Source organism: Homo sapiens, chromosome 20 (genome assembly GCF_000001405.40).
Source record: "Homo sapiens chromosome 20, GRCh38.p14 Primary Assembly".
NCBI lineage: Eukaryota > Metazoa > Chordata > Mammalia > Primates > Hominidae > Homo > Homo sapiens.
This window is the reverse complement of record NC_000020.11, coordinates 57,977,417-58,048,023: the sequence shown is the minus strand read 5'-3', so window position 1 is coordinate 58,048,023 and position 70,607 is coordinate 57,977,417. Positions and strand designations below refer to the sequence as shown.

At 47.7% G+C, this 70,607-nt stretch overlaps 2 long non-coding RNA genes across 4 annotated transcripts, besides 4 other annotated features; one reads left to right on the top strand and one right to left on the bottom strand.

The window, feature by feature from the left end:
- Window positions 9,174-9,673: an enhancer, noted in NCBI's record as "H3K4me1 hESC enhancer chr20:56613407-56613906 (GRCh37/hg19 assembly coordinates)". NCBI's record gives its function as "activates a minimal SCP1, AML or CMV promoter by ChIP-STARR-seq in naive H9 embryonic stem cells {active_cell/tissue: H9 hESC(naive)}" and the evidence as "EXISTENCE:reporter gene assay evidence [ECO:0000049][PMID:30033119]".
- Window positions 9,674-10,175: an enhancer, noted in NCBI's record as "H3K4me1 hESC enhancer chr20:56612905-56613406 (GRCh37/hg19 assembly coordinates)". NCBI's record gives its function as "activates a minimal SCP1, AML or CMV promoter by ChIP-STARR-seq in naive H9 embryonic stem cells {active_cell/tissue: H9 hESC(naive)}" and the evidence as "EXISTENCE:reporter gene assay evidence [ECO:0000049][PMID:30033119]".
- Window positions 26,281-26,450: a silencer, noted in NCBI's record as "fragment chr20:56596630-56596799 (GRCh37/hg19 assembly coordinates)". NCBI's record gives its function as "represses an EF-1alpha promoter that drives an FKBP-Casp9 reporter gene in an ReSE screen in K562 erythroleukemia cells {active_cell/tissue: K562}" and the evidence as "EXISTENCE:reporter gene assay evidence [ECO:0000049][PMID:32094911]".
- Window positions 37,278-37,779: an enhancer, noted in NCBI's record as "H3K4me1 hESC enhancer chr20:56585301-56585802 (GRCh37/hg19 assembly coordinates)". NCBI's record gives its function as "activates a minimal SCP1, AML or CMV promoter by ChIP-STARR-seq in naive H9 embryonic stem cells {active_cell/tissue: H9 hESC(naive)}" and the evidence as "EXISTENCE:reporter gene assay evidence [ECO:0000049][PMID:30033119]".
- On the bottom strand, window positions 43,376-44,120 carry LINC01742 (long intergenic non-protein coding RNA 1742). The gene is made up of 2 exons (NR_147083.1): window positions 43,957-44,120; window positions 43,376-43,839 (listed from the first exon to the last, which is right to left on the bottom strand). It is a non-coding gene; the product is annotated as a long intergenic non-protein coding RNA 1742 (long non-coding RNA).
- A 4,341-nt stretch (window positions 44,121-48,461) lies between these two features.
- LOC105372693 (uncharacterized) lies at window positions 48,462-62,125 on the top strand. 3 transcript variants are annotated; one of them, XR_007067678.1, is made up of 6 exons: window positions 48,462-48,794; window positions 51,852-52,042; window positions 58,626-58,721; window positions 59,789-59,937; window positions 60,235-60,323; window positions 60,885-62,125. It is a non-coding gene; the product is annotated as an uncharacterized LOC105372693 (long non-coding RNA). The 3 variants fall into 3 exon arrangements; XR_007067676.1 differs by adding an exon at window positions 50,395-51,231 and having other exon boundaries at window positions 60,235-62,125; XR_007067677.1 differs by having other exon boundaries at window positions 48,462-51,231.
- Window positions 62,126-70,607: the final 8,482 nt, after the last annotated feature.

Genomic DNA, 70,607 nt, shown 5'->3' with positions numbered 1-70,607 from the left:
CTGCAAAAAGAGTTTGATCCTCAACCAAGCCTGTGAGTGGCACAGAGTAGGTGAGGACAGATATTCAGTGAAAGGCCTTCCAAAGCATCCTTCCTTGGGAGCAGGGCAGTGACCATGCTTATCTTGTTTGGTGCTGTATTTTGCTTCCTAGCACAACATCTGGAACATAGGTGACACTTCAGCAAATGTTCAAGGGAGAAAGAAAGGAGGGGAAGGAGGAAAGCTTGCTCCTCTCCCTGTGCTCGGCCTGTAGTACAGGACCTGACACCCAGGACTCCACCGCCTCATCCCTCCTTCCTGCACAGCCGTGGCTCTCTTACAGACAACAGATGCGAGGCTTAGGAGGCAGCCTTATCTTGGAGATCGAGACCATCCTGGCTAACACGGTGAAACCCCATCTCTACTGAAAATACAAAAAAAAAAAAAAAATTAGCCAGGCGCGGTGGCTCACGCCTGTAATCCCAGCACTTTGGGAGGCTGAGGCGAGTGGATCATGAGGTCAGGAGATGGAGACCATCCCGGCTAACATGGTGAAACCCCGTCTCTACTAAAAATACAAAAAAAAAAAAAAGCCAGGCGTGTTGGCTGGCGCCTGTAGTCCCAGCTATTTGGGAGGCTGAGGCAGGAGAATGGCATGAACCCGGGAGGCGGGGCTTGCAGTGAGCCGAGATTGCACCACTCCACTCCAGCCTGGGCGACAGAGCAAGACTCTGTCTCAAAAAAAAAAAAAAAAAGGAGGCAGCCTTATCTTGCTATTTGACTCATCTTTGGCAGTGGATGGAGCTCACGAGGGGCTGTAGGAGGCTTATCCCCAGGGCAGGGCCCACTATGAGGCATGGAGGGGAAGGAACCTTGAGCATGTCCCTTCACTCCGTCTCTCAGCCCGGGAGCCTGCCTTTCAGAATCGGTTCAGAAGCATTGCTCCCACTGTATTTCTAATTGAAGACACCTGGTGAGGCCCAGTCCCTGGGGAGTCTGGTTTGCAGGAGGCCAGCCCGCCAGGCTTTTGTGATGAAGTCACAGACCCTTGATGTATTATTCAGCCTGGCTACCAATCAATGCCAGATGCCATCCATCCTCCGCTGGTTCCCCTGCAGGGCCCTCTGCTGTTTTGGAAGCAAGTGCTAAAATCTAAGGAGAAAGAGTCTGCCTTTGTCTCATCGCAGCATAAATACCTGGCCCCAGTTGCCGGGGAGTAATGTTTGTTCCACATTGACTGATTTTGTTATTTTCGGTTTTCTTGCTGGGTGTGTCATCTCTTGCCCTTTTAGCCTTGGTGAGGGAAGAAGCTAACTTTCTCAGCTGCAGGTAAAAGTAAGGCTAGCTCAGACTTTCAGCAAAGTTGTGTCTAGTTTTGTTCCCACATGTAGAAGAAAATGTGATCAAAATGGACATGCCGTGGAAAAAAAATCAGAAATGTCTCCCAGGTACTGGCCAAATACCTGCAGTGTACAAGGTGTGAGAGAAGTCATGTGTGGTGGGGGTTGGGCACTGCAGGAGGAGTCAAGGCCTGGATTCCCATCCTATCTCTGCCACCTCTGAGCTGGGGTGACTTTGGCCAAGTCATTCAGTTTCGTTTTATAGATTCAGCCACTGAGGCACGAAGTAAGATGAATCCTATCTGCCCATGGGGCTTTTGTGCAGACAAAATCCAGCAGCAGCTTCTGCAGCACGTGCTGGGTCAGGCTGGCTTGGCTCTGTGGTCTGGCGGCTATGTGACTCTGGGAAAGTGACTTCTCCCCTGTGTGTCTCAGTTTCCTCATCTATGAGACAAGGATAATTATTGCACCTCCCTTCCAGAGTGGTGAGGGTGAAATGCATTACTCTCTGGAAAGCACTCAGAACAGTGCCTGGAATACAGTAAGTGCTTAATAAAGGCTGGCTTCCGTGATTAATAGTAGTATTAATGCTGCTAGTTAAAGCTACTGGTAGACAATTTCAATAACTGTTCCACTCACGGCAGTGAATGTTATATTCATGATCGAATCCCATCTTCACAACAACCCCAGAGGGAAGGAAATGGGGCCTCAGGAGGAGGAAGGTCTGAATTTCTTGCTCCTCATTGTGTAGGTGTCAAACAGCTTTCCTGGTCTGGCCGGAAAAATAAGCACAAAGTATGAAAAATAATGGCACTGGACTCTGCATTATCTAGGACCATAGGTGCTAATATGAGCCCGCACATTAGCAGTGGCCCAGCTATTGGAGTGGGCTCAGTACGCCCAATCCTGGCCCTCTGTCCCGTGCTCCTGTCTGCCAGGAACCTGCAGGGGCTGCATCCTCTGGCTCGTCAGGGAGACGCCTGGCCCCTGGAGCTAATGTGTCCCTCCTCATCCCTCCCATATGGACTTGCTTTGTTCCCTTATGCAGTTGTATTATCTGACTGTTCTTTCTCATCTATGTGTTTAGTTGTTTATCTTCTATCTTCCCCGTGGCCAAGTTTCATGAGAACAGGAACCATGTTTTATGTTTTATTCCCCTCTGTATCTTTAGAGCCCAGAAGCATCCTTGGCACACAGTAGGTGCTTATGAAACTGATTAAACGGATGCCTGACTCTCCTGGGAGTGCTGTGTAAGCTGCTGTGGGTGTGGCCTGGCGAGGAGGGGTAGGGTCTGGAGAAAGCAGGGGACATTTGGGCTGTTCAGCTTCTGCCGGCCTGTCCAGACCCTCTCGCCGTCCTTCCTCATCCTCCTGCTGCCCTGGGAGGAGGCTGGCCTGGGAGGACCATGTCAATGGGTTCTTGTGAACTCTGGCCTTCAGTGGCATTTGGCCAAAGGCCTAACATTCATGTGCAGGCTTAGCTGTGATTAGCAAGAGGAACAGGGAAAGGCATGCATACTCTGTCTTCCCGAAAACAGAAGTCATTATTTTAAGATTCTCATTCTTTCTCCCTCCCTTACTGAGTTGAGCAACACAGAGGTGAGAAAGTAGGCATGAAGCCACTTTGTAAATGGAGTGCCCCATGAATGTACTAAGTTATTACCAATGATAACATCGGTCACACTGCTCAGCATTTAGCTACTGCCTGCTGTTTACCTAGTGCGTGGTCCTCCTCCCCACGACTGCTACTGGGGCCCTGTCTTCTGCCCCTGGGGGAGGCACCCTCAGGGGATCATTTGCCTTTGGGCTGGGGGCTGGGGCAGTGGCTTTGGTGCCCCTAGACCTGGGTTTGAATCTTGGCCTCACCTCTGTCACCGTGAGGCCTGAGGCACGATGTTTTTACCTTCCTCTCCATCATTTCCCCTCCTGGAAAATGGGAGCCATGATAGTCCATTGTCATGAGCTTGCAAATGGGTTGGCCTGGAGGTGCAGCCTGTGGAAGCCACCTGTTGTTTCCTGTGTACCCTGGTCGACAGGCCCTGCAATGCACAATGCTGTTTTCCATTTTCCCCTTGCCGGTCACTTCTGTATTTTTCCAGAAAGAGCCTAGTCTGCTTTGACCCTCAGACTCTGGAACCCAGAGCTCCAAATGCAACTGCCCTCCGTCCTTCCCCTTCTCTGCTCCCCCAGTTTCCATCTGCCTGATGAATCCTTCTAATAAGCCACTGGGGAACACCGGCACCTGGGGCTATGGTGACTGCATCTGCATTTGCCTCCACTCGTCTGTACTCTGCTGGTGCCTCTGGGCCTCGGAAGGCCCCCAGGTTTGGAAAAATCAATGACAGCACACTGCTTTGCCCCTGGCACTCACAAACTCTGGTGAATATTCCCTCATGGACTCTCTTTGGGCAGAAGCCTGATAGCTGAGCTCTTCTGTGAAACACTCACCCCGGGGGCTGGAAGGCTGCCCCCAACCCAGGCAGTGGGGACGCAGAAAAGCTCTTGGCTGTAACCCCTCCCTCTGCTGCACACCCTCCTCAGATGGCTCTTTCTTCTCCAGGAAGGACTGGGGCTCCTTGTGGCCCAAATAGTCCAAAACACCCCTTTCAGCACCACACGGCCTCTGTGCTACTTCCCAGAGGGCTGAATGACCTTTTTACAATGCAAATCTGATCCGACCACCCCAGGTTTAAAACACGTCAATCTTAGGATAATGACCAAAACCTTTGCTCTTGCCCAAGCGTCTCTGCACAGTGGTCCACCCTGGCAACTCCCCAGCTCCATGACATAAACTTTCCTGCCCCCTACCCCCATGCCAGCCTTCCCTCTCCTCCCCAAAGCCTCCCCGAGAGCCTGCACCTGTGCCTTCTCCTCACCCAGGCAACCCCACCATCCCCCCGGATCCTAGGAGCTCATCCTGGAGGAACACCCCTTCCTGACTTGCTGCCCGGGGCCCCACCCTGCCCTGACATCCTCTCATGGGTTGGGGCAGCTCCCTCTTTTAGCAGGGATTTCAGCTGCAATATTTAATTTACTTCTTTGATCCCTGCATTGATGTCTGTCCCTCTCAGCTGGACTGAGAGGGAGAACGTGGAGTCGTCATCGGGCTCTTCAAAAGCAGCTGCTGAAGTGGAATTTGGGGCCTGACATATTATTAGGGACCAACAGCTGTCAAAGGAAGTGGACGGGAGAAGCAGGAATAGCAAGAGGGCCGGGGGGTGGGTGGCTGAGGCCAGCTGGCAAGAGGCTCAGCCGGCAGCTGATCCTGCCCTCCCAGCCCAGCCTTCGGGCCCAGCCTGCCCCAGTCTGTGCCCGGCAGCCCCAGGAAGGGGTGACCTTTTGAAGGACACTCCCACAGTTGGGCAGTCCTTCCTTGAAGGGGGCCTGGGGCACATGGCCCTGCATGGCACGCATGGTGGATCCAGGTCTGCATCCATAGCTCACAAGGGGACGTCAGTCCAGCTGGGTGCCCCTATTTCTGCCCTGGGGTGTGGGGCAGATGCCTATTTTCTCATTTCCTCATGGGCACCATGTGCTCTGGCAGCTGCCTTGGTGTCCTGGTGGAGAGAAGTGAGCAAAACCCTTCACCCCTGTAACTAGGGTTCCCAAACCATGTCCAGCTGCCCAGTCTGCCCCCTCTTGCCAAGAGTTGATATCCAACAGGTTGGTGGTCAGTTACAATTCCATGCCTCTGTTGGTTTCTTTGATTAAAAGGATCTTCACTCTTGCTTCATTTTTCAAATCTATCAGTTTCCTTGCCCCAGCCCCACATCTGCCTGTACACTAGGGACTGGCTCATCCCTGTCACTCTTTCCACCACCAACACAAAATTCTTCTTGTCTTTTCAGATGTGGCAATAGAACTTGCAAAAGTATGTGTTTGTCTTTTTCACAGTTCTGGGGAGGAGCAGAGTGGGAAAGCCCAGGAGCTCAGCTCTCATTTCCCTCTGCATTTTCAATTTGCATCATAAGCATCAAAGGACTTTTTCCTTCCCAAGGAGATTTCTGTTAGTAATATTATCTTGGCCAGCCAGGAAAGAGGAGAGAAGATTTCTCTAAGCCCAAACCCAAGTATATCTGAGTGTACTTCTCTCTCATCCCCCTACGGCTCCCCACTAGAGATTTAAATGCAATATATGCCAACTTCATTTCTATTTGAAAAGTGACTTTCATTCCAAACATATCCCATAACACTTTACACAGTTAAATAATCACATTTACAAAAATGTGAAATGGGAGATAAAGCAACCTGGATCAACTGTAGCATATCATAGAGTGAAGCAGGAGAGAGGAGGGTGTTTTGCAAAAATTGCCAGGTAGAAAACAGAAAAATAGGAGCTGATAATTAACTAGAGATTAATTTTTTTACTGGCCAATTTTGAAAATGTTTTAAATAGCCAATTAACTAGCTTAAAAGAATCCCCTTGTTTAGCTAAGACATTTCAACCCCTGCAGAAGTTGGGAATAGTAGCCACATCAGCTCCTATTGCAATAACTACTGTTTGTTGAGCACTTACTGCATCCAGGTTCCTTATACATGGTGTGTATTCCGTTTTCATGCTGCTGATAAAGACATACCCAAGACTGGGCAATTTACAAAAGAAAGAGGTTTAATTGGACTTACAGTTCCACATGGCTGGGGAGGCCTCACAATCATGGAAGAAGGCAAGGAGGAGCAAGTCACATCTTACGTGGATGGCAGCAGGCAAAGAGAGACTGCAGGGAAACTCAGATCTCATGAGACTTATTCACTATCACAAGAACAGCACCAGAAAAACGCACCCCTATGATTCAATTACCTCCCACCAGGTCCCTCCCACAACACATGGGAATTCACGATTTGGGTGAGATTTGGGTGGGGACACAGCCAAACCATATCATGGTGCAACCCTCAAACAACCCTGTGGAGTTGGGATTCAATTTCTATTTTACAGACAAGGGAACTGAGACAGGGAGCTGGCACCTGCCCACTGCCAGCATGGCTTATGTCCACACTCCCTCTTCTGCTCCCCCATTTAATGTTTGTCTGAGCCTAGAAGAATCTACCAGTCTCATTCCTGATTGTCCGTTCTGGCTTGGTCCTTATTCTAGACTCATAGGAAGCCATGAGCCCACTGAGGAGCTCCTCCAATAATTTCCTTGGTGGGTGACACCTGGGCTGAAATCCAAGGTCTGGTGTTTGCATGCCATGTGATCCCAGGTAAGGAACCTGGGAGATGGAGACAATGATCACCTTGTTGGGTTTTTCTCAAAAATGAGATGAATAATAACCATGTCTGGTACACTGCTGGCAGTAATTTTTATTAATATGGCTCTTCACATGTTGAAAGATGCTTTTGACTTCAAGGAAATGTTAGATACGTCATGATATTGAACAGGAGCATCCCAGCTACCCTGGCTAGTGTTTTTCACAGTATGCTGAGAGTCCCATGAAAGGCTTGGAACACACACAGATTCCTAGGTCCCACTCGAGGCCTCTGAGTCTCAATAGTAGGGGCAAGGCCCCAAAGTCTGCATTCTCAAGGGTCTCCCCAGGCTGGTGATTCTTATGCCTGCCCAGGCTGAGAACCCTGCAGCATCACAGGTCCGTGGGGACAAGGCCAGTGCTGGGTCAGTGGGTTAACCTGGCAGAAAAGAATGCTGAGTCGAAGGGCCTTGGAATGCAGAATCTCCTTCAACCCCCGTAGCAGCTGATGTCACAGGTCTTAGCCCGGCAGAAGGAGGATGGAGCAGGCCAAACAATGCCCACTGGGCTGAGGGCTTTGCTTCCCTTGCAAAGCACAAGACGTGAAATAATGATTAACTCTTCCCACAGCCAGGGAGCAGGTGGTGACCTCGTTACCCCATCACCTTCCCCAAAGTCAGCCTCAACTATCCAAGCCCGCTCTCCATTTAACTTCCAAATAGTCACAGAGCTGCAAGTTTAGATGGAAAAAGTTAAGCCCTCAGTGCAGCGAGTTATCAAGTGAAGGCAGTGAGGTGTTGAGGAAAGAACGGGAACTTCAGAAGCAGCCCCCGTCACTGCCGCATCAGCACACATGCCTCAGGTACCTGCTATTGGCTCCGTGCAGGCCTCTCAGGAAGGAGTGGTGGACATGAAAGATGTGGTCCCTGCTCTCCCTGTGGGATTTAGAATCTAGTGTGTGCATGTGTGTGTGTGGGGTGGGGGGTGGGGGTGTGTAGGGATACCAACACGTCACAGAGGACTTACGGCATGGTCTGATAAGTGCTAGGAGAAAGATGGAAGCAATAGAGACTAGGATGCTGGAAGGACCAGAGGCGAGGGAGAGAGGGAGGGAGAGGGAGAGAACGTGAAGGAATGAGAATCACTGGGGCGTGGTTGAACATCAGGCTGCTAAGGCAGGTGAGGGTGGGTGATAAGATCCTTTGGAAGCCACATCAAGGAAACTGTACTTTCTCCCCCAGAGCACTGGGGAGCCACGGAAGGATACTAAGCCTGGCAGGGGCATGATCAGATTTGAGTTTTAGGAAGGCGCCTCTGACTGCAGGGTGGTGTGTGGATTGGAAGAAACAAGGGCAGAGGCGGGGTTAGGATCTTCTAGGTGAGTGTGGGCATGTCCTGCCTCCCTTCTCACTGGCCGCCTGGCCTCAGTTCCAGGGAAGGTCACTCGCCTCACTCGGGCATCACCGCCTCTTCTGTGCAGGAGTTTTGGGAAGACTAAATGGTCACGCATGTCCTGGCCTGGCACACCATGTGCGTCATAAATGGCAGCGATTATTCTGTGGCTGCTCTTGGCTCCGTTCAGGGCCGGGCTGTCTGGGGGACCTCCTTGATGTCCTTGTTTGTGCCTCGGGGGCTGGACACGGCCAGCCCACGCTGGCGTCGGGATCTGCCAGCTCTTCTGTGCCCAGATAATCACTTCCGCACCCGAGGGCTCGGCGTTGGTGGTGGCTGCTCTCTGCTCTCTCCTGACAATGGCCTTTCTTTGCAGAAGCCCCTGTGCGGCCCACACTCCCCCGGGAGCCAAGCCCTGGCCATTCTCACAGAAACATGTCTTTAATAGCTGGCTGTGACACTCGCTTCTGGAAGGGCCGTGAACTTCCCGCAGTCCAAGGGCAGGGTTTATGAGACAAAGGGGGATTTTAGAGCCGATGGTCAGGCATCCCACAGCCCTGCTGTCCTCTTCCCAGGCCCTCCCTGGGTCCGTCCTCTTTGTTCAGGGTTCAAGACCAGAGGCTGCCAACTTTCTAACTGAAGCTCTGGCAGTGGCAGCTGGTCAACATCCTAATAGCTCAACAAGCTGGAAAAAAATGAGAGAGGGGCCACGCAGAAGGCAACAGGACTGAACTCAATTAACTGTTCACTCAACAACCCCCTGGCAGAGGGTGAGGCGGGATTTCAGGGGTGCTGGAAAGAGATTCTGTTTTTTTAAAATCTGGATAACACTGGGCTGCCTGAGACCCTCAAAGGGTGGGCTTTCACAGGGAAAAATCTCTCAAGTCTTCAGACACTTCTTGGGAGCTGGGAACTTCAGATGAAGCTGGCCAAGGAAGAGGAAATTCACCACTTCGGAGAACAATGCAAATAATAATTTATCAGCACAGAGGAGGCTTCCATCTTTTCCCTGGCTCACTGACTGCTTGTGTGGCCTCAAGGTGTTGCTCACACAATTCCAACCTGAATCCACAGTTCGGATTCTGGCTGTGAGCTACCAGGTGAATGATGCCAGGGAGCCGGCCCAGTCTTGAGCGTCCGCAGCCCCTTTTGCTGGCCGAGGTGTTGAAGTGAAGATGAAATGCACTAACGAAAACCAAGAGCTGAGTAGTAACGATGTGATAATAAGTGTCATGAATGCATGGGTTCACGTTGGCATATGAAACAAATATGGAAGGGCACCTCCCACGTGCCAGTGGAATCAAGACCTGTGCCAGGTGCCAGGAAGTGCCAGGTGCCAGGAAGAAGCATTGGTAGGAAGAAGTGTTGGGGTGGAGGAGGGTGGTCAAGGATGGTGGTCGGTGTGGTTTAACTGAGGAAGGGACCCTTGAACTTGGTCCTGAAGGCAGTAGATGAGGACAAGCCATGAGGACCCTGGGGAGAGATTGTTCGGGGCAGGAGAGTCTGCAGGTGCAAAGGCCCTGGGGTAGGAGAAAGTGTGGTGTGTTTGAGGATCAGCAAGGGGGCTGAGGGGCAGGAGTGGGGTGAGTGGGAGAGCATGGAGGAGGTGAGGTCAGAGAGGTGACATGATGGGGAGCGTGGGGGTGCAGGGCCTGAGAGCCATGATGAGGACTTTGGCTGTCAGAGAGAACGGGAAGCCAGCAGGGGTTAAAGACACTTGTCATTGAGCACCTGCGGTGTGCCATGCCCCAAGCCAGCCTCTAGGGATCCAAGCGTGGGCAGGCAGAGCCCAGGGGGTACTTTCCTCCCAAGGCCTCCAAGGCCATCTTTGAGCACTGCCTCACTGGATCCTCCCAGCCCCTGTGCAGCAGCTCACACCCATTTGGCAGCTGAAGAAACCGTGGCCAAAGGGGTGGGCTGACTCCCTGTGCCCGGTGTTTGGTGTTGCCCCCCAGACCCCAGTTTCTCCTCGTGCTCCATGTCCTCGAGTCTATTTTGGTGCTCTGAGAACAGTCTTCCCTGCATTTCCTGTACTGACATCCTGTATTGTTGCTCATGATTTTTTCTGCCTCAACACACCTGCTACTGGTAAATAGCACTTTTTTGTTTTTGTTAAAGGGAGGGGTGTTTAGGAGGATCCTGTTTTTGTGAATCCAACACTGCTCTATCTCCAAATCCTATACTACCTGTGACAAGCTGGGTGGCGTTCTGTTCCAACTCACTTCAGGGGCTGGTGGGTGGTTGTCGTAATTTGAGGGGCATGTCCCAGGACTCTCAGGTAGGAGAGCAGGTTGCAGCCTCTGTATTTCTCCCCAGACCAGCAGGCTCCATGGTGATGAAACACCAGTGGGGTATACCCAGCAATGTCTCTGCCCACTTACAGGGGCCATGAGGATGCAGCCCAGGGGCCTTAGGCCAACAGGTGGGAAGGGGATGATGAGGTTTAATGAATGAGTCTATTGCTTTGTGAAAGAAACTGAGGCAAAAAATGCCAATTATTTCTCCCCTTGTGGAATGTTGGAATGTTCTGGATACACATGCCGGCTGCTTTATTCGATAGGTACATATGGATGCCCTTTGTATTCCAGTCACTGTTTTAGGTTCTGGGAATATAGTGGTTAATAAGACAGAAAAATCCAAATGTAGACATCTTTCTCTTCTGGGACATCCAATTAAAAGCTTTAAGATTAAACAAGTAAAAAATAGACATACTTCTTTTTTTCCTATTAGAAATACCACAGTGGAAAATATGGAAAGACACAAAGGAGAAAGTGAAAGTCATTCAGAATCCTTTTCCCCAGAGATGACTACAGTCACTGTTTTCAGCATTTTTTTTTTTTTTTGAGACAGGGTCTTGCTTTGTTGCTCAGGCTGAGTGCAGTGGCATCATCACAGCTCACTGCAGCCTCGACCTCCTGGGCACAAACCATTCTCCCACCTCAGTCCCTAAGTAGTTGGGACTTCAGGCACACGCCACCCAAGTCCGGCTAATTTTTGTATTTTTTGTAGAGACAGGGTTTCGCCATGTTGCCCAGGCTGGTTTCAAACTCCTGAGCTCAAGACATCCACTCGCCTCAACGTTCCAAAGTGTTGGGATTACAGACGTGAGCCACAGCACCTGGCCTATTGTAGCATATTGTCTTTTATTCATTCAATGTATGTATTTTCAGTACCATTAAGATAATTCTGTGTATGTAGCTTTTAAACCTTTTATTGTAAAACAAAGCATTAAGAAACCCACATGAAACAACTGTATAGCTAAAGAGTTACCATAAGGGGAACACCCTTGCAGTCTCACCTGGGTCAAGAAAGACAACTTTGCCTTCTATCCCCAAAGACCCTCCAGGTATCTTAATCCCAATCCCATCCCCACTCCTCCAAAAGTAACGATTATCCTGACTTTTACAGCAATCACATTCTTGTGTTTCTTTTTGGTTTTATGACTCTAGTGTATATTCCCAGCCATTATAGTTTGGTCTTGCCCATTAAAAAAGGTGTTTTTTTTTCAAGTCTCTCTTCACCTGCAGTTTCCTCCTCCACTTCCCCAGCTCTTTGCCCATCTATAATTTGTTAGAATCTACAGAAGAGCCCAAGAAAATTGACCTGTAGAATTTCCCATGGTCTGAGGTTGGCTGATTGCAGACTGCGGGTGCAGTTTAACATGTTCCTTTGTTCTTGGTGTATTCTTCAGATTGGCAGCTGGTCTAGAGGTTTGATCAAATTCAGGTTCAATCCCTCTGGCAAGACCACAGATGACGTGTTCTTTCATAAGAGGCACGCGATGCCTGTCTCTCTTTCTCTGATGTTAGAGGCTATTGATACCCGATGTTTAGATCCATTAATTCATTGGGGGTTGCAAAATGGTCATCTTCTAATTTTATCATTCCTTTTTCACTTAATAGCTAGATTATTTTTAAAAAGAGACATGCCCTCTCATCTACTATTTGATTGCCCAGTGACACAGCTCACAAGAGACAAGCAAGATAAATGCTCGATTCTTTCTCTTCACACATCAATTTTCAAAATAATGAGTTGATTCCCTATCATCCTCCACAGATTTACTTTTATACGTATTATAAATTTAAACATATTAATGTTTTTTTTTTCTCGGAGTCTCACTCTGTCACCAGGCTGGAGTGCAGTGGTGCCATCTTGGCTCACTGCAACCTCTGCCTCCCCGGTTCAAGAGATTCTCCTGCCTCAGCCTCAGGAGTAGCTGGGACTACAGGCATGCACCACCATGCCCAGCTAATTTTTGTAGTTTTAGTAGAAACAGGGTTTCACCATGTTGGCCAGGATGGTCTCAATCTCTTGACCTCGTGATCCGCCTGCCTCAGCCTCCCAAAGTGCTGGGATTACAGGCGTGAGCCACCGTGCCAGGCCTGATGGGTTTTAATCAATTACAAATGTATCCTTTTTGAAGCTCAACCTGCCGTATCTTCACCTTCTGGAAGCTTCTCCAAGTTGGCTCTGTTTCCCTTTGATATGAGCTTAGTACACTCAGATTGTTTTCTTACACTCTGGCAAGTCAAGAGTTCTGGGCCCATTATACACATTTCCCGCCCTGGACTTCAAACCAGCCATTTCTCCAAGAATCCCTGGTTTCTTTCAGTGGGAAATGGTATTTCAACACCACAATCTGGGAGCCTCAGATGCTCATGGCTATTAGGTTGGTTATTGGTTTCAGGGCATTTTGGTGCTCAGAGGAAGGAGATTCTGTATTGAAATATCAAATTTAGGACAAAAATTTTTAAAATGAGTATCTTCATATTCACGGGCACAGGTAATGATAGAATCAGAATATCCCACAGTTATTCTTTTTGTTTTTCATATAACACCCACAACAGTCTCAGAATACTAACATCATCAATATAATTACTGAAGACACTTTAACATTTCTTTGCATATATCGTCCCACACCTGTGTATAAATGTACTATATCCACATTGGCTGAGCAGATATAACCACAGTATGCTATATTCTCTTCTTTTAGCCCTTTTTTACTATTCGTTTAAAAGTAAGCAAATATTTAATGCTCATCATCAATCTTTCTGTCAACGTTTCCTCAGTCATTTTGGTTGCCTGGATCCCATTCTTGAGTAGATTCATTGAGAAGAACTCATAGGAACAATATTCCTTGAGTTCTTGCATGTTGCTAACATGTAAAAAAGTTTGCGCCCTTTATACAAAAATTTCCGTTGCTGGAATTTAAAATCTCTCATTCATGTTTTCTTCTTTTGAATATCTTAAAAATATTACTCCATTGTCTTCTGCCATAAAATCTTGTTGTCAAAAAATGTGATGATAATCTAATATTCTTTTCCCTTATGAGTCACTTATTGCTTTTGCCTAAATGTCCAGTGGATTTTTTTAACTGAGTAATTTTACTTTAGAATAGGACTCGATGATGGTCCTTCTATCTAGGTCCATATTTTCAGGTAACTACATTGTGTACTCTTGCAGTATGTAAATTTCAAAATCATGTTTAAAAATTAAGGTATAGTTTATATACAGGGAAAGTCATTCTCTATATTGTAAAGTTCTATCAGTTTGACATTGTCATATAGCCACCCCCACACACAAAACAGTCCCATCACTCTTTTAATATGTAGATTGAAATATCCTTGCATTCAGCAAAGTTTTCTTGAATTACTGTTTTTTAGTATTGCTCCTGTTTCCTGGTTTTGGTGGTCTTCCTCAGGGACTCCTATGATCTGTCCATCAGATCGTCTTTGTCCATCTTCAATATTTGTCACAGCTTCTGAAATCCTTTTCATCTCCTGTTTTTGCTGTTTTCTCCTCTCTTTTCACTTTGGTTATTTCTCATTACTATGGCTTCAAGTTCAGTAACTTTTTTTTTTTTTTTTTTGCAGCATCTAGTCTGTTAATTTCATCTAGTATATTTTTCACATCAGACGTTGTTTCATTTCTTTACAAAATCTTGACTGGAAATTCTTTCTTTCTGAGTAATTTTTTTTCACCTTTTCTTTCATTTCCTGTGTTTATTTGCTCATGTTTTCTTTCTAGTTTAGTTTTTATTTCTGTAATAATTATTTTCCTTAATTACAATTTTTTCCCTAAGTTCTATCACTTCATCTCTGACTCTTTCTTTCTCTTTCTTTCTTTCTTCCTTTCTTTCCTTTTCTTTCTTTTCTTTTCTTTTCTTTTCCTTTCCTTTCTTTTCTTTTCTTTCTTTTTCTTTTTTGAGACGGAGTCTCGCTCTGTCACCCAGGCTGGAGTGCAGTGGTGCGATCTCAGCTCACTGCAAGCTCCGCCTCCCGGGTTCACGCCATTCTCCTGCCATCTCTGAGTTTTTCTAATTCTAGTTATGCTGTCCTGTATCACTTTTTAAATTATCTTTTGGCTCATTCTGACACAGGGTTAGAGTTGGCGTGCTTTCATTTCTGTGGGGATGTTATTCTGCTTGTTAGTCTATGTCAATGTGTTATAATCCACATGGGATTTCATCTTGGTGCTTTTTTGTTACTCATTTCTACATGAGATTATTTTTCCCAATCTTTGAGAAAGAGGTGTGGCTCCCAGATCTTCCTTTTCTGTTATTTCCATGCTCTGTTAAAAATCATGGCGGCTTCTTCTTTGAGAGTTCCTGGTTCTGTTCCCCATCCCCAACTTTATATGGACTTTCTTTCTCTTTCTTTTGTCTCTTCTGCTCCTGTCCTGGTCAAATTTGATTCTGCTCCTTGCAGTTTCTCCTCAATCTGGCTCCTACCTTGGAAGGGAGTCCCAGCAGGTTAATTTCAAGAGTTCATGGGGCCAGACTGCTCCACCCTCTTTAGCTCAGCCCATAAGGCCCTGGCATTCACTTACTCTTGAGTGGGCAAAACCACTTTCTGCTCAAACAGCTGCTCTCGATTGGCCTGTCCGTTCTCCTGTTGGTGGTTTTCGAGTCTCCTGTCTCAGATCCTTTGGGCTCCCTGTGGCTCCCCTCTGCTTCCCCCTCACAGACGTTGATGGCAACTGGCTCTGTGGTTGCCTATGGTTTCTTCTCACCTGCTTATATTTTGGTGTTTGTGGGAATATCTTTCAGAAGTTGTGACAGTTTTGCTGTAAATGTTGTCCATGGGTTCTTGTTCCAGCTATCTAGTTGCTCTGTGGGATTTGGGGAAATTAAAAATCTATGTTGCCATTACCCTTGCCATCTTCCCAAGACCCCCCAACCCTCCACCCACCCCGCTTCCACGTGCAACATGAGTCTTGCTTTTTTCATTCAGTCTGATACCATGTGTGGTGATGAACCGAGACAGGGTGACAGTTGGTGGAAGCAGTATATCCCTGCTTTGAGGAGTATTTTGTCAATGACACTGTTTAGAATTGCTGACTCATGGTAATAATAAAAAGCAGCCTGTGTTTGGTTGGTTTTATTATTAAAAAAATTATTTACAGAAAATGCACCTTTTATTGCCTGCACACAGGTTGGGCTGCTGTCACCACCTATCGTGTGTTTGCCATTGACATGAGTGGTTTTCAAAGTCATTAAAACATCCCTATATCTGGGAGCTTTACTGGCTGAGAAATATTTCATCATATTGATATCACAATTTTTTTTGCTCATCTTTTTTATTGCATATTGAGATACTTTCCAAAATTTTGCTATCATTAATAATGTAGTGTTAGACATCCATGTACACAAATCTTAATCTTTAATTTTGTTTTTTAAGGATAGATTGCTGGACATTCAATTATTGGGTCAAAGAGACAGTAGTGTAAGAGTAGGAGATCATGGAACCCTTGTATGTCAGGGTTGTAAGGGATACAGCCTTTGGTCCAGTGGCCCATTTTACAGCTTATTTTTTGGAAAAAAAATGAGTCTCAAAAAAGAAAAGAAACATGGTAAAATTAGAAAGTTTCTAAAAAGCATTGCTTTTCATTTCACTGTTTCTATTTTTGCTGCAAAATGCTTGCCCTTGCTACATGGAGAGGTGGGGCCCAGACGTTTGCTTCCTGTTGATGGCTGGGGGCACCTTCTCCTTGCTTTGATCAATAGCGCACACTCATCCTATCCTACTGGTTGTCTGGACCTGGTCCAAGGCTGTCTGAGTTACCTTGTGGTACAGCAAACAAGAGTGGAATTGGAAAAAAAGTTTACACTCAGTATTGAACATGGGAGAGGGAGCACCACACTGAGGACATACGTTATGACTTACAGCTCTTCTCCTTAGATCTTAGGACACGTGTATTGATCATTCCGGCTGTATTTAATTCCCTTGAATGATTGTGCCATATTATCTCACACTGTGTCCTCCTTTTCAAAATAACTGAACACTCTTTTCTGATCTCCGTGTTTGTACCTGATGACTTAAGTTGTTCCTGTGACAGATGTTTAGTTTTCTTGTACCAGGTGGATTCATCAGTGCACATCTTGTACTTTCTGATTACAATTCTGCAATTGCAAACAATGCAGCAATGGACATCCTTGAACTTACCTCTGATTTTGTGAAACCCTGTCTCTGGGGTTTCCACTCATGTCCCAAGGCGTGCGTATGCTTAGAGTCACTAGCTAGTTCTTGAGAATACCTGGCCCAGTTCCTACGCCACCAACAGCACATGAGGGCTCCCATCCCCCTTGCTATGGCAGCAGGTGATATTAAGACCAATGTTTGGCCAGGGGCAGTGGCTCACACCTGTAATCCCAGCATTTCGGGAGACCGAGGCAGGTAGATCACCTGAGGTCAGGAGTTCAAGACCAGCCTGGCCAACATGGTGAAAGCCCGTCTCTACTAAAAATACAAAAATTAGCTGAGCATGATGGCGGGTGCCTGTAATCCCAGCTACTCGGGAGGCTGAGGTGGGAGAATCACTTGAACCTGGGAGGTGGAGGTTGCAGTGAGCTGAGACTGTGCCACCGCCCTTCAGCCTGGGTGACAGAGTGAGACTCCATCTCAAAACAACAACAACAAAACCACAAACAACAACAACAAAACAAAAACAAAAACAAAAACCAATGTTAATGTTTCCCAGTGTTAAAATGTGTTCCTCCAAGGGGTACGAAGTACTAAGATATTGTCTCAATTTTCATTTCTCTGATTATTAAAGAGGTTGAACCTCTCCACACATTGCTTATTGGATACCTGTGCTTCCCCTTCTGGGAGAAGTGATTGTCTTTTTCTCACTTGGGTTTCCTTTTATTTTGCTTGCTGATTTTGCAGGAGTTTCCTATATGTTTTCATTTAAGTTTCATTAGTTTTAGATTACAAACATTCTCTCAATCTATCACTTATCACTATTTTTGTGATGTTCTTAGTTGAGCAAAAATATTTAACTTTGGTGTGATCAAATCTAAGAAATTTCGTTTTCTACTATGTTGAGGGCTTTTTTGCACTGTATTAAAAAATTTTGTTCCCACTCCAATGTCATAATGATAATTCTCCTGCATTTTTTTCTTATAGTTTCAAAGCTTTGCTTTGCCTGTAAATCTCTTTAATCCTTCATTATTTTGGGATGTGATGTAAAGTATATATCTAATTTTTAAAATCTATGCTTTGAATCAAGTTTCTTAACATTGTTTAGTATATGATACATTGCTTCTTCATTGATTTTTGATGCTACCTCTTGAGTCTGTTCCTGGACTTTCCATTTTGTTCCATTTTGTTTGCTGAAGGTATTAATTTCTATGACAGACCAAACAATTTAAATTATGATCACTTTGTAATGTATTTTAATATATCATATCTTTTATTTTTGCAATTTTGCCTTAGCTATTGTTTTTTCATGTACATTTTAGACTCAATTTGCTTCATCTCATTCTCACCCCAAATCCTGCTTTTTCATTTGTATTAAATTTATTGAAACATACAGGGAGATTGACATCCTTATAACATTTAACTCTTCCTTTCCTACACGACCCATCACTTCTCTTATTTATGTACTCTGCTCTTTGAGTTTTGAAATTTTCTCCATAAAGTTCACCTGTACTTTGTATGTTAATCTCCAGATAAGTTATAATTTTTGTCCTGTGGTATGCAGGGTCTTTTTCTGTACATTGCTGATTTCTCAATTAGGACATGAGATTGTGATCAACCACTCATAGATTTAACTCTCTTATTGATTCAGTTGCCTGGGCTCTTAGTGTTGATGGCACTACATCCTTCCTTTCCATGCAGATCAGATTTATCCAAGCCTATCTCATGGTTTGTTGGCAGGAAGTGAGGAGTCTGGCAAGAGAGAACTCACCCTATGGGAAGAAGGAGTTGGATACATTGACAAGGCTCTGGGCATCACAGGGACATAGATGTGCAAAGAGTTCTTCTGGCCAGAGGCAGCCTGGCACCAGGCTAAGTAATCAGTCAAATTTGGATTAAACCCTGCTTCACCACTCATCAGCAGTGTGACCTTGGGTTAATTACAGAGAATCCCTTTGTTCGGTTTCCTTACCTACAAAACAAAGATAATGATAATACTAGCTAATATAATTTTTTGAGGATGAGATAATGTATGCAGAATGCTTGGCTCTCAGCAAGTGCTCACTATGGACAAAGAGGAGAAGCACAGAATTCGAATATTGTTGCTGGAGCTTCTCAAATGCTGACTCTCTGAGAGCCTGTTGGTAGACTGGACAATGGCAGCCATGCCTTATACCATTTTTATTTGGGTTTGTGAGGCTGACACATTTTCTCTGGTGCACTTGACCTTAAGGCTGCAGCATCCAAATGGCACTGCTCGGCTCAATTTTATAGAATTGAGCTTCAAGTGTCTAACCAACTGCATCTGGGAGAAGAGCATGCTTTTCCACTCAATTCTGCTTTTTCCAATAAACCAGCCTTTTAAAAACCATTAAGATATCCTTTAAGGAAATCCATAGTCTTGCTTAATAGAAATGCCCATTTCCATAGAGAAACATAAACACCTATGTACAAAGAGCTGCCTCACCTAAGCCTCAACTCTTCTGAACTTTAATCCTTTTCCATTTTCTTCCTCACTTTAAGAAAGGGGGTCTTAAACTCCCAGAGTCATCAAGCGGTGTACGAAATTTGGCAAGTTTTTTCAAATCCAGAAACTGAGTCATAGAAATTTAGAAGTTGTCAAGCCCTGGAACGTTCCTTCATGGCCGCTGAACTAGCAAACATCCGAAACGATGTCACCTTAAACGAAAGTAGCTCTCCTGCTGTGTTCCCCCTCCCTTCTCTCTAGACCCCAGTCTTTCTCTTTCATGCCCATTGGCTGTAAACACAAGAGTTGCTGTTTATTTATGTACCTCTCTAGTAATGTGATGTTTATTTATTGAGCACCTGCTGCATGCTGGCCATTGGGCTGGTACTGGAATACAGAAGGAACAGGGAAGATGAGGTGCAGCCCTGCTCTCATGGGGCTTACATTCTGCTACAAGAAAACAGAACATTTAAAAGGGAAGCAAATGCATAACCAGAAATATTGACAATGCGATGAAGGAAGTAAATTTAGGGAGAATGCAGGAAGGCTCTCAGGGGAGGAGACACTTAAGCTGACCTTGGGAAAGCAGGAGGAGCCAAATATGTCAGCAATGGGGGCTGAAAGGGATTTCAGGCAGGGAGGATGGTTCAATCAAAGACCTTGAGGCACAAAAGGGGACTGAACTGAAGCCAGCATGTGGGGAACGACATGGAGAGAGGATAATGGCAAAAGATGAGCTTGGAGGATTTTGTCTTCATCCTAAGAATGAGAGGAGATCATTGAAAGACTGTAATCAGGAGAGTAAAGCAATCTATTAGTTTCTGAAAAGATCAGTTGTGGCACAGATGATGGGTTGGAAGGGCGAGTGTGGAAAACAGTAAGGCCAGCTAGGCAGGGGGCGCCATTGCTCAGAAGAGGGGACACTGGCCTTGTCCAGGAGCCAGTGGGAAGTGAAGGACCCAGGGTGGGTTTTGGAGGTAGAGAGATGGATTTGCAATGTCAGGGGAAGGAGCACTGAGTTGGGGGCAGGAACCTCAATTCTGTTCTTGGACTCCCAGTGGTCACGTGGAGGGACTTGGGCTTCTCTCACCTCCCTCTTGAACCCAGTTTTCCTGTCTACAAAACGCAGGGCTGGGGATGGATGAGGCCATCTCTACATTTCCTTCAGTCTGTTGCTGTCTGACTCCAGCCCCGTTTCAACTGGGAAGTTGAAGAGAGTCACCAATCACCTGTCGGGTATTGGCCTGGAGTGTTTGTTCAAAGCTGGACTTCATTCACATCTGGGTTTCTCTTGGAAGTTACTACAGTCCTTTTCCAAACTGTACCACTGAATGAGTTTCAAAAATATGGGTAGACAGAACTTGAATTTTCTGTGACTAAAAAACTAAAATCTCAAGCTGATTTTACTCAGCTTGTCTAGCTCTTAAATAATTCACAAGTGATTTAACATGCCTTTAATAAAGAGTACCCAAAGATATAAAACAAATCCCCTAACACAAAGCCTTACCATTCAGAAATGTAGTAAACTCCATGGCAAAATATAGAAACAATGAGTTTTAATCAATAATTAATATTAGTACCTATTGTACTCATTGTATGAATATTGGATTTTTCTTATTATTTGTATTTTGTCAATATACAGAGGACAGGGACATACAGTTAGTTTTCTGCTGCAGCATTCTGGGCCAGTCCCTCCCACGGTGCCTGGAACCTAGTAGGATCTCAATGGGTATTTGCTGAATGACTGGGTGGATTCTGACTTCTCTCCCAGTCCTGCAGAATGCTTGCTACAAACAAACTTGCATTGGGTACTAAGTGGGCCACTGGCAGCCAGAAGTCCAAAGAGATTCAACCTAGTCAGACTGAAATCAAAGGAGAATCTGATGTTCTTTCCCAATTTCCTCCTCACAACGAGGTGGAAGCATCACATCCAAGGCAGACAGCACACTCATTTTTGAAGCAAGGTGCCATACATAACTTGGGCCTTAGTTTTCCCAGTCTTACCACATGATAGGTGTGTTTTTTGTGCTCCATGAATGGATAGATGTATGGATGGATGGAGAAATAAATAGATGGATTTTTGGGTTGCTGCATGGATGGGTGGTAGATGTATGGATGGGTGGATAGATAGATGCACGGATGGATGGATGCAGAGACAGATGAATGTGTGCATGCATGGGTGCTTGGATGTATGTATGTATAGATGGATGGATGGGTGAGTATATGGATGGGAAGATGGACAGATGCATGGATGGATGGATGCATGGATGGATAGATGAGTGGATGAATGGATGGGTGGGCAAATGGATGAATAGAATTGCTGCATGAACAGCCTTTTTGTAAGAGGCATTTTCTGGAATTTGTTGGCTTTCTCTAAGGCTCTTCAAATGTGATGGTGTGAGCTACAGATAGAGAGAATGTGGTTTGCTAGATCCTAAGCAGTGTAGGATAGGGGATGAGGACTCAAACCAGAGGGCTGGGGCCAGTCAGTCTGCAAGTGGCATGTATTTTCATCAAATTAGTTGTCAACCTTAAAAGTGAGGTTATGTCCTGAAAATCCAGATTGCTGATCTCTCCTGGAAAACTTTTAAGCTGTGACCTCACTGGGCCCACATTTCTGCCCAGAAACAAGTGGCTAGAGCTGGATGAAGGATGTCTTCTCTGGGGGTCTGTGGGCTGCCCACTTCCCCTCTATGGCCACCTCCTTCCCTCCCTCGTTTTTTATCCACAACAGAATTAGCCCCCCATGGAGTGGCGGGTTTGGGGTCAGAAGGCTCTGGGTCCAAGTCTAATCCCATCATATTTCCTGTGTGTCCTTAGGTGAGTCATTTCCCCTCCTCTTTTGGGGCAAGTGGAAGAGAACAGGCAGCATTAGAATCAGATTTTGCCAAAGTGTATTTCTCTTGCTGGTTACTTGTCCTTGCTTTGCCACAAATTCTTCATCTGTAATGTGACAGCAATGACAATGGCATGCATTATGATTTTAAAGCATGTTGAGTTCTTTATATATATTAGCTTGCAGTCATCCGTTGAGATTGGCAGGCTTATATCCCTATTTTATTTTATTTTATTTTTTTTGAGATGGAGTCTTGCTCTGTCACCCAGGCTGGAGTGCAATGCTGTGATCTCGGCTCACTGCAACCTCTACCTCCTGGGTTCAAACGATTCTCCTGCATCAGCCTTCCTAGTAGCTGGGATTACAGGTGCATGCCACCATGCCCAGCTAATTTTTGTATTTTCAGCAGAGACGGGGTTTCATCATGTTGGCCAGGCTGGTCTCAAATTCCTGACCTCAGACGATCCACCCACTTCAGCCTCCTGAAGTACTGGGATTACAGGCCTGAGCCATACATGCCCAGCCTGTTATATTCCCACTTTAAAAGGAAACTCAGGCTTCCCAAACTCCCTTCTCACCTAGCTAGAAAACAGGCCGGGAAAACAGGCAGAGCCAGGATTCAGGTTGAGCCTCATGTGCCTACAGTCCCTGTGCTGCTTCCTGCACGGAGCAGAAAGCAGGGATCAGAACATCTACTTTGGAGCAGCCCCCACTGCTGCTTATGGGACATTTGCTGAAAAACCTTGGGACAGGTTGCTTTGACCCCAGGGCCCTTTCTTTGTGGAACACCCCAATATAAAATATAAAATCTCTGGAATGTGGTTCTTCCTCTCTCATCTACACTCCAGTTGCTCTGCTGCTGGGCTGTCCCTTCCCACACAAAGGCTTGGGGAGTGCTCTGAACAGCTTGTCAGAGTGGAGGCCTGTGTCCCCAGCCTTGGGAGCCCCAGGGACTGGCCAGCATGTTGGATGCTGCCCAGCTTCAAAGTGCTTCCCAGCCAAACGTGTCCAGCTGACCATATTCCCAGGGTGGAGTGTCTTTCCCACGACCATACAGGGTCCAGGAGCAGCCTTGGCCACCAGCCCCCCTCCAACGCCCCCTTCCCTCACCACAGTCCTCTGATTTGTGACCTACTCCTCTTTGGACTTTAGGCAAATGCTTCTCCACTGGTCTGAACTTCATCTTCTCCATCTGTAAGTTGGGTGTTTGATAATGTCCCTCAAGGGGTATCAACTAGGGTGCATTCAACAAGCCTGTCCACCACGCCACCCCGAAACTGCCTCTCCTCCAGGAAAGGCCCCTAAATTCACAGAGCCTCCTCAAATGTTTGGTTACCATGCCCTACAGACTGCAAAATTACTGAACTGGTAAGCTCTCTTCTGGGCACAAAAGCCAGAATCCAGCCACCTAATGTGACTGTCAGGGCCACAGTAACAAGAGAAAGAGGACACAGAGCCTCTCTTAATGGGGCTCTCTGTTGGTGAAGCAAAGGTAAGTCACTTTAAAAAAAGCATCTGTGGCTTGAGGCAAAGTTCACGAAGACCAAGAAGATCATCTCTGAGCAGAACGCAGTGCAGAAAGTGCAGTGCACCTCAACTGCAGTCCTCACGTGGATGGGTTTGAAGGGAAGTAAAAACAAATAGCCCCCAAATACCATTGGTGTTATAGAAAAAGTCCGTACATGGTGGTGATGGCAGAGGTGGCCCGTCTGGAGCAGCTGCTGCCATGACGCAGGCTGCAGTAGGGGAGGCGCAGCCAGGGCTGCACATTCCAAGGGGTCAGTGGGAGCTGGAGAGGGGTGGGGGCCCTGCCCTCCTGGGCGCAGCTGCAGCTGTGGACTCAGGCATCTCTGCATTTTCAGGGGACCAGGAAGTCCCTCTCCCCCCGTAGGCTCAGAAATACCTGCTCCCATTGCCTGGCCTCTCCCTGCTCCCTGAGGAAAATTGAGGCTGAGCCCAGGTGCTGTTGCGACCTAGCTGGGTGTGCACGTGCTTGGGGGCAGTGCTGACACACCAGCCCCCTGCTGCCCTCAGCCCCCTCTGGACGTTGGGTGCCAAGGGGAGGCCAAGGGGGAGCTTAGGGCAGCTCAATGCCAGCCTGCGGGCACCCCTCTGCATGAGCAGCTTGGGCACCATGGGCACTGTGGATGGCAGGTTGATGGTGGTGGAGGCAGACAGTCTTCTGGGTGGAAAGGGGTGGGTCCCCGGTGAAGACTTGGGGCTGGGCTGCCAGTTCTGTGGACTGGAATGAGAACTTTTGGTGCATTTCTCAGACTCACCCATGGCCACCCATGGACAAATTAGTATGCACTTCCTCCCTTCTGAAACCCATAAAAGCCCAGACTCAGTCAGACTAGAAGAGATGTCAGGACGCCCTGCCTGTGGAGAGAAGCTACCCACTGTGAGTCTCCTCTCTGCTGAGAGTTGGACACTCGTTCAGGAGACCCTGCCTGTGGAGAGGAGCTATCCACTGTCGGTCTCCTCTGTCTGAGCTGTTCTGCTGCTCAATAAATCACCTCTTTGTCCTGCTCACCCTCTACTTGTCGTCATACCTCATTCTTCCTGGATACAGGACAAGGACTTGGGACCTGGTGAATGGTGGCGCTGAGACATGCCCTTTGCTCACCATGTTGTGGGTGATGAGAAGGAGAGAAGAGACAAGGAGAGGAGAGCTGCAGCCCTTTGGGGAGCCCAGTCCTAGGAGCTCCCCGGGCCAGGGCTGTGACACCCTCTTTGGGGCTGTGTGGTTCCTGGCACCTCCAAGCTTCTGGGTGCCACCATGTTCCCCAGAGCCAGCGTGGCAGCTGCTTGCAATATGCCTGGTCTAGCCGCAGCCTCACAATAAGCTGGTGCCTGTGCCAGAACCTTAGCTGCCTGTCTTGCAGCAGCTGGCGTGCCTAGCTGTGTGCAGTGGTTGGACCCCACGCTCACTCACTCACACACCTGTCGCCACTCTGCCCCTGGCTCGCCTTTTGCAGGCTTGGGATCCAGACTGGTGGTGCAAACCGAGCACAGCCTGCCAGGGTGGGTGGGTGGAATGAGCCCAGCAGGCCCGAGCAAAACTCAGGCAAAGGCACCATTGGTCACAGAGGTTTCCGGCTGGAAAAGTGACACCCCAAGGAGAAGGATCCTGTGACAGTAGAGAAGTCCTAAAATTAAAAATAAACAAACCAATAACTAGACAAATATATTACACAAGTTCCAGATCGGTTTACGATTTGGAAATGGAAGTCTTTAAATGGCCAAAGAAAAGGTAGGCTCATCTGGAAACAGCAGGTCCTGGTTCTCACTACACTAAATGTTATTTTTCTGGAGCATTTTATGGGACCTCCACACCAAATGGTCTTAAAACTAAAGGCCATCAGCTTCTTTAGTTGGTTTTACATTAGTGGGTTGGATAAAAGAATATTTCTCCAAATTCCTTGAGGATATCTTGCCCATCTGTTTTAAATCAACAGATAACATGCATAACAAACATGAAAGTGTGGGCTTTTGAGGAAGAACTTTTCTTTGTTGACCTGTGCATTGGTCAGAGTTCTCCAGAAAAAAACAGAACCAGGATTGACTGCAAGCTGGAGAAGCAGGAATGCCAGTGGTGTGGTTCCAGCTCCAACTCGAAGGCCTGAGAACAGGGGCTCCAATGGTGTAAATCCCAGTCTGAGTCCAAAGGCTAAATAAAGCATCGGGATTCTAACGTCTGAGTGCGGGAGATGGTGGACGTCCCAGCTCAAGGGAGACAGTGAATTTTCCCCTCTTCTACCTTTTGCTTTACTCCAGCCCTGGATGGATTGGATGCTGCCTGCTTGCTTGGGAAAGAGCAAATCTTTTCTCAGTCTACAGATTCAGATGCTCCTCTCTGATGCTCTGCTCGTCTCCCTCCCAGACACACCCAGAAATCATGTCTTACCAGCTGTCTGGGTCTCCCTTAGCCTAGTCGAGTTGACACATAAAATTAACCAGTGTACATCTTCTGAGAATAATCTGAGAATAATCTGAATGTTGTCAATTCAAATAATATTTAAGAAAACTCACACCATGGCAAATCTGAAATGCCCTGAAATCCTAGCTCAGCAAGGAAAGAAACTCAATAGAGGTTTCCCCAAATTTAACAGCAATCGTAAAAATTACATTATATTGCTAGTAAAGAGTTGAGAATTTGAAAGAAACTCCTATAAACTATCAAAACTAAAAAGCAAATTTCCATCAACTACGTTAGAGGATACTCTGAATTATCTTTAAATTCTTCTATGGGAAAGGATATTACAAAATTGCCAAATGAAGAGACAACGTGATACAACCAAAAGAAAAGTAGGAAAAAAGCATTACAGAGCTGTAATTAAGAAAAATTGTTCTTTTTCCCCACTACATTTTGTGATATTGCTAACTTGTAAATATTGCAAAACATGTAGTGATTTCCTCTCTTGGTCTAAATAAATATTTCAAATTGTAAAAAAAAGTAGCCATTACAGTCTGAAACTCCTCTAATCTCACCATCAAATTCATGAGTTTTCCCTCCACCATGGGAAGCATCAATTTTCTATGATTCTTAAGAAAGTCCCACTGACAGTGATGAACATGTTTTCCAGAATATTCCAGCCAAAGCCACGTGGAGGGCTTGCTGGCATTCCTAATGTGACCTCAGGGGAACTGGACAGCCCCACCCCTGAAGCTGCCTCAAAGGAAGTCACAGGGTGGGGATTGGTCCCGGCCCCTGCCTATCATTCTGCCTTGTGGGTGGGACAAAGGGCAGATGCCTCCCCACTGGAGGAAGTCACTGACCCGCGGCGGGGCGCCACTCCGGGACCTCTCCAAAAGGGAGGTCCAGAACAACTTGGACTTTAAAAAGAAGGTTGAAACCATGTGCATAATTTCTGAGTGGTGTTTAATATTGCTCTGGGCAGGTAATTGTGATGATCAGCTTGATATGTGAATCCTTCGAGGCCACAGTCATGTTATTCAATGAGTCCCTCAGCTGAGCATTGCAGGGAGAGATGTTAGAGTTGTGGTTTAAGCCCATAATCACTGACTTCAAGTAAAGGAGGTTGTCCTGGATGACCTGGGTGGGCCTGATCAGTGGAAAGGCCTTGGAGCCGGCAAAGGCCCCTGAAGAAGAACAAATTCCTCCTGTGACAGTGGCCTGGGCCCATGCCTGTGAGTCACAGCCGTTCCTGATAGCCTGTCTCATGGACTCGGGACTTGCCTGGCCAGACCCCATGGTCACCAAAGCCAACTCCTTGCATAAATCCCTTAATATCTGCCTCCTACTGACTCTTTCTCTGGTCAAACCCTGACTGATACAGTAATAAGGGGGCAATTTAAAAAATCTTTTCATCTGAAGTTTTCATCTCATCACAGCCCAGGCCTTTCCCCTGCAAGCTCTCACCTCATCACCCCACAGTCTGCCTGTGCTGGCTGCTTGGCCTGGACATCTGCCACTGCGGGCTGGGTCTTCCCCTAGCCAGCCCTCTCATCACTCCAGCTGCAGAATCACATTCCACCTGCTTGGAGGAGGCCCCCACGATGGGCGGCTAAAGCAGCCCCTTCCCCGTGGTCACTCGGGCCGCACCTGTGTGCTTCCTGCGTGGGGTTTGCTTTGCCTTGCTTGCTATTTTTTTTGTCAATGCATCTGCTTCCTGATTACTGGCTGTTGCCCACTCCTGCAGCATCTACATCCCCTGGGGCTTGTCTGTTCTGCTTCTGCTTTACCCCAGTTGCACATCCTGGAGTTTTGCTCAATACATGTTGTAGCATCCATGGATGACCTGAAGGCTGGACAGCCAGGGACTGGGGGGTCACCGCCTTTCCTGTCTCATTCCAGTTCCTGCTTTTGTCCTGGATGACCTGGGTCTCAGGGAAAGAACTTCACTAAGACATGACCTGTCTTCCAGCTCCAGAGGCTGCAGCTGGGATTTGGGATTCTGAGACTTCTTGAAGGGGACACATGGCTGGCTGGCTCCAGTGCCCGGGCTTGAGAGCTCCAGGATGGCCCTGCCCTGGCCGCTGAGCACCTGGTCTTCCTCCTGCTCCCACGGTTCCCATGGAAAGTTTCTGGTCTGCAGTGTGATGCCAGTGGCTCTGGAGCTGCAAAATGTACACAGCCCCAGGTTCTGAGGGGGACATTCTGCTTCATATTGAAACAATGGGCTGGACGTGGCAGGAGGGTGTCCAGCCCAGCTTGGGAGATATTCAGTGCACTTGGACCTGGTTCTTGGCTATGGCTCAGGCTGGGCACACACTGAGTTCAGAGTCTGCAGAGAATTCAGGGCCAGGAGCCAATCCCTAGTTTAGGCCAGGCTAAGGTCAGGGATGTTTCTGTTCCTTTACCCTGGAAGGGTCCTGAGAATTCCTTCCATCCTCACACCATGCCAACACCACACCTCCGCTAATAATAAACAGGACATGTGTGCGTGCACGTGACTCCATCTGGCCCCTCAGAGCCTGGTTAGGGCAGTGCCATTCCCTTGGTATAGAAGTGGAAACTGAGGCTCAGAGGGGTGGAAGGCTATGCCTTGGTGTGGGCAGAAGGGATGGGAACCCAGGTGTCCTGATTCTGTGGAGATGGGAAGAAGGTTTTGTGAGTTGCAGGAGCACAGAGCACTCTCCGCTCCAAGGAGGGAGGGTGGTGATCCCCTCACTTCATACCTGGCGAGGGTTTTGTGGGAACATGCAGACAGCTCTGTCCGCGCCCGGCCTTTGGAGGGCTCAAGGGACTCATGCCTGAGGGCAAAAGGGGCCTGGGTTGAAGAACTGCGGCTGCTTCTGAAAAGCTGAAACTCCTCCAAGAGACGGTCAATGCTGCATGCATCCTGGGCAACTGAGCCCCTTAAAGAGAGGGGCTCCTCTCCGGGACAATGGCCCACAGGGGTGCGGCCAGGTAGGAGAGGCCCTGCTCATCCCCACAGAGCCGTCAGTCCATCGGAGGAGGCTCTGCTGCGTCCCAGGCAGTTCAGAGCTGTCACACACGGGACTGGGGGGGAGCAGCTGTCCACCTCGTCTCCCTCCCGACCCTGCCTGGCTCCTGAGCCCGAGTGAGGAGGCTGTGTCGGAGTGATGGACGAAAGCCTGTGGGCAAAGAGAGGAGGTCCAGGCCACTTCCCTGCAAGCAGTCAGCTTACCGCAGGCACCCGTCGTGCAGCAAATTGTGCTGAATCAAGGAGCAAGTTTTGATTCTTACTCAGGACAGGACTTTTTCCACTGCTAGACTGAGGCCGTCTGTGACTCACACTGACCACAGGACTGTCTACTGCTAGAAAGCGACCAGCAAAGTCATGGTCATCGCCTGAGCTCCCATCTGGTCAGGGACAAGGCTCCTTCCCAGTGGACAAGTTTAAAGGGCCAGTGGATGACAAAAATCAGATTGGCTTCCTGAACACATGGGCTGACTCTCATCTGTCCAGTATGTTCCCAGCTCCACTGGCTGGGGGCTTGCCACAGGTGGGGCCACGTGTGACTTTCCTGCCTTCATTGATCCGGAGCCTCGCCCCATCCATGGGGCATCACAGGCCTTCAAAAAGATGTATTGAAGAGATGAAGAAATGTGATGGTCCCACAGGTCCTTAGTCATGGACTATCTTGAAGCGAGGGAGGCCCTCACTGTGGATCATGGAGCAGGGAGAAGAGCTGGACGTGAGGGTAGGAGAGGGGATGGTACCTCCTGCTGCTCTGGGTGCAGCCCCGTTCCTGGAATGCTTTGGCAGTGGAGGACGAGATGCTTTCAGCCTTGGAGAGTGGTATGGGCGTGTACAGGGGGCCCATCCCAAAGGGGGTCCCAGGTGCCTGTTGGAAGGCACCCCTTTCTCTGTTCCACTCCCCTTGCTGTCTCTGAAGTTGCTGCATGATAATTTCTCTCCACCGTTTCCTCCCTTCTGTTTTCCCCTCTCCCTTCCATATTTGCTGAGCACCTAGTATGTACCAGGCCTTGCTCTAGGCGCTGGGAAGTAGCCTGAGTGAATGTCTCTCCAGTGCCTCCTCTGGGCAGGTGCTACTCCACGTGTTAGGGTCCGAAAGTGAACCAGGCAGCCCCGGCTAGGAGTCGGCCATCAGAGCTGGTGCCGGGGTGGACCCAGAGATCCACCCAGGCGGAAGGAGAGGCTTGAGGAAGGACAGACCATGGTGCGTCCCAGGGCCAGAAATTAGGCAGGTGTGAGCAGAACACGGTGAGCAAAAACGTGAGCGGGAAGATCTGTGGTCAAATCACGGAGGGCTCTGTGAGAGGCGTTTTGACTGTCTTCTGCTTGTGAGAAGCCACTGAAGGTTTTGATCAAGGAGTGATAACAGCAAGCAGGATCATTCTCACACAGGGGTCTGTCCCAGAGCGGGCTTTCCACAGGAAGCCACCGAGCCACCCCTTTCATCAGCCTTGTCTGGGGCACCTCCTGGGGGGAGGATGCTGTCATTATTTCCCTTTGGGGGTGGCCTCTGGAGGGGACCACCCGGCATGACCTCCCATTGACCCATCTCTGCCCAAGTCCGTGGCTGTTGGGTTCTCTGAATGGCCAAGAGATGAATTCATCGACCACCTCCTGCAGGGCCACTGTCTGAGCGTGTCTGCTGCTTAATCAAGGGACAAGGACGCTGTGTTCCGGGCTGGGCTCGCCAACATCCTTGATGAGTAACTGGGACAATCAAGAAACAGGGAAGTGGTGACAATGCCACTATTGTGCTTTCATTCCAGAGCCCAGAGCACCAGGTCTGCATGGCAGGCTGGGCTGGCAGCCGCAGCTGCTGGCAAAATCCCCTTCAGCCTCATCAGTCACCCTGGTGGGGGGCCCAGGGGAAGGTCCAGCTGCCCCCAGGGGCTGCCACCTCCGCAGACCCACCAGGGGCTCACAAAGCAAACATCTCTTCTTGTCTAGACAACAAAGGCGGCTTTCTGCAACAGACCCAGGCACATACGCACATTGGAGGGCATTCGGATTCATTTGTTCATTCATTCATTTATTCCTTACTCACTCAGTATTCATCCAGTCCCTTTGAGCATTTCACCCAGAAGATGAAAATGAGCAGCCGGTGCTTAACAGGCAATCATGTTTTCCACGTCAGGCTGAGTTTTCAGATTCCATGATCATGTTTCATCCTCACAACAGCCTCGGGCGCTGGGTTCCGTTAACCTCGGCTGCCCGGGGCCGGGTGGCTGAGTCCAAACGCCTCCTGACCTCTCTGGATAGTGTGGTCTTGGGCCGACTCCTTCACCTCTGTGATACGATACAGTGGGAGATTTTAGATACCTCTTTCCATTTTAATTTTCAAAGATCTAGAGACAAAACTATGAAAGTATACCTAGAGAAGCTCTATATAATTTAATTAATAAATTTGATCCTATAGATGGGTGAAGATGAGACCACCCAGATGGGTGATACTACCTAGATTTTCATCAACAGTAAAAGGACAAATACATTATGGGTTTTTTCATCCACCAGAACACAATGCAACTACTCAGGAAAGTTGACACACATAGCCACATCCAGCAATGTAGGGGAATCTTGCCTGCGTAGGGTAGATCGAGAGCACCAGACACAAAAGCATTTGTATTTTAGGGTTCTGTTTACATAAAGTTCAAAAACAGGCAAAACTAATCTATGCTGTTAGAATTCATGATAATGGTTATCCTTGGATGGGGTATAGAGAATTTCTAGAAGGGACACCAATGGGGTTTCTGAGGAGATGGTGATATTTTATTCCTATATCTATGCACCGGTTATAAGGGCATGTTTATTACATACAAATTCATTGGGCTGACATTTATGATTTGAGGAAAGTTTTGTAACTATGTTAATCTTGGTAAGAAGTATGCTAAAAATCTAAGATTTATAAATAAAACACAACAAACCAAACTAAAAAATTATGTCCTAAACAACTATTGGGCCAAAAAGAAAAACCATAAAAGACCTGGAAAATACTATTCTTCCAAGAATTTGTCCTATGTAATTAATCATGGGCATGTGCAGACATTCATCAGAGAATTTTTATTGCAGAATGATTCAGAATATTCAGAATAAGAAATTGAGTATTACCGAAGTGTTTAACAAAGGAGATTGGGTGTATATCATAACACAACCAGACAATAGAATATTGTACAATTATTAAAATTATATCGTACAGAAAAATACGTGATGATGTAGAAAGGTTTGTATTGTATTATTAAATGGTTATGATCATTTTTATAAAAAAATTCTTGTGTCCTTGTTTATTGGACAAGGAAAAATAACTGAATAGAAACACACCAAAACATCAGCCGCCATTATCTCTGATAATGGAATTACAGGTTATGAGATGATTTTGTATTCTTTTTTACATTTTCCAAATGCTCATCTGTGAATATGTATTATTATTGTATTCTCCAAAAAGTTTGTTTAAAACAAGATAACTCTATTTTTGCTCTAGCAGTTAGCACGTGCCCAGTACAGAATAAATTTCTAGTTGACATTTCTTGAATGAATGAGCGGTTGGTCTCTAGGGTAAAACCTAGAATGCTGAGAAGGAAGACAGGAGTGACTGAGATATTTACCACGTCTGACTGGATGAGGGACATTTTCATGGAGGATGTGGGGCGGCAGAGTAGCGGCCTAATAAATGTTTGTAAAAGGAGGGAAGGATGGGCAGGAAGGTAGAGATGGTGAAAAATCACTTTCCAGGTTTAGGCACCAGATTGAACAGAGCAGAGCAGAGAGGATTTTACAAATGTGATTTCTGAGACGAAGAGACCCTACACCACCCTTTCCATCTTTTGAGCCTCCTGGTATATTAAAACCATAAAGAAATACCAATGCACGGTTGCAAAATTGCAGCATACTTCATATGGTCACATTTAATAAATAATAACTTATATACAAACTGAGATAATGCCAGCTTGAAGAGGCTTATGAGAGTCGATTATTAAATATTTAGGAAACTTTTGTGTTAGTTCTTAAACCATCAATGGCCTGCAATCAGCCATAGTGGCAGTATTTACACCATGGTAATTGGCAAACAACACAAACGAAGGGGGATCTCCCCTTTCTTGATTGTGGAGAGCTGGTTCACCAGCACACCCCTGGATATAATTTGCACTGTCCACAAGATAATTGCAGCACTCAAAAAAAAAAATGAATTCTTAGCAAATACTGGTGTGGGATGGAGTTTAGAGATGTTCATACTATACACATGTTCTTCTTCCAGTCCTGCCAGGGTGGCTCTGTGACTGTGTGCAAAGCTTCAAGTGGAGAAGCTTTCCAGTGTACTCTGGGACTTTTTGGGCATGGAGGCTTGGGCCAAGTGTCTATTTTGCACATCATACCTCCCACTTACCATGGCCTCTGCAGGTGGGAGACCCCCCTCCACCAGCCCCTGTTATCCAAAGCCTCCTGGCATTTCTTCCTACACGAAGCCCGTCTGCCAGTCAATTCCTGTGATTAATCTGTCCTAGCTGAGATTTTTTTAGGGTGGGGTTGGGGGTAGGGGAAGACCATGGCTTTCCATGCACCACAGCCATTGACCCGAGCCCCTCAACTTCTCTGGTTCATGAAATCATTCAGGGCAAATGGTGCCTCTCTGTGCTGTGGGTGAATGCACCCAATTAGTCACTTGGGAAAGGTAAACCACAGGAGACGTCATCAATCATTCTTCAAACAGTAACCTCCTTTTAAGTTGCATCAAAAGAGGTTATGTTAGCTGTGCAATTGTCTACAGATGAGGAAGGAACTTTCAGAGCGAGAGGAGCTCCTCTCCTCCCTCTCCTCTGCTTCCTCCCTCCCCTCTCTTCTTTCTCCTGTCTCTTTCTTTCCCCTTTAGCAAACTGCATGTGTCCCCTGCTCTGTGTGGGGCTGGACCTGCAGGGGTGAGCAGTCTCTTCTCAGCCTTATGTGCTACACTAACATTTATTGTCACAAGGGCCAGTTATCTCACCGCGAGGGCCCTGTCTGCTTTGCAGTCACGATGAACGGCAGGGTCTTCCCTTGGCCTAGAACATTCTTCTTCCATCCCCATGCCCTGACCTCAGCTCTCACCTGGGCAGCTGTCACTCTTCCTTCAGAGAAAGGGTCCCTGAAAGACACCCCTCTCCAACAGTCATTTCTATACCTCATAAGTTCAGCAATAATATTCCAAAAATATTCATTGAGCACTTCTTCTGTGCCAGGGCCACATGAGACATAAGAAATGATTTTTGTGGGCTGGCACAGTGGCTCATGCCTGTAATCCCAGCACTCTGGGAGGCCGAGGTGGGTGGATCACTTGAAGCCAGGAGTTCAAGACCAGCCTGGCCAGCATGGGGAAACCCAGTCTCTACTTAAAAAAAAAAAATAGCCAGGTGTGGTGGCACGTGCCTATAGTCCCAGCTACTTGGGAGGCTGAGGCATGAGAATCGCTTGAACCTAGGAGGCGGAGGTTGCAGTGAGCCGAGAGTGTGCCACTGCACTCCAGCCTAGGCAACAGAGTGAGACTGTCTCAAAAAAAAAAAAAAAAAAAAAAAAAGAAATCATTTCGTTTTCCTGCAGTTCTTGCCCCTAAGGAGACTTTCATTACTTCCAGCACCTCTAAGAGCCTCTCTTGTCATATTCAGAGCTTCTTGCTTACAGAGTAGGGGTGCGGTTTTTATTGAGTGCCTACTATATTCTTTTCCTATTATTCACTGAATACTTATTCACTGGCAGCCATTGCTGACAATCTCTGTTTCTGCTGAAAAGTTGTGGATTTTCCCCAACAGGGGGTCTGAGACTTCTCTCTTCCCTCCACCTTCCTCCTTCAGCTCAGCTCCATCTTCCCACAGAGTTGCATTTTTCAACTCGATTAAAAGATGCCATTTTCACCTTTGATCAAGGCTAAAAAATACAATCGAGATGTCTGGTGGCAGCAATCAATATTGTAATAAAATTACACCTAATTTACTCAGTACTTCAGGTACAACAGGGGTCATTTATCTGAGTGGGGCTTTTTAAAGTTTCAAAATAAGGAAGACGTATTTTGCTCATGAAATTTTTATGCTCTGCCTTCACTAACTCAGCCATTAATTGCCAAGAACTCCAAGCTCTGACCCACTTAGGAAATCGATGCAAGAGAATGTGAGTTTCTCAGACGTTCCCAAATTGTCTAGTCATGAGACCAGAGCACGGGTGGCAGGCAAGGTGGCCGCAAATGCCTGATAGTTTATCTGGACTACATTGGGATGAAAATTACTCTGATTTCCATAGTAACCCCTATTGTTGTTTAAAAAGGGGAAAAGAATGCTTACGGGGAGAACTGGAACAGGAAGACGAGTGGTTTCCCAGCTAAGCAAACACCAGTCCCAGAATGGAAAAGATCCAACCTTCATGCCACAAAAAGCTGCTGCTGAGACACGTGGCCCAAATCCATTTTCTGCCAGCGTTATTTATGATCCCGGTGGGTCAGCTGGGGGCTTTCATTTGCCATCACATAATTAATACAACCGCAGCAGGTTGCCTGCTCCGAATGGCAGAACGTGGAGAGTGGGAGGCCCATCTTGAAGGACCCAGCTCCAGAAAGTTCCTGCTCAATGGGCGTCCTGGGAAGGAAATGGCCATTTTCCTCCTGGAGACAGACAGGTTGTCCACCCCGCAGTCTTCCAAGCAGTGCCACCCACTTAGCGGCTCTTGTTTTCTTCTCTGTCATCATCCACCCACCTCTACCCCCAGCAAGTGCTGTTAATTTGACTGCATGACAGTGAGCTTGGGGTGGCTAAATACGTGGTCCTTTGATCCTCTGGCCTAGGTTGCAATCTGTGCCTTGCTGCCTCTAGCTGTGTGGTCTTGGGAGATGTTAACGAACCTCTCTGTTCCTTTGGTTCTTCGTCTATAAAATGGTGATGGTGATGGTCACTGACACCTGGGTTTAATACAGAATTAAATATGAAAATCTGAATAAGGCCATTACAGCAAGGTGCTGGGCAGGGGGTGGGGATGTAAAATTTCAGCTTCACTATTATTGAGGCATATCTCCATCTCCACTCTCCTCCCTTCCCCGTCACTGCCTGGATTCCAGCTGCCATCCTGCTCCAGGGGTCCTGGCTTCGCAGGCGGCTCCCGCTTCCTCCCCTGCCCCACAACCAATTCTGCCTATTTCAGCCAGAGCTTTTAAACATCGTTTTAGCTTCCAAGACTGCATAAAAAATGTCCACAAACTGCGTGGCTTAAAACAACAGACATTTGTCCTCTCACAGTTCTGGAGGCCAGAGTCTGAGATGAAGGTGTGGGCAGGGCCAAGCCCCCTTCCGAGCCTCTTGGGACAGACCCTTTCTGGCCTCTTGTGGCTGCTGGCCTGTTCTGGCGGCTGCATCACCCCAACCGCTGCTCCCATCGTCACGAGGCCTCCCTTCTCTGTGTGTCTCTCCTCTTTTGTCTCTTACAAGGACACTTGCCATTGGACTCAGAGCCCACCCTGAAGGTCAGGATGATCTCCTCTTGAGATCCTTGATTTAATTCCATCTGCAAAGACCCTATTTTCAGGTAAGGTCACAATCACAGGTGCTGGAGGTTGGGACTTGGACGTCTGTTTGGAAGGACACGGCTTAACCCACTGCAAGGATGTGCATTGCGTTTCCCACCCTTCAGGGGGCTTCTTTTGTCCTTGGCCTGGAAGGCCCCTTGTCACCTCCCCTGCCCTGTGTCCTGCCTCAGTGACCTCCTGTTACTTCTCCAAATGCATCACCCTCTGCTCACTTTGGGAGCCTTGCACTGGCTGGCCCTTGGAAACAGCTTCGCTGCCTCTGCTGAGCTCATTCTTGTTCCTCCTCCAAATGCCACCTCCTCAGGGGCCCCGGCCCTTCTTTCCAAGTGGGTCCCAAACAGCCCCTCTCTACAATGGCGCCCACCCCTGCTCCTCCCTTTCATCTCCACCTGCTTATGGCCTTCAGCACATACTCACTCTAGTAAGTGTCCTTAACTCCTAATGTGTCTGTCCCAGCCCAGGACGCTGTGGGAGCAGGCCCCTTCTGCCCATTTCATGTCCTCAGCACTGAGTTCAGAGCCTGGCACACAGTAGGGACTCAATGAAGATTTTTGACTACATCGAAGTATTTCAGAAACACCACAGCATCAGGGAGCCCAGTTACCTGCACAGTGACAGGAGAGAGGAAAGAGAGCCCGGGGTCTGGGAAGCGGGTCTGTTTAGAGGCACCCAGAGCCAGGCCCAAAACCCTCGTCCTTGGCTCACCTGGCACACGAGGTCAATCCAGTGGCGGGGGCAGTGCTTCCTGGTGGGGGGTGCATCTGGCTTGGTGAGAAGCTCAGTCCCTAGCCTGGGACTCTGCATTCTGACCATGGACTGGGCGCCATGCTGTGGCCACAATTTAAGAGAAAGGGAAGGAGTCGCCAGGGGATTCTAGGCTCCCCAGGAAGAGAAGCTCAGCCTGTTGGGAGAAGGTCAAGGGACCCAAGCAGAGACCGATTGAATTCCCCGCCAGCCCCCTGCCCCTGATGTAAGGATATCCACCCGGAGCAGGCAAGCCAGGAACACAGATCGGGGAGGGACGGCTGAAGGCTGCAGGCTCCCAGGGAGGCGAGGGGAGGAAGGAAACTGTCGGCTGGGCCCTCGACCACCTTCTCCGTCTCAATGTGCTGCTCCACCCTGAGGCCATGGGGGCCACAACTGGGGCAGCTGGATTTCCAGTAGAACCACCTTCAGCTGAGCAAGCTCTGTTTGCGCCCTCTCCCTGGCCCACGCCTGCAGTCCTGCCTGGCCTTGAAGAATGAATTGAAAAGGCTGGGGTTCGGTTGCTCCCTGCTAGGTGCTGCCGCAGCTGATGTCCAGGTGCGAACTTGGTTATCTCACAACAGCCCTGAGGCTAGTTAGACACCGCCAGCATCCCCAGTTTGTAGATGAGGAAACTGAGGCACAGAGAGGTAAAGGTCATGTCCAAGGTCACAGGGCTGGTCGAAGTAGATCTGGGCAGTTGGCTGCCGCACAGGATGGAGTCTGGACCAACCCCCTTGCCACTCGCTCCAGGCTGGTGGTCCAGCTGCTACAGTTTCCCATGCAAGCGGAAAGCTGGTCTGGGTTCCACACCAGGATGGGACGCACCTCACAAAGCCCCACGGTCTCCTGCCCTGTGGTCCTTGCTGGCTTCATTTTCTTATTCTTTGATCAGTCCCCTGGTGGGGAGCAGGCACAGTGTGTGACCTGACAAGGCAATGCCTGGCCACTGATGCTGCTAAATTGTTAATAATAGTCACAGGAAAAAAAATGGCCCACAGAGGCTGGGCCAGGTTAAGCCCTGCATGTCGGGACAGGGTACAGATTCTGTCCTAACTGTGCCAAGAACTCAATGCAGGTTTGAAGCTAGGAGCAAAACGATCTGCTTTCTCCCTGGCTTAAGGCTGCAAGATTTAGCAAATAAAAATACAAGGTGCCCAGGTAAATTTGAGTTTCAAATAAATAACTTTTTAGCATAAGTATATAATGAATATTGCATGGGACATACCTATGCTGAAAAATATTCACTGTTGATCCAAAATTCACATTTAACCGGGTGTCCTGTATTTCATCTGGCAGTCTCATCCTGGCTGTTGCGTGGAGAATGGGAGAATGGAGAGCAGTGCAAGGTCAGAGGAGGGCCAGGACACTACAAAGAGTCTGGGATATGGCCCAGGGGACCAGTGACAGTGGCTCAGATGAGGTGGTGGCAGCATAGATAGAGAGAAGTGGACAGATGCGAGATATATTTTAATAACAGCTCACATTTTGAGTGCTTGATGTATACTACCTCATTTACTCTTTATAATAACCCTCTAAGATTGGTACAGATACTGTACCCAACACACAGATGACAAAACAGAGGCACAGAGAAGTTAAGTAACTTGCTAATTTGTGAGAGAACCAGGATCAACACAGGTCCCAAGCGTCCATTCGTAAGCCTTCTTAAGGTACTGTTTACCTGGATTGAGTCTCACCAAATCCTAGTCCCCAAACTGCCACCTCTGTTCAAAGACCTCAGCTGGGTGGAGAAGGATGTGCGAAGAGACTGGAACTGTGAGATGGGTGAGGGCCCCTTATGTAGAAACCAAGGGGTGCCCCAAGACAGAGGCAGTGGGGTTGTGGAGGGGCTGCTCCATGTGAGAGAGATTTGGGGAACTGACTGTTATCAGGGAAGCAGCAAAGAACGAACACAACCAACTCCATTTTTGCTTAAGGGGCTTTATCCATTTCTGCGCGGAGGCTGGGATAATTTTAGAGCATTGAGATAATATGCAAAAACAGCAATCATGGAGTTTTAAAAACTAACTCTGGGATTAAAGGGAAAGTATGTAAACAACTGACTATGTTTTCAAAAATAGATTTATAGGAGCATCGTGACCTGACCAAGGACAAAGCAGTTCCCGATCTCCTTGGACCCGCACTGGTGCCAATGTCTGTGGTCATCTGTTACATCTCCACCCCAATCCCCTCCTCCTCCCCTGTCCTGAACATAAAAAGAGCCTAAAATTTGTATGGACTTAACTCAAGATGGTATTAATACTTCAGGAGGCTAGTTCATCATCTCGGTTGGCTGGCTCTCCCAATAAACCTGCTTTTCTTTCCACTAACTCCCATCTCCTGAGTTTTGGCTTTTGAGCTGCAAGCAGCGGAACCTGGGTTCAGATACAACAGGGAGTGTCCTCCAGAACTCAGCAGCACGTGGGCGCTGCGGCCTGTACCATACCCACTCCCCTTTCTTCTAGTTAAAACCTCTCCTGTTTCCATAGGGAACCGTCTCTCCTTTCACTCTCTCTACATGTTTTGGGAACCAGCTGTACCCCAGGCTTCAGGGGTGCCCATGTGGCCAGGCTTGGCTGTCAGCCCTCCCACTGCTCTGCCTGGTGGGTGGTTTGCACCCGGCCTAGCATCTGTCCCACGGGAGTGCTGACATCGGTGGTCAGTGGAGAGAGAGGATCTCTTTCCAGCGGAGCTGCCGAGGTGGTGAGAGGGAGGCACGCTGCTCCTCTCCCGATGCACAATCGCTGCTTCGTCCCCAGGAAGCAGCCTGGCTCCTCCATTCCTAAATATCACCAAGCAAAGTAGGGTTTTGTTTGATCTCTGTGTAGTCAAAGACCCATGGAGATGTGTTTTCCTTTTTCTTTTCAAACTAGAGCGGTCTGACCTCCAATGCCAAATTCAGTCCTTTGCTTTTGCCAATAAAAAGAGTCTAAGAAATTTTGAAAATAGAGTTTAGAGTAGACAGTAACTCAAAAGCTTAGTGTAGGGCAGGACTACAGAGCAAAGCCATCAGGTATCCCCTGCATGCCGGCCATGGTTATGAGTAGTGGGTCACTTTCTCCACACACATCGGGGTCCTGCCCTGACACTGGGGCCTTCAGAAGACCCCTGTCCTCACCCAGTGAAAGCTCCAGGACTCCTGATAAACTGGTTCTTGTTTCTCTTTTTAACCAAGAGCTAACCTAGACTGCCATTTGCAGTCAGTAGACAGGTCCCAACTCTTGGTGGGAGGACTCAGTTCCACCATTTTTGCATCCCTTTAGTGAGGAACAAACCTTTAGCGAGTGTATTAGTCTGCCTGGGCTGCCCTAACAAAATACTACAGACTAGGTGGCTTCAACAACAGTAATGTGTTTTCTCACAGTCTTGGAGGCTGGAAGTCTAAGATTAAGAAGTCACTAGGTTTGATGTCTTCAGAGGCCTCTCTCCTGGGCTTGCGGACAGCCATTCCCCACTGTGTCCTCACGTGCCCTCTCTGTGTGTCCTTCCCTATTCCCTCTTCCTCTTCTTACAAGGATGCCAGTCACACTGGATTAGGGCCCACCTTATGAAATTAGTTAACTTTAATCATCTGTTTAAAGGCCCTACCTCCAAATACAGTCACATTTGAAGATGTGGGTTAGAACTTCAACATACAAATTCCGAGGGGACAGAATCCAGCCCATAACAGTGAGCGACAATGGCGTGTAGGTCCTTGTGCTTAATGGACATGGCAGGAGTGGCTGGGGTGCACAGGACAAACAAGGCAACAGCCCCTGTCTGCTCAGAGCGCTCATTCTAGAAACTTCTTGAAGAAGCATATCATATTGTCATTACAAGTTTTTCGGACAGATTCCTTTGAAGCTGGGTGTGCTGTGAGGTCTGGAAATGTACCAGGGAGAGAGAAATTCATAACCTGAGTTGTGGAATGGGGTCTCCTGGGGAACACAAGCTTGCATTGATGGGAGATAGCAGTTTGGATGGGTACCTCTCAGAACTCTCTTCCTTATACCCACAAGGGAGGCCCCAGGAGCCACAGTTGTACCATGACCTCACCCCTCCTTGGCCACAGCTGATTGGACCAGAGCTGTGCCCCGATCCAAATCAAGTTCTTTCTCAGAAGAATTTAGACCTGGGAGGCACACAGATTCTCAATGGGCTGTGTTGGCTGCTTGAAATCAGGAAGTCTCCTGAAGCCAGTGCACAGGGGTGGCAGGGCCAAGGAGGGGAGTCTACAGAGAGAGAGAATGAGGCTGGCTTGGGAAGGGTGGCAGAAAGGGAGTCTCCAGAGAGACAGAATGAGGCCAGCTTGGGAAGGGTGGCAGAAATGAGGGGCACCAGACAACGAATGTCCCTCCTGTGATAAGAACTACCTGCAGGTGCTTGTTACAAACACAAATCTGCCCCTTCTTTAGGCAACATGTGGCCAAGTATCCCCTCCCCGGTGTCCCTGTCCCGCTCTGGTGGCATCTGGTGGCAGGCAGCTCGCTAGGTGGCATGGTGGACAGATAGCCAGGAATTGGCACTTTGGTCCCATTCCTACAGACACACACAGACTCCAGGGGTCCTTCTGTTGGAGCTACTGGGGTGCTGCAGTGGCCGTGGGAATGAGCCCAGCAGAGAAGGAGGAGAGGAAACAGCCTTCGTCCCCCTCAACTCCTCTTGCCCCTCCTCTTATATTTCTCCCTTTAAGTCCACAAAACCGCAAGCCGGATCAGCCTTTCCTGTTTAGGCAGCTTCGTAGGCATCTCTCAGTAGGTCCCAGGAACACATCGGGCCTGCTCAGAGCACTCACCCATGCCATCCCTCTGCTTGGTGTGTCTTTCCCTGCTAGACACTAGATGGTGAGCACCTGCAGTTTCAGAGCAAGGTGACCTGTTTGCAGCTGTGTCCCCAAGCACCAAAAACTGCCTGGGCACCCTGTGGACTTATTAAAGACAGGACAGTGGCAGGAACTCCCAGGAGTGACATTATTCCTTTCATACTCGTGACTGCTTAATTTCTCTTAAGTGGAACAGGCTCCAGGCACTGTGAGTCCTGCATGAAATCCTCTTCCTGTTGCCCCCAGGAGCTCACAGCCCCGCCGACTGGTCCTTGGGAAGGGTCCTTGCTGAACCCACGATCCCGTTGTGGGTGGGGCCTTGTCTTCAGCTGCTCTGATGATGGCTTGACCCTCAGACACTTTCTTCAGAGGGTCTCCCTAGAGAAGTTCACAAGCAATGGTCCATCCGTCTGTCTATCTAGCTGACTATATGCTACTAGTCAAGATTTGGGGTTGGGTACAGTGGCTCATGTCTGTAACCCCTGCACTTTGGGAGGCTGAGGTGGAAGGATCCCTTAAGCCCAGGAGCTCAAGACCAGCCTGGACAACATAGGAAGACTCTATCTGTATAATTTTTATTTTTTTTTGATTTGCCAGGCATGGTGGTCCATGCCTGTGGTCTCAGCTACACAGGAGGCCGAGATGGAGAATTGCTTGAGCCCAGGAGGTTGAGGCCGCAGTGACTCATGACTGTACCACTGCACTCCAGCCTGGCAATAGAATAAGACCCTGCCTCAAAAAAGAAAAAAAAAAAAAAGATTTGGATATCACATCTAATTTCTCTTCCTGCAACTTACAGACTGCTGAGCCAGTGGGTCTCCTGTAATTAAGATCAGGGCAGGGAAGTGGCCACAGTCATCAACCCCAGCACCTCTCTCTCCCTTGAACACAGGCTGATGAGGTGGACGAGGTGTTTCTGTTTCCCTTGAGTCCCCTGTGTTGGAACATCTTTTCCACCTTCCCTTGCTGCTTGTGTCTGTGATTACTGGTGTGAGTGTTGGGAGACAAACCTCCTCTCATTAATTCATTCATTCACACACTTGTATTAGACAAAACCAAGTCCCCTTGGCACCCAGTCTCAGAACTGGGTCACAGTCAAAGAAACAACAAGCTGAGGGTCAAAATAGTTGAACAGGAACTAATCTTTGCTGAAATCTCTCAAAAACACTCAAGGAGCTTTCATTTCTCTTCTCATGTGCATCAAAGCTCCTCCCATTCTCCGTCCCAGGGTTCTCAGCCCTGGCCTCATAGCACAGGATCACCTGGGAAGTTCCAGGCCCCACCCAGACAGATGAGGTGGGAGTCTCCAGGGTAGGGCTCAGGGTGCTTGTTTGGGAACCCTTGCACCCAGGTGATTCCAGTGCCCAGTCAGGTGTGAGCACCTCCATGACCCGCCCAGCCCATCTGTTCTCCTGACCCCCCAACCCTTGTGTTTGTCTTCATTCCCTTTCACTTCTACTTCTCTCCACCTCCCGCTTGCTCATTATCCTATTTTTAGGATGAGAGCCAGAAACGAGATGGCAAAGTCAGAGTTCTTGACAGGTAGAAGGAAGAGCAGAAGATATAGATTTGCCTGTTCATTTTTGGGGGCACACATTATTCAACCGACATTCTCTCAGGCTCATTACATGCCAGGCACTGTGGGGTCTGGAGAACCAAAGGTATTGAAAGAAAAGAGAAGGGAAAGGGCTTGTGGTTTAAGACAAGCAAGTAAAAGGCAGTTATGGCAAAAGTGATACAGAACATAAAAATGATGGCCAATACAATTCATACCTGAGGAGTAGCCATGTGCTGGCCTCTGTTCTAACTCAGTGACAAATCTCACAACAAAGTAGGACTAGGTAGAGAGACTGATGTTAATTTTATAGGTGATGAAACCAAGGAACGGATAGGTTACTCGTACGTTCAAGGTCACACAGCTGGCAAGAGCTGACATTCCAATCAGGGACATCTGGGTTCCAGAGTCTAGCCCTTATGCATGGTGCTGCCCTCAATAAAGGCTGTGGACCAGCAGAGATGGGCTATGAACCAGCCTGAGAAGGCACACTAGGGCACCAGGCGAGGCTTCCTGGAGGAGGTGGTGTCTGAGCTGAGTCTTGAGGTGTTGGATGTTCCATAAAGCTTCCTGCGTGCTTGTCACTCACCTCTACCTTCCAGGCTGTGCCTGGATGAGGCAGGGCATGCGAGGCAAGGGAAAGGAAGGTGGACACGTGACACACAGTGATGTTCCTTGGTTGACTTGAACAAGAGAAGGAGACATAACAAACTAACTTAACAACAACGAAAAAAGCGAAATTTGCTGGCACATACAACTTCAAACTTGGGCAGTTTGGTGGCCTTCGGGCACAGTCATACCTAGGGCCTTACTGCACAACAGTAGGACTTATTTTCCTCCTGACATCTCTTGGCTCTCCTTTTTGCTAGTTGGCTTCATGATCAGGCAGGATGAGTTCTAAGTGACAGCAGGGGTGGTCTCCAGCAGCCTTGAGCTTCCATGACCTTCATAGCTAAGAAGCCTAGAGAAAAAGATTACAATCATTTCTTACACAGAAGCCATTTTATTCCTCCACAGGACACTGGCCCTGCTTAGGTCATGTGACTGCTCCTCGGCCTATCTTGCTGTCCCAGGGCATGGACTACTCTGATTGGCCAGTGTGAGTCACATGCCCGACCCTGTAAAGGATTCAGGGCCAAGCTCTTGCAGACAGCTCCAGGTGGTGAAGGGCTTTCCTAAGAGGAAAAGACAGCAGGGATGCCAAACGAAGGGAGTCCCCAGAGCCCAGGGCCTCCAGGAGGCAGCGGTTCCCTTCTTCTGTAGTACAGGCACCCACCTGGATGTGGAAATGCTCCTCTGTCCCCCACCTCCCGAAGGGGCCAGGTACCTGCCTGCCAGGCCCGCTCCTCATGCCCCCTCCAGCCTCAGCCTGGGGTGTCCAGCGTGGGTACAGTCAGGAGGAGGAACGGAAAAAAGGACACAGACCGGCCATACGTTTACACGTATTTAAAACCAAACACAAACAATTCCTGATTGATTCCAGAAAATCACTGAAACTGCTAGAAAAAGAAGAAGGCAGGGTGATGGGACCCTTGAAAATGAAATGGAATTAATTGACTGTGGAACGGAGCACCATGAAATTAAAAATAATTTAATCTGAAGCTCATATACTGCGGTTGAGCTTTCTACTTAGCATTGGAGGAATATCTGATATGTGGGACCTCCACTGAACAGAGGATGTGGCGGGAGGGGGACAGGCTGGACCCTTGTGGCTCAGCCAGGTACCTGGGAGCTCAGTGATGGGTTGGGTCGAGAGCTGATTGGCCCCATCCCCATGGAGACAGACCTGCCAGGATGAGTGAGAAGGTCAGGATAAGGACAGGTTCAGGTAAGCAGACCCTGAACCAGCACCCAGAGCTCCTGGCAACCTGAATGACCCTAGGGAAATCTTGTCCCCTCTGAACCTCAGCCTTCTCATGTTGTAAATAAAGAGGTTGAGTGAAGGCAGTGTCGTCCAACGTGCGGCATACATATCATTGGCAAGATGATCTTAGGAGGCACACAAGGACTTTTTTTTTTTTTATACTTTAGGTTCTGGGTTGCATGTGCAGAATATGTAGGTTTGTTATATAGGTATACACGCGCCATGGTGGTTTTTGCTGCACCCATCAAGCTGTCATCTACATTAGGTGTTTCTCCTAATGCTATCCCTCCCCCAGCCCCCCACCCCCCTGACAGGCCCCGGTTGGTGATACCCCCCCCGCCCTGTGTCCCTGTGTTCTCATTGTTCAACTCCCACTTATGAGTGAGAACATGCGGTGTTTGGCTTTCTGTTCTTATGTCAGGTTGCTGGAATTTTTTAAAATTAATAATGATGTGTTTATCTTTACAGCCACCTTCTGGTTTTGATTTTCCCAACTACAACTGTGATATAAGGTTTTCTTTTAAAATCAATTTGCTTTTGTGAAAATCGTGAGTCAATTTAGAGAATAATTCTAAGTAAATTATAGTGTGGTGGGCAAAAGTCATGAAGGTGGTCCCTGCGTGACTGGCGTTTGGAAAATACCAGCTGGGTGTACTGGAATTTGGAGCAGGGAAAGGACGAGAACCTTGGTGTTGGGCCAGCTGGTGCAGGGTCTTGGTCTAGTGTCCTTGGTATTTGCACTCCAACCATGAGTGGGAGCGTGCAAAGTGCCCTGGTGGCCAGATATCATGCCCAGAGATAAGCACTGAGCTTCCTAGGTGTGCTTGTCTAATGACTCGTCTGTGCACCTATTAGAAAAATGACTGCAGTCCCTGATGACATGCCATTTTGAATCATGCTTTTTAGAAACTTAATATTTTATGACAGTCACCACATGCCATCAGACCATCTCCTTCAACACAATTGTCAGCAACCACTTGCTGGTCCCTCTTGTGATGGCCCCATAATATGCTTAACTAACTCTTTTTGAAAGGCTATTTCCCATTTTTCATTATTACAGACAGCAGTGCATCAAGCTCCCCTGTAGCTGGACCTGGGCTCTCTTGCCTGATGATTTCCTGAGGAGACTTTCCTTGGAAGGCACATGGCCGGAAGCTCCCGTTTAGGGTGGGGAGGAACGATCACTGCTGCTCATCTTCTCAGGGGTCTCTGCCCCAGTGAACAGGAAAAGCCTCTCACCCCACCTCAGCTGTCCTGGTTGCAGCCCCAAGCAGCCTACCTCCCCTGGCGGGAGGCCATTCAGCTCCCAGCCCTGTCTAGACAGCGAGCGTGCCAGCTACAGCCAGGCCTGAGCCGTTGTGTGTGTGTGTGTGTGTGTGTGTTTCTGTGTGTATATATGTCTATATGTGTGTGTGTCTGTGTGCATGTGTTTGTTAATTACCCTGGAATGTCTGCTCCAGCCGCCACTGTGGAAATGTAGGTCATCCTGGCGAGGCGGGCGGTCACCATTAGGGGGTCAGGCCAGCCACTGGCTCACACACCGTATCGAGGTCACGGCCATCTGGGAGCCAGTGGAACGGGGCCCAGGCATATGAGAAGCAGACAGGCTAGGTTCTTTCTGCGGCTGTTAGTACGTTTCATAGCATGGCTCACAGCCTAAGGCAGGCGGCTTTCCTGTCACAAAGGTAAGAGCCAGGGTCCCATTGCATGCCTTATGAGCTTTCACAAGCAATCTTTGATTGAGCCAGGGCATTCTGCAAGCAATTTCCCTGGCATGGTCAGTGCTGTTTCATCCTCACAGCAGCCCTAGGAGGAGGGTCCTATTATTACCACAATAACATCACACGTTATCTCCATTTACACTTTACCATTTTCATAGTAACCATTTAACCTTTTCATTTAGCCATTTTCATGGTTTCCTCCATGATCTCGGAAGAGTTACTAAGTTCTTAATCATAATACAGTCATGAGTTGCTGAAGGACAGGGATACATTCTGAGAAATGGGACATCAGGCCACTTCCTTATTGTGCAAACCTCAGAGAGTGCACTTGTACAACCCAGGTGGCACAGCCTGCTGCACACCCAGGCTGTAGGATACAGCCCATGGCTCCCAGGCTGAAAACCTGGACAGTATGTGACTTACTGAAACTGTAGGCCGTCGTAACACAATAGTAAGTATTTGTATCTCTAAACATGTCCAAACATAGACAAGGTACCATAAAAATACAGTATTATAATTTTGTGGGACCGCCATCATATAGGTGGTCTGTCCTTGACCAAAATGTCATTACGCAGCACATGGCTGTAAGTAACAACAATCTGTTACTATGTGCTGGTCTCATCTACTCTCAGCTCTTGTAATATTTTTGTTAATTCACTAAAAAGCCGACAATGATTGCTCCCATTTTATAGATGGGCACAGAGAGGCCAATTACAAAGCTAGTGTGATTCAAACCCAGGCAGTCTGGCTCAAGGCTGAGCTCTCAAACCCTGAGCCCTTCATCACTGTGTTAACACCCCCAAGTTGGCCGGGCGCGATGGCTCACGCCTGTAATCCCAGCACTTTGGGAGGCCGAGGCGGGCAGATCACGAGGTCAGGAGATCAAGACCATCCTGGCTAACACGGTGAAACCCTGTCTCTACTAAAAATACAAAAATTAGCCAGGCGTGGTGGCGGGCGCCTGTAGTCCCAGCTACTCGGGAGGCTGAGGCAGGAGAATGGTGGGTGAACCCAGGAGGCAGAGCTTGCAGTGAGCCGAGATCGTGCCACTGCACTCCCCCCTAGGCGACAGAGCAAGACTCCGTCTCAAAACAAAACAAAACAAAACAAAACAAAACAAAACAAAACAAAACCCTAAGTTAGGTTGGAGTCAGTCATGGGCTTAGACACACCATTTGGATTTTTTTAAAAAAAACTCTAGCGCAAGAAAGGGGCTATTGTGCCCACGGCAAAGAAGCCTTTGGTTAGAAAGAGTTAAGCTTGTGTCCTGGTGAAGGAAGGTGGCTCCAGGGGAAGTTTCTGAAAAGCCAGATTTTCTCAGTGTGGCTGTTCACAAGCCCAGGCCAGGAAGCCTTTTATCAACACCCCCGTCCCCCACTCTTCTCACCCCAGGTTTAAAAAATAATCTAATCTAACAGATGTTTCCATCTGCAGAACAATAGGCTGTGTGTGAGGGGCTTGTTTGTGCACCTGACAGTCATAATTGTTCAAACGTTTATAAGCTGTGGGGTTATGAGGAAAAGGTTTTTAAGAGACTCAAAGAAATGAGGAAATGGTGCTTGGAACCACCCTCTCCTGCAGGGTTGGGACTGGCTGCATTTCCACTTCCCCTAGCGTTTTATTATGAAAATTTTCAAAAATACAGAAGCATTGAAGGAATCGGCGAGCACCCAGACACTCCCTGCCGAGGCCGCCCTGACAGTCGGCTGTGCACGTTGTCACTCCTCCATCCGCCTGTTCTCTGTGCCAGCTGCATCTGAAACGACACTCGCTGTCGGAGGTGGCTTTCCCTCCACAGGGAGGGCATTCCCACCGCCGTGGGGGTTTGGCCGTGACTTTTGAAGGATATTTTTATGCAGAATGTGGTATTTGAGAAGGAGTGGGCCAAGAAATGTGAGCCACTGTTCTTTTCATTTTCTTCCAGGCTCAGCGGCACTTTCTGCCTTTGCATAAAAGCCAGCACAATCCTGCCCGAGGTGGTCCACGCCCTGGTGGCTGCGCTAAGTGCTCCCCACACACCGTGTTCAGTCCTTACAGCTGACCTGAGCCCCAGGTATTATTATTATTCTCCCCATATTCCATGGGCAGAAATTGAACCTCAATGAGGTAAATGGACATTTCCGGGGCCCCCTGGCTTGGAAGTGGCAGGAGGAGGGCGTAGACCCCCAGTCCCAGCCACGTGCCACACCACCAGGACCAAGCCTCCAACTTCTCTCCACCTAGTCTGATGCCTGGCACACTGTAGTCACTCCACAAATGCCTGTTGAATGAACTGAGTTAAAAACCCCCTTTTACAGAATGTGTTGGAAAAACTGAGGCTTAGAAGTCAGATGGGTAGAGGGTAGGGGAACACCATCAACAGCCCCTGGTTGTCATCACTTCTTGTCTCTGACTGTTGTGGGGCAGGAAGTTTCCTTACTCTACAGGTCTCCCCCAGGCTATGATACTTCTTCCTGAGCCCTACCCGGAAGCCCTTCCAGCTGCCCCCATGGAAGACACACATTCTGCTTAAAGCTCCTCCAGGATGACAGGCTTGTGCTGATTTCTGTCCTGTTGAAAGGCCATGTGAAGAAGTGGAAAGAACCCAACCTCCCAGGGTCCTACAAACCTAGAGCTAAACCCAGCTTCCGGCCATGATTAGCTGTGTAAACTTGAGCAAGTTATTTTTATCTCAACTTCTCTGTGTGTAAAAAGATGGTGACCATACCTCCTGAAGAGAGCTGACGTGGGTTTAGAGACAGAGAGAGGAGGCGAGCAGCATGGAGTACCCAGCCGGTGCTCAAGGAGACGCTGTTCTCCAGGAACCTCTGCTAGGCTTGGGGCTGTGTCACGTGATTTTCACATGAAGGGATTAGAACTGGGCTGGGGCCTCTGTGATCTCTGACCATGAGGATAGTTGGATCCATATCTTCTGGGCAATGTGACAGAAGGGCCCCCTCCCCACACACAGCTCTGTAAGGTGCCTTTTACTCTGCTGGTTTGCCCAGGGCATGATTTACTTGGGCAATCCCACCAGAATTCAACAATGAATCATATATGATTCCTGTCTGTTTCTTTTGTATTGATCCCCCTTTCTGCCCTCAGGTTGCTGAAAGACTATAAAAGAGACATTTTTTCGCCCTCTGTTTTGGGACCAAGACTACACAGCAAAGGGCTTAGTGTGATTCAGTGCTACCAATGCAACCCATGCAAACTCAACCTAACCTAACCCACCCAGCCCAACCCTCCCCACCTCAAACCAACTTAACCCAACCCAACCTAATCCAACCCAGCCCTACCCAACTCAAACCAACTCAACTCTAGCCAACCCAACCCAACTCACCTCAACTTAAACCAAGTCAATTCAGCTCAACCCAACCCACTCCAACCAACCCACCCAAATCAAGCCAACCCAATTCTAGCCAGCCCAACCCAACTCACCTCAACTCAAACTAACTCAACTCAGCCCAACCCAGCTCAATGGCAACAGTTGTTCAATGGAAAGCACATGGGATTTGGAGTTAAATAGACCTAAGTTGAAATCTCAGCTTTTCCAGTTACAGGCTATGTGACCTTGGCCAAGTCACTTCACTTCTGAGTCTGCTTCCTCATCTTAAAACAGAGGGGAAAATCTTGTATTTGCCAGTATAGAAGATTCATTTTCTGTTTCTCAGATGCCTCCTTGTGTGACACCATCAAGTCCACCATAAACCAATGGATGGAATAACTCTCAGCAACTTGTCCCTTTCCTCCCCTGCTCCCCTTGGGTAAGAAACTGTGCAAGCTTCAAGAACAGCAGAAAGAAGAGGCATCTCCAAACCAGTCTTCCTGGCTACTTGGCAGTTCTCCAAGAAGACTTGGCTAGTCTGGGGTAGTAGATAATATCTTTCAGAAAAGCTTCCTGGTAAAATTGAGTGACTTATATACTAGCTAATCTTTAGACTGCAAATACAGTAATTTCTAGGCATTGTAGTGAGGATGGATAGTAATACGTGGCACTCACACTAAATACTGAGAAATCACTGCAGTCACCACTGCTACTGTTACCACCATTGAGATAGTAGAATAGAAGCTTTCTTCACCTGTCTTCACATCACTGAGCCACTAACCAGTGCTCTCCCCTGCCACTGTAAACATTCTGTGGCCGCCCACAGTGCTCTGAAAGTTGGAGGCTGGTCAGTGACACCTCAGTGAGCTCTCCCACATCTGCCTTCATTCAATGAGTCATTTGATTAACAAGAGTCTGTGGATTGTTCCCATGCCTTCTAATGCCAGTTATATTTGTAACTTTAATTTCAAAATTCAACTGAATTACTTACTATATAAACTAAAAAACTATGAGTGTGAAAGCAAGAGAATAGTTGCTTCTGTGAAAAATAAGTCAAATGCTGTGGAATGACTTGAAAAATATGAGTTCCTAAAAAATATGCTGAACAATGCAGTGAGGAAGAAACTACTGTAAAGATGAAAAAATACACAAACAATGAAGGATTCTGCATTCAGATATCTTTGTAAGTGCCCTTTAATTTTTACTTCACTTTAAAGGATTGGAAACTATAAATGCTGGTGACTGTAAAAATGGGTGTGGTTTATGTAAAAGATTACTATGCAACTCCAAACAGCAGAAATAAAAACACCTTGGTGTGCTCACAAAGATTAGTAAGTGGATGTACCAGTGGGTCATTAAATCATCAGTTTTAACTGCTTCGGGTTAGAGGGATTTGACGGCACTGGAACTGCCACATGGGCATTAAGGAAGCCACATGTGAGTCCTGGGGCTTGGTTCTGCAGTGGGCTTCAAGCACTGGTATGAGCCGAATGTGAACAAATCATGTGTAGTGGGAAAAAACACAAGCTTGGCATATAGACAGATGGACTCACGCCCTCCACTCCACTTGCTTGCTGTGTGACCTTGCGTGCACCATGTCATTTCTCAGAGCCATGATTTCTTCCTTGGCAAAAGGAGGTGCTAATATCTATCTCACAGGCTATAGAGGCCGAGGGAGGGTAGGGGAAGCCCTAAGCCAAATTTTGGCCCAGAAGAGGGACTGCAAATAGCACTCACATTCCCCTCTGCAGTGTGCTTCCAGTTCCATGCATCCAGTGTGAACCTGACTTTCTTATCTCCCAGGGATTTCTCAGCCAAGCATCAATGAATCTTGAATCTCAGCTGATGACACTCCTGGGCAAAATGGCTATGAAACTGGAAAGATGTCTATGAAACACACAGTCCCTCAAGCCAGAAAATGCACTTGACACATCTGTGTCCCTTGAGGAACCTGAAGTTTTGGTGAATCCAGAAAGCCATGGATGGCAGAACTGGTAAGAGGAAATGGGAAGTCCCAGTAAGAGAGAGGCTGAGGCCCTGCCTCCTGGCTGTGTGTAGAATTAAAGAAGCATTGCCTCCTGGCTTAATCAGGGATGGCAATCTCATTAGCCATTGTCTGACCTCTAATGGGCAGGCCCTGTGGGTGGGCTGTGTGGTCCAGGGTCATTAACAATGATGCACGTGGATTTATTGGAGAGACAACCATTTTCCTCCAGACCCAGTTGCAAACTTGGCTTCTAGGTCTTCATTGTTCTCGGCATATAAACAAGAAGGGCTGTGGCCCTTGGAAGGGCCCCTCCAGGAATCCTGAGAGAAAAATCTCTACCCAGCAGCAGATGTGGGCTTGTGACAGCTCCATTGTTGGTCGGGTGGAGGGGGGTTGCGGAGGAGAGGCCCACTCTGTGTGGCCAGGATTCAGGGGCCCCGAGAGAGGCCACTGGCTCTCACCCCAATCCTCTCTGCCTGTTGAAATACAAATAGCCTGCACTTGAGTGCTCACCTGTGCTACTCCATTCCACGCCGGACAATTGCGAGAGGGAGGCTCCATGAGGTTCCCATTTTATGGATGAACAAATGGAGGCTCAGAGAGGTTTAGAAACATCCCAAGATTGGTAAAGAGGTGAATCCAGGGCTGAACTCGTTCTGATGTGTTTCACGGCTGATATTTTAACAATGAAACCTTACTGTCTTCATTACGATAAGTCTAATAAATGGCATTTGTCTACTCACAATTAGCATCTGGGTCCTTAATGTACATTAAATTACCAAGTCATCCAAAAATGCTATCGAGATGGTAGAATAATTATTCCTATTCTGCAGAGGGAAAAGGTGAGGCACAAAGAGGTTGGGAAACTTGCTCTCACCTGATGTTCAGTAGTATTTTCTCCCCTCCACAAAAGTTGGGGGTGGTCTGTGGCCTGCCAGGGGGGACCTTTTTAAGCAGTGAGAGGCAGTGGGGTCTCCTGGTGACGGTTATTGGCTCATGTGTCAGACAGACCTGGACTGCAGCCACATGCTAGCCCAGCAACTCTCTTCACCTGCTGGAGCCTCGATCTCCTCTTTTGCAAAATGGGATGAGAGGGCGTGGGGGCCTTCAGGAAACTGCTGCTGAAGCTGGGGAACGGGACACTCTTGTCCAGTCTTCTGTCATTTCATTAGTTTGCTTATCGACTAAAGGAGGCTTTTTTCCCCCCCGTTTAAGCTTTGAGAGTTGGAGTTCATAGATCAGAAATTTTAATTTGAGTGCACAGAACATAGGTTCCTTTAGTTAATTTGACCACTCGACTCAGCCATCACTGACATTGAAATCCCTTCTTTCATCTATGGCTGCACCTAAGCTCACCCTGTAGGGTTGCCAGAAAAAACACAGGATGCCTGGCTAAATTTGAATTTCAAATAAAAAATAAATAACTTTTTAGTATCAGTATGTCCCATGAAATATTTAGGGGCATATGGATACTAAAAAAAGATGATTCATTGTCTATCTGAAATTCGATTTTAACTGAGTGTCCTGTATTTTTGTTTGCTCAATCTGGCAACCGTACCACCTGGCCACAGAGGGAGGGGGAGGCCTCAGGGCACCCTAGCTGGGACTTGGCCCCATTAATGGCTATGATTATGATTTGTTTATTGGCAACCGCTCTGTGCCGGGCACCGTGCTGAGCTCTTGGCCTCCACCTTCTTGCCTTTCATCCTCACAAGCATTTTTCACATGTGGAAACAGAGGGAGCTGAGAGGGGAAGCGACTTGCCCAAAGATGTGGGTCGCTGAAGCCCAAGCCTGTTATGACTCAGCCTGATGCATCTCCAGCACGGAGACATGTGGCCCCCACGTCCTGCCTGCCCCACGCAGGGTCCTCGCCAGCCACTGAGCTGCTTCACCCTCCACCTGGCGCTGATTAGATTCTTGAGATTTTCAGTCCAGTGCCTGAGCCAGCACATAAAATCTTTATTTTTCCCATCCAAATTAGTTCCTGGGGAGACCCTGTGCCCTCCCTGGCTTTTATATGCCTTGACTTGGCTCATAAAATGACAGACGTCACCCTAACAACCCCCTCCTGTTCTCCAGCGAGACGGGAGGAGTCTCTCTGCTCTTGGCTGCATTCCCCTACCTGGATCACCATGAAATGTTATTTCCAGTAGACCGAGCGACTTAACGGCTGTCATATGGCACATATCAGGCGGAATCGTCTGACTTGCTCCATCCCATCATGTTTCATGGACCATGATTAGCTGCGACATTCTAAGGCACACAGTGCAGCCTTGCCTGTGACTCCCCTTAAGAACAAATGGCTTCACCTGACTCCAGAGGCTGGCTTTTATTTTGTTCCTTCTTTTTATGTAGTCGGCCTCATGGGAGTGGGTGAGTCTGGCAGCTGCTGACCACCTCTGATCGCACTCCTAAGCCAGGCTCCATGGAACTGAAACTTCAGACTCAAGCTAGATGATTCTCTATGACTTTGCCCCAGTTATCTGAAGCCTGGTTCCAGTTTGAAAAGATAAGTTATTATGGAGATAAAGCCAATTGTGAGATAAAGCCGATGCCACCATCTCGAGACATTTGGGGATGAGTGGCTCTGGCTAATGGGCACTGAGGGCATCCTCATTCATTCATTCTGTAAATATCCACTGAGCATACTCTGTGCCTGGTATGTTAGCACCAGGGACGTATTGAGACAACTAAGACATGTTCACTGCCTTTAAGTGTTCCATCACCTAGAAGGGGTCAGAAATGTAAATGAACAGCCAACATGATCAGGGCCATTATGCAAAGACCAGAAGACCTACAGGAGGCGTCTCCGGGCCGTGGCTGGCTCCCTCTTGGCTCTCTTTGGCTCTAGGCAATGGATCAGGATTGATCTGAGCTCCTCACAGCTGCTTGTCCCTCTTGTCAGTGACTTATTTCCCAGACTCTCTTCGGTCCGGATGGCATTGCGGCACCACAAACAAGGCTTGAGCTGAAGTAGGTGGTCAATTTATAAGAAATATTTTGCTCTCCTGAAAAAGAAGGTCATGTTCATTGGCTTTCCCCTTTTCCTTTCTTGTCTTGAAAGCATCAACATGATGCTTCAAGCTGCAGCAGGTCATCCTGAGGCCATAAGGCCACCAACCTGAGGACAGAAAGTGGAAGTGCTTAGAATTCTAGAGGGGAAGGCAGGGAGAGCCTCTGTCCCTGCCGGCATGGCCAAGCCATGCCCCAGCCACACAGCACCCACCCCTCCCTGCTCGTTGTGTGAGAACAATAAACTTCTATTTGTTTAAGCCACTGTTAGTTGGGTTTCTGATACCTGCAGCCCAAAGCATTCCAATCTAATACAGAATTTAGTACATTTTATCTGGAAGGTCCTGGAAAATCTAGGCAGAGGGGGTAATAAAAAAAATGCACAAAGTCCCTTGTCCTCTAAGGTCTATAGTCAGGGGACATGTAGCCTGGAACTGTTGTCACTCATTTGTGTCCTTCTATCCTGGTAGACAGACCTCCTTGCCTTTCTGGGAGCTGAACAGCTTTAGCCTCCAGGAACCCAGGGAGGTGAAATGAGACTTCTTGCACCTGCTCAGGTTCCCGACACCTCTCTGGAGCCCCATTCTCTCCTTTCACCAAGTTAAGCTGTAAGAACGCAGCACCCACAGACAGTACCTCTCCAACCTGTGTGCTATGTGGCACCCAAGCATCTTCTCAAAATGCAGATTCTGATCTAGTTGGTCCAGGCTGGGGCCTGAGAGTCTGCATTTCTAAAAGGTTCACAGATGGTGCTGATACTGCTGACCTGGGGACCACACTTTGAGTAGCAAGGTTGTGGAGGGTGGCCAGCTGCTTCTAGGACTATCCTGCTGTGGTCAGTACTGCCCTTCTACCCTTGGAAGCAAAGTCCAGTCGAGTATTCTTTACTCCAGCCCACCTAGCTGGAATGCCCACGTTCTGATTTTTTAAAATTATGCCCTTCTGCAGTCGGATGGGACTTCTCAATTTTGGATTCAAAATCAACTCCCTGGGCTTTGCATAGACTCAGAGTGACCAAGTGTCCTGGTTTGCCCAGAATGAAGGGCTCCTGGGGATGTGGGACTTTTCAGTACCAAAACCAGGAAAGTCCCCTGTGAACCGAGAAGAGCTGATCATCCTATATAGGTTGAAGGCTGTTCAATTAGAGGGAAGGCAAGATGACTCAGGAAGGCCTTGGCACCCAACAGTGTGAGCGCCCAGTGGTATCAGCCAGGGCTTAGTGAGCACCAGGCTAAGTGTGGGCATTAGTCACAGTGCTCCACGCCAGTGAAGTGCGGCAAGCCTACTCTTTGGGATTTTCTCTGTCATCCCAGACCTGGGTCTGGAGGCTTGGATTGTGGGGAACAGAAACAGCGAGCTCCCCACCTCCCTGGCCTTGCTGTTGCCATGTGGGGCTGGAGAAGGCCACGCTGTCACAACTCCTCATGAAGCAGTGAAGACTTGGGCTGGGACAGAATGAGGTCATGGGTCCTGGGCACCTCCTGGGTTTGCTGGGGCCTCCCCCGCCTTCCACCAGCCCTAGGCGGTTAATGACTCGCTCAGCTCCTTAACTAAAAAAATGTGTGCTGGCTCCCAGCTGAATGCCTTTAATTTGTCTCATTTGTGCCTGAAGCACTGGGTGTGGACAAACCGAAGTTAAGCAAAAAGGCTATTACCATAATGCGATGGCCCTCTGGCAACGTCTCTTCTGAAACTCCGTCCTCTCCCTAACAAGACAGGCTGGCAAGGAGGGCATGCTAACTCCAAGCACTGGCCCGCCTCTGCCTGTGGACTGGTTTTATTTTGTGGCTCTTAATAGTGGTTTTGTGGTTTTAAGAAGTGGCTGACCTTTAAAAATGGGAAGATTTCAAATAAAAATGTATATTTCTAATCACTCTTAAAAAATCCAGCAGCACTGAATCCACCTTCTGACATAGGAACAATTAGCTGGGGAACAAGGACAGGCTGCCCTGGTGGGTGCAGTGGGGGTAGGGTGGGGTGGGAGTCCCTCAGGCAGCCTGGCCCCTGTGACTTGGCGCAGGTGCTTTTCCAAATCATTTCTTGTCTTATTTTATTAAGTGAGAAATACTAAGGATGCTATTCGTTCTGTTATCAGCACATTATCAGTATTGGAGTCAGTTTCAGAAGTAATTTCTGATTCACTTGCCTTCCGAAGACAGGGCTTCCCACACACGCAGGACCTTGGACCAAAGCAGGACAAGAAGCATTTGAAGTCCTGGAGTAGAACTTCAGAATTAAAGTCTTACATCATTTTCATCATTGTAAAAAAATGTGCATTCATTGTGAAAATGGGTGTGAATTTTTCATAGCAGTATTTGGAGGAACATAATGAGTAGCCGTTAAAGGAGTGACTATCCCATGTTTCCTCTGGGCATTGTAAGAAGCTCTCCAGAAAACGTGAGCCAGCAGCTCTGACGTCTTTCCCGATGCAGTTTTTCAACAGGAAATGTTCATTCAGGCATTTGTGGGGGTGATGTCTGCTCAAATAAGTGTTGCAAAGACACAGTTCTTGGAAGGCAAAACTGAAGCAAGTGAAGGATCAGGCTCATCTCATTACCTGATTTGTTATTTTTATTGTAGAAGCAAAATTTAATGGCATGAAAAATATGGTAATATACAGATACATGAAAATTAACAGGTTATAAAACCATACACAGTGCACGTTATCATTACAAGTAGGTGTATATTTAAATGTGTTTGTAAAAAGAAACATGAAAAGCTGCATGTCAAAATGCATTTAGTAGGTTTTATTGGTGGATAGTTGGATTATGTTTTCTTTTTATTCTCATTTTTTAAAGGAGCTTGATAGTCAATTCTGTTTCCCAGGTTAAGTTTCCTTCAAACTGTTCAACGGAAATTAGCAAATGCTTACCAAGGACCCAGGATGAGTCCTTAGTATGTGCCAGAGATGGTCAGGAACAACAGCTATCATAATGATGACAGCGTTATGATGACGGCATTACTAGTTAGGACTATGTTGGGCTGTATGTCAGAGAAATTGATCTTTAATCCTCCCACCTGCTTCATACCATGAAGCCCAGACACAGGCAATCCAAATAGTGGCTCCACAGTGCTACTGAAACCCAGCCACCTTCTTTCTCTCCTCTTACCCATCCTTCCACTGTGCTTTTCATCCCCACCAGAACAAAATGGCTGCTTTGTCTCCAGACATCACATCCAGAGTCCAAGAAGAAAGAAGGGAGGAAAGGAAAGAAAGGACATTCTAAAATCTTTTTTTTTTTTTTCTATTGAGGAGAGAAAGCTGCCAAAGGATTGTGACCATGGTCACATGGTCATTTCTGGTTTCCAGGAGGTCTGGGAAGGCGAACGTTGTTGAACAGGCACATCTACTAAGGTGCCTATTGTGAAACGCAATTTACTGCTTGAATAAAATTGAGATTCTGTTAGTGAAGAAGAAAAAGAAAGTGGATATTGGTGGAGGACCTTGCAGTGTTCACCCCAAATAACAATGGTGGTCATATCATTTTCTGTGAGTTTTACTGCATGCTAAGAACTGTGCTGGATGCATTAATGTTTTGTGTCAAACATTAATAACTATTATTATTATGATTTCAGACCACAGAAAAAGAAACAGAGGCTCAGAAAGGTGAAGCCAATTGCCTGAAGCCACACAGAATATCAGCTGGAGTCAGGATTCTAACACCATCCCATGTGAGTTTAGACATGTGCACGTAATCCCCAGGACATACCAAAAGAAACAGGCATTCAATATATCAAGGGATAGCCATTTCTCCCAGAGCCCAGTGGGCTGTGGCTCTTGTGTCCCTTAAGACCAGTGCTTCTCGAACTGTAATGTGCATCGGGTCACCTGGGCATCCTATTAAAATGCAGGTTATGGTTCCTGGCCGGGCCTGAGATTTTGCATTCCTAACAAGCTCCCAGGCGATGCCCATGCTTGTAGTCTGTGGACAGCACTTTGAATGCCTGAAACCACCTCCCAGACATGTCCCGCCTTCCTGGAGCTGGCCTCCTGGTTTCAGACGTGTGGGCAATTGGTGCTGAGATCATTCAGGGCACGTAAGGAATGCGCACAAATGCAGAGCTCCAGGGAAGAAAAGTCACAGCACAGGACCCAATAGGAAAACTGCCATTTGGGGAGACCAAGCCAAGGAGCGCTTTGCTCCTGCTGCTTTTCTCAAGGAAGAGCTTGCTTCCTGCAGTAAGTGAAGTCTAGGGTGCAAGGACAAATGATGTACCTCAGACCCAGAGGATTCATTAAGATTTTGATGCTCCTAGAAAATTGGCTCCATCGTCCATGTCTCAGGAACTGGGGGGTTGTGACTTTTTTTCTTTGGTGGTAGGATGACGATGGTGATGATGATGATGGTGATGATGACAAAGATGACTATGAAGAAGCAGTAGAAGGAGATTTGGAAGAGGGAGTAGAGGAAGGGGAGGAGGAGGAGCAAGGTCATCAGAGTTTGTTGAACACTTACTACATGCCTGATCTCATTTAACCCTTAGACTCACCTGGTGAGGGTTGTACTACATTTATTCCCATTTTACAGACGAGGAAACCAAGCTTCAAGGAAGCTGAGTCTCCTGTCCAAGCCCACGCAGTTGGCAAGTTGCAGATCTGGAGTAGAGTACAAAACTCTCTCATCTGTGTCTCCAAGACACCATGACCCATCATGGCTTCCTTCTGCTGGTTCAGGCGTAGTCTCAGAATTTTTCCTGCGCCATTGCCCGCGCCACCCCATCAACCCCATCTGTTGCAGGTAGCTGATGCTATCTACTGCCAGCCTGGAGCCAGGCTAAGAGGAAGAGAAAGAAGAAAATGCCTGCAGAAACATTCTATGTAAAGAACACTTTGGGATCAGAAAAAGAAGCGCGCCCGTGTTTCACTTGCAGCCTCACCCTGCACTAGGTACAGCCAGTTCTGCTCTGAGGCTTGTCTTGAAAATACAAATTTGTTCTAGTGTGATTGACATGTTAGTGGTAATTTGAGCGTGATGCGAATTTGGTTTTTACCTATATGTGATTTTGTCCTCAGGAAATGCTAGGCCAATGCAGAAAACTACATCCTGCTTGGCAAGCCCTGCAGGACACACACACACACACACAAGCATGTGCACACACACGTGGCCCTTCAACGTCACCTCAGCTGTGGGTTAGGAGCCACACCTGTCCACACCTGGTGTTACAACCATCTGCTCCATTTCAGGTAACCCTCCTTCCTCCACTGCACAATCACTTAGAAACTGTAACTCTTCTTGGGCCCAGGTGCACAGGTAAATTCGGATCTTTCCCAAGGTAAGTGCCATGTTTACCTTCGTGTTTATGCATTTCCTATGCATTTAACGTGTGTAAAATGGTGCTATCATTTTATTCAGCTTCTGTCTTTGTTTTCAATGTTACTGGTAATATTTTGAGTGTTGTGCTCCTAACCCCATTCTTGCCACAGGCCCTGCATGCTACCGTGATTTTTAGGAACCCTATGTCACCTCACAGATCTGAGCATATATGAGTTGGGCTCGTCACCCGGCCTTCTGGGAGTCTCAGTTTCCCTATTTGTAAAATGGACATAGTAAACCCATCTCCATCTCACAGAGGATAGTAAAAAGAGCCCTGGCCTTGGAGTCTGGGGGCTGGGCCACAGGTCAGGCTTCAAGACCCCCTGGGCCACGTTGGGGACTTGGGTTCCTGAGATCCAATCTCTGAGCATCAGCTTCACTGTCTGTCGCAGAAGCACCATTTCCCCACCTTGTCCACCTCACAGAACAGCCAGGTGGCTTAGAGGTGAGCTCTCAAATGTCAACAGGCTTTGCAAACTCCAGTGGTCAGCATTATGTGAGTAGTTCAGTCTTTCCACAGGGATCTCTGGGGCCTCGGGTCACAGCAGACCAGAACTTGACCTGGAGGCTGGTGTCCCCCAAACTGCTGTATGGACCCTGCAACAGCTGGGGAGTCCTCGTCTCAACAGCCCTGCTGTCTCCCACTGAGGTCATCTGCTGGCCCTCCTGGTGGCCCTGTGAGGAAGCCAGGAGTCACTGATGCTGCTCTATCGACGGCGACAGATGGATCACAGCTGATAAGTGACTTGCCCAGAGTTTTGCAGCTTGGAACTCACAGAGCAGAAGCTGGGAATCAGGTGGGGAAGCACCCAGCTCTCTGCTTCTCCTAAGCCAAGCTCTGCAGCGAGGTCCTGCTTCCCTCGGGACTCCTCTTTCAGCATGACATGAACTCATTTTGAATGTAAAGGCAATGTCAAAGCCCTACAGCTATTTATACCAGAGCATGTGTTTATTAGCTCACTCTCCAGGGGGAATATTGCTGTTGTGAATACACAACTACTCATAACTACCGTCTTAAAAATCTTCTCTACCCCAAAATATTTACTAATGTATTTAAGTATTTATTTTCTTGTAGTGAAAGGAAATCAAGATAATTCTAAAATTGTGGAAGAAAACAAAAAAAGTATAAAGGAGAAAACAGAAGCTTCACATATTCTAACCATTATTAATCTCAAAATATTTTATTCCAGGTCCTTGTCTATGGTCCAGGTCCTTGTCTATGGTCCTATAGCCTATGCTGAGTGACACTGTGCTATGTGTATGCCATTTGCACTCACCGTGGGGTCATAAGCGTGCCATTTCCTTTTTATTAAAAAAATACTTTGCATACATGAAAGTATGTTTGCATTAAAACTATGCAAACATCAGTTTTAATAACTGTATAAATATTCCATCACAAGGACATTCCATAATTTATTTAATCACTTTGGTAGTGTTGGACATTTAATTTTTTAAAAAGTCAAATAATGCCAGGATTAATGCCTGTTTATATGAACCAGTTTTCATTTCCTGATTATTTTCTTCGGCCAGATCCCCAAAAGTGGAATTACTGATAAAAGTAGGTGAGTGTTTTTAACACATTTCTTCTTATACACACACACACACACACACACACACACACACACCCATCAACAAATAGTTTTTCCTGGAAGGAACTTCCAGTAGTGTATGAGAAAGCCTATTGCACCACACCATCCCCAGCAATGAGAATTACTACTGTAAAAAAATCTTTGTTACATTAAATTTTTGGAGGACATCTCATTTTCTTGATTGCATTTGATTAACTCAAAATGTATTTCTACAGGGTGGGGAACATCACACACTGGGGCCTGTCGTGGGGTGGGGGGATGGGGGAGGGATAGCATTAGGAGAAATACCTAATGTAAATGACGAGTTAATGGGTGCAGCAAACCAACATGGCACATGTATACATATGTAACAAGCCTGCATGTTGTGCACGTGTACCCTATAACTTAAAGTATATAAAAAAAATAAAATAAAACATAAATAAAAAAATGTATTTCCAAACAGATTTTTCACTAACAACGTGTTAAAGCCTCAAAGTGAATATCACAGCTGGATTTTAAGGCTTGTTCCTTGTGAACGAAGACATAAGCTCTGCTGAGCCATTGAGCAGTCTAGCAGCCTTCACAGTTAGGTCAGCTGGTCGCTGGCCCCAGGGGAAGGGAGATTGCTTTCCCACTTTGCAGCAATCTGAGTTCTAAGACTTCACTGGCATTGGAGGAGCTGTTCAAGGAGTGCCGGTCTGGGTTTTTAGGCCAGATGATTTGAGGCTGCTGTGATCTGGATGGTCCCAGCTGCTGGTTCTGGAGTGCACTGTGCTCAGAGGAGTAGTTCAGGTTCCACGAGGTGTGACAGGTCCATCGTGTGGGCCAAGAAACATCTGGGGCCACATACAGGTTTGAAAATATTATAAGAACAGGTCATAGTCCCAGCATGTCTTTTCAAGGGTTACACTAAATGGCAGAGTCAGGGCTGAAAAATGAGGGATGACTGGCTGGGTCTCGTGGCCCTGGATAACTTTTTTCTTTTTTTAATGATGGGGCCTCGCTTTGTTGCCCAGGCTGGAGTGCAGTGGCCATTCACAGGTGCAGTCCTAGCATGCTACAGTCCCAAACTCCTGGGCTCAAGCGATCCCCCGCCACAGCCTCTTGAGTAGGTGGGACTGCAGGCACATGCTGAGTGCTCAGGTGGCTTTCATGACCCCATTCGACACTAGCGTGGCTGTCGCTCGCAGTCAGCTGACTCTCCAGGCATGCTTTTTCTTCCCAGGACTGCACCCATCTCTTGCCTCAAATCAGGAGCAGTCTTGGCATTTATCAATCAGCAGACAGCCGAGCCAGCACCTGGAATATATCTCCCTAAAGCTGCAGATTTGAGGTATTCACTTTTAAAAGTGGATTAGAGTCCATTGCAAGGGGGATAAAAGACATCAAACAGTTAAAGCAGTTGCCTCTTGGGGACAAGTTTGAGGTTTGTAAAATGGTAATTGTGTGCCACCGGGAGGCAACAGAGCTAACGAAAAGACTGTGACATTTGGAGTGAGGAGACCTGGGTTCAAGCCCAGCCAGGTAATCTCAAGTAAGTCACAAGGGCACTGACCTTCAGTGTCCTCACCAGTGGGTGATGATTAAAATGTAGCAGTGTGGTAGAAGCCACCTGTGCTCAGTGAAGCAGCATCCAGACATGAGGAATCCCAGGTCCATTGCCATGGTGATTACCAGGCTGACAGTGGAGTACTGTGGTCCATCTTCCTTCCTTTTTTTTTTTTTTTCCAACTGAGAGAGAGTCTCACTCTGTCACCCTGGCTGGAGTGCAGTGGTACAATCTTGGTTCACTGCAACCTTCACCTCCTGGGTTCAAGGGATTCTCCTGCCTCAGCCTCCCGATTAGCTGGGATTAAAGGCACCTGCCACCACAGCCGACAAATTTTTGTATTTTTGTAGAAACAGCATTTCTCCACGTTGGCCAGGCTGGTCTCAAACTCCTGGCCTCAAGTGATCCGCCCACCTCAGCCTTCCAAAGTGCTGGGATTACAGGCATGAGCCACCATGCCCGGCCAGCCTTCCTTTCTTTGGTTTCGGTACAACCAACCTTGTTTGTAAAGTTGTATAATATATATCAAAATAGGTATATTTTGTATATGTGAACACACTATGCATATATTGATATTTATCATATATTGATATATGTAAACATACATGTGTATATCTCTATGTATATGATATATTGATATATATGCATATATATTGATAATGAAATACATATATATGTCAAAAATACATTTCTTTCCCATGTTTTGTTTCTCGCTCTAATTATAAGTCACAGGCAGATCACTTTCTATAATGAAAAAATACTTTTTTTGTTTTTTCAAAATAAATAAACCTAAAAAACCTGTTATTTAATTCTGTGTTGCTTCCCCCATCAAAATACTATTTGAAGAAAAACCTAAACGTGAAATAAAAAATCTGATAAAACTCTCGTTCCTATCACAAGTCTGGTTGGGCTGGAATAATTTCAGTGGACAATGAGAGCAAAATAGATGCTAGGATTAAACCCACCCTGAAACGAGCACCCCCACGACAGGATGAGGAACGGCTGCTGGTGACAGGCGTAGCATCGAATCCATAGCTTCATGCCCGGCGAATGGCTGTGGGCTTTTCTCTGCATTTGCTGTGGCCTCACCAGCTTACTTGGGTTTTCCTGGTGATGATAACATTGCCCTCTCCAGGCAGATGGCCATGTTCATGTTCGTTTAGTCACGACAGCCTGTCCAGCACGGGGTGGACTCGCCTCCTTCCCAGCCTGATCAGCTTGGCCTGCTGGACTGAGCCAGAGGAGGTGACCCGGGGCAGTTGCTGGCCAGGTTGGGCGCGAGACTAGCCCCTCAAAGGCAGGGCAGAGTGAGCACTAACGCAGGGCAGCTCAGCAGGAGCCCTGGGCAGGGCCTGTTTCTCCGGGCACACTGCCTGTAAGAGACTTTCAGGGGTCCAGGAAAAGGTTTCAAGTTATTTTAAAATCAGAAGAATAGTGGCTTGGAGGTGAAACAAAGCAGGGTGTCTGGGTGGTGGTGTGGGAGGGGTCGGTGAGGGCAGAGGAGGAGGGTCCCACAGGCCATGCTGGAGATTGGGGGGTCTATCCAGGGAGAACAGGACACTGGGGATGTACAAAATGACACCAGCAGGGTGACAGGAGAGAATAGGTGGTGATGAGTTGGGAGGGGTTGTACCAGAAGCCCTGAGAGACCAAGGGCACTGTCCAGGGAGAGATGCTGGGGGCTCCTGGGCTGTGCATGGAGAAGGGGACTGATTCAGAGACACCAACAACTCACACCTGGACGTGCTCCCATCTCCACCTGTGCGCCCACCTCCCTCAGCCACTGCCCTGACTCTCTCACCTCCGCATGGCCAACTTGCTCCTGTCTGCCTCTCCTTGTGCCCCTCGCTGCCCCTCCCATCTGGCTTCCTGCCCTCTGCAAAGAAGCACCCGGTGAGCGACCCCATGACCTCCATATGCCCAAGTCCAAAGCACTCTGCCTTCAGTTCTCATTTTAACTGGTTTTCAGCAGCTTGACACAGTAACCAAATGACCTTTCCTTCTGGCTTCTGCAAAACCAAACTCTCCTGGTTTCCCCTGCGGTCCGGGAACTACAGCTGCCAGACTCCCCAGCAGCTTCTTCCCAGGCCCCTTCTCCTCTCTACTTGCTTTCCAGGTGAGCTCACCAGAGCCTGTGGCCCCAGTCACCACTGGGGCTACTGCCAGGCGTAGCAAAGAAAAACATAAGACACCCAGTTAGGCTTGACTTGTAGATGGACAGCAGGTCATTTTTGAGTATATCCCAAATATTGCATGAGCCACTGCATGGAGGTCCCCTGTATGATGTGACTCCCTTAATTACCACCTCTGCACCGATACCTCCCAAACCGATTCCTTCAACTCAAACCCAGCCAAATCATCCTGACTGCATACCTGCCTGCCCACCTTCTGCTCATCATCTTACTAGAATGCTGCAAATGAATGGGGCTTCAATAGGCCAAAAACCAGACCCATTCTCTACCCCCACTCCAAGCTAATCATGGCCGCAGTGAATTGCACCATCAGAAAATTAGAAGTGATGCTCTTGAATCCATGTGTCCTGGCCTTTATCTTGCTGATTTCACTGCCTGATGCTCTCCAATTCATTCACTGTTTTCCCACCAGTCTTCTCCAGATTATTTGCACCTCTTGCCTGGATACTCATGACTCCCTCCTAACTGCTTTCACCCCCTTCTTTCTGGTCCTCCCTCCCCTCACTCCAAATTCTTATCCCAAGCAATCTTGTCACATAAACATGTTGGATATGTCATTCTGTGACTCCCCAATGCTGCTGGATAAAGCCCAGGGTCTGGAGCATGACCCTTGAGCCTCTGCTGTGGTCCGGCCCCTGCCTCCTTCCCCAACCCCTCGTCCTTGGAGGGTGGGACCAGGGTAGGGAGAGTCAGGCATTGACCACAAGTGCAAAAATGGAAAGGGGTGGGAAATTACTCAGAATCAAGATCAATAATGCAATATTTAAAAAGTAAAAATTAATGCAAAAAATATGTGATATAAAAATTTTAGATCAAGATGGGCTTCGACCTGCACCTGCATGACCCGCCTCACTCACCTTGCCCTGACCTTGGCCTTGTGGGACCCTGTCCTGATTTTAAAATTTTGATATTTTATTTATCATGAATGTTTCACATTAATTTTGATTGTTTTCTAAGTATTGCATTAAAATCATTAAAATATTCTTTATCTTGATCACTGAGTTTTTTTGTGTTTCCTTAAATTTTGGGGTACAAAGTGAGTGCCTCTCTCCACTCTTGTCCTGGACCTGTGACCTTGCTTTCCAAGCTTCTCCCAGATTCTCTCCCAGATCTCCAGATCCTCTTCTGCTGAGCACTTGTTCAGTGACCTGCCCCAGCAGGCTGTCATCCACTCATGGAACAGATCTCACTGTCACCCTGACCCTGCAACCGAGCTCTTGTCCCTCAATACCGCTGGCTCTGTGTGAGACTCACTGGTTCTTGTCTGTCTCCACCACTGGATGCATTGAGCAGTACCTGGGGACTGGAGAATCTCAGTGCCCCAACAATGCCAGACACGTGGAAGGATGAATGAAGAATGAATGAATGAACAGATGAGGCAGCATTGCTAGAACTCAAGGTTTTATCAGTGAACCCTCATGGTGTTGTCATGTTCAGATAATTAAACTCAGTGGAATTTAGAATTTGAGAATCTAAGCAGTGTTGAGTTGTCCTTGAGGCATATCTTGCCTGGTCTAATACATGGAGCTTATCGTGGTTTATCTGCAATTCAAAAATCTTCTTCTTACAGGCTTTTAGTCACCACTGGGTCTTGAAGGACGAGTGAAATGGAAACTATCCGAACAGGACTGTCACAGCTCTCTTCCTCCAGGCACTCGCCTGTGATTTGCCACTTGATCTCACAGCTGCACGTCTGCCCCAGCACGGAGCCCAGCACTCGGAGGCTGCTCAGTCATATTCCTTAGATCAATGCCTGTGCAGCTAGCTTTGCTTTTAAGTGCAGCGTGGAATTTTAACCAGGACAAAGGCCACCTTAGTGCATTGTTCTTCTCTGCTCTGATGTTTAGGAATCTTAAGATGATGAGAGCGCATGTCTCCTGCAGATTCAATAAGCACATATTCTGTCTTCTAATCTTTTCATCAACAGTTTAATTGGAACTTCTTTCAAATTTCTACCCAGATCCCACTAAAGGTGAAAACAAGGGCTTGTATCCCCAGAACCCGGGGCATGTTTTATCTTAAAAACTCTTCAGTTTTGCATTCTTCTCTGATCTTTTTAACAGAAAAAAATAGTTCCCCTGCCAAGTCTTTGGGCAAAATTTACACTCCAGGAAGAGAAGCTCTGTTTTCCTGGTATTGTGCCTGCTGCCTGAGACCTGCAGGGCCAGGATGAGGGTGAGACAAGTGCCGTGCTCAGGGCTCAGAATGCAAGGAGGCCTCGCTCTTAGAGACCAGCCCTGCGCTTGCATGAGTCTGGAGGTGACATTGCTGAGCATTTTGCATCCTTGTGCCTTGCTTGCCTCATCATATTCTCAGTCCTGCCTGCACCCTGCTGTGAATCCCATTGTCAGAGATGGGAGCAGACCCTCGAGCTCAAAAGCGGTGTCAGAGAGTTCTGTCTCCCTGACTGCCCCGGCGGCTGCCCCAGACGTCAGTCTCACGTGCATCAAAACAGGCGATTCAGACAAAACACCTGCCTAAAGATCTGACCTGTGACTGCTGTGTGGACAATGAAGTCATTCACAGTGTTATCATCCATTCACTTATTTATTTATTTATTTTTATTTATGTTTTGAGACAGAATCTCCCTCTGTCACCCAGGCTGGAGTGCAGATGCCATGCTGGACACTGAGACCACAGTGGGGACCAGACAGACGGGATGCCACGCTGGACACTGAGACCACAGTGGGGACCAGACAGACCGGATGCCACGCTGGACACTGAGACCACAGTGGGGACCAGACAGACCGGATGCCACACTGGCCACTAAGACCACAGTGGGGACCAGACAGACCAGACGCCACACTGGCCACTAAGACCACAGTGGGGAGCAGACAGACCGGATGGCACACTGGACACTGAGACCAAAGTGGGGACCAGACAGACTGGATGGCACGCTGGACACTAAGACCACAGTGGGGTCCAGACAAATCAGGGCACTGGGCAGGGCCCTGCATTGCGGTGGCTTTGCTGTATTTGCATGAGTACAACCAGCCTGGAAAAAAGGAGTCTGTGTCTCAGTGAAGCTAGGCTTGTTCCTGGGGTATGCCCAGGCATCCCCTTTCTGCATTTGCAAAACTAACTGGTCCTTGAGAGGTGCTTGCTCCAAGAGTTAAACAGACTTGGGAAGAGCGGGATTTGGGGCTCTAGAATAGGCTTGGGATGCACATTTGCAGCTTAGACTCAGGGGAGTCCTGCGGGTCAACCCTGTTCAGCCTTTCCACGTTTGGCCCTTTTTTCTGCAACATCTGTGAACATCTGGCCAAACAGGTTCTGCCAAGCCCACTTTCTGACATGCTGATCTCAAACTTTTGTCTATAATTTGTTGGGCTCAACGTCATCATTGTCTATATTTGAGGGGTTGGAGGGCTTACCTCTCTTCTCCTTTAGAAAGCGTGCAGAGCCATGTGGACATGGTCTAAACATGTTTGGGGGGATGTGTGCTTGTGGGCAGAGGTTGCTGGGTGCAGGGCCTGCCCAGGGCTGCCTGCCATTGCTGGGAGCTTAGGGATGATTTAGAGATAAGGAGGATTTTGCTACTTCAGAGAGCTTTGGCATAGTCCCTGAAATGGCAATAATCAGTCAGAAACATTAAAAATGAAAAAAAAAAAAAAAAAAAAAAAAGCAGAAGGAGGGAAATCACAGGAAAGAAAAAAGATGCCACATTTCCAAGCAAGACAATTTAGAAATAAAATGGAAACAGCACCAGAGACTCACCTGGTAGGTTTTCGAGCTTTAGAAAATGCTCATTTCTGGGGCCAGGTGCCGTGGCTCACGCCTGTAATCCCAGCACTTTGGGAGGCTGAGGCGGGCAGATCACCAGGTCAGGAGTTCGAGACCAGCCTGCCAACATGGTGAAACCCTGTCTCTACTAAAAATACAAAAATTAGCTGGGCGTGGTGGCATACTCCTGTATTCCCAGCTACTTGGGAGGCTGAGGCAGGAGAATCGCTTGAACCCAGCAGGCGGAGGTTGCTGTGAGCTGAGATAGAGCCACCGTACTCCTGGCGCGACAAGAGCGAAATTCCGTCTCAGGAAAAAAAAAAAAAAAAAAAAAGAAAAAGAAAAAAAAGAAAAGAAAATGCTCATTTCTTTGCAGGGACATGGATGAAGCTGGAAGTCATCATTCTCAACAAACTAACGCAGGAACAGAAAACCAACCGCATGTTCTCACTCATAAGTGGGAGGTGAACAATGAGAACACAGGGAGGGGAACATCACACACTGGGGCCTGTTGGAGAGTGGGGGGCATGGGGAGGGAGAGCATGAGGACAAATACCTAATGCATGCGGGGCTTAAAACCTAGATGACGGGTTGATGGGTGCAGCAAACCACCATGGCACATGTATCCCTATGTAACAAACCTGCACGTTCTACACATGTATCCCAGAACTTAAAGTAAAATAAAATAATAAAAAAAGAAAATGCTCATCTCTGGCTGCATGTCAGAATCACATGAGGCCTCTTTAACAAGGCAGGCCACTGACACCCTCAGTGGGACTAGGGAAGGCCGGGGCGTGTACCATTTGAAAGCACTCCCGCCTCCAAACCAGGTGACTCTGGCAGGCACCCAAAGCTGAGAAGTCCTCGTTTTCAGGCTCATGTCGGAGCAGGAAAGTGTCCTCAGTCAACACTCTCTCATCCTTTCCCATACTCCTTTGTTCTGCTGAATTTTTTTTGGCATCTTATTAAAAGATTCCCCAATGATGAAACAACTATCCTCTCATCTTCGCCCTTCCCGTATTTCATATTATACTTCTATTTCTCTTCCCATTTGGATCTGCTTTGTGAAGGTTTTTGTTTTGTTGTTTTTCTTTCCTAATTTCTCCCCAACTTCAACTCCCCCCCACCCCCCACCCCACTTCTGTGGGGCAGCTCAGCTCATACAAACAGCTCCAAGATCCACAGCGGCATGGATATTTTTGACTGTGCAG